This window comes from Petromyzon marinus, chromosome 34, assembly GCF_048934315.1.
Source record: "Petromyzon marinus isolate PM22_M1 ecotype Great Lakes invasive population chromosome 34, UKy_Petmar_22M1.pri1.0, whole genome shotgun sequence".
Classification (NCBI taxonomy): Eukaryota; Metazoa; Chordata; class Hyperoartia; order Petromyzontiformes; family Petromyzontidae; genus Petromyzon; species Petromyzon marinus.
This window is the reverse complement of record NC_133700.1, coordinates 2,957,469-3,029,557: the sequence shown is the minus strand read 5'-3', so window position 1 is coordinate 3,029,557 and position 72,089 is coordinate 2,957,469. Positions and strand designations below refer to the sequence as shown.

The 72,089-nt window shown below is 48.1% G+C and overlaps 2 protein-coding genes across 5 annotated transcripts in view; one reads left to right on the top strand and one right to left on the bottom strand.

Moving 5' to 3' along the window:
- Positions 1-13,558: 13,558 nt before the first annotated feature.
- On the top strand, positions 13,559-62,216 carry LOC116948582 (thyroid hormone receptor beta-A-like). Of its 4 annotated transcripts, none has more exons than XM_076071629.1 (9): positions 13,559-14,223; positions 16,380-16,439; positions 25,625-26,104; positions 48,299-48,399; positions 50,149-50,323; positions 57,131-57,345; positions 58,344-58,538; positions 59,959-60,217; positions 61,026-62,216. In XM_076071629.1, the coding sequence occupies exons 2-9, from the start codon at positions 16,433-16,435 to the stop codon at positions 61,265-61,267; spliced, it is 1,674 nt and encodes a 557-aa protein (XP_075927744.1). In that variant the 5' UTR covers positions 13,559-14,223; positions 16,380-16,432; the 3' UTR covers positions 61,268-62,216. The 4 variants fall into 4 exon arrangements, with proteins under 4 accessions (XP_075927744.1, XP_075927745.1, XP_075927743.1 ...); XM_076071630.1 differs by having other exon boundaries at positions 13,560-14,223; positions 25,114-26,104; XM_076071628.1 differs by lacking the exons at positions 13,559-14,223; positions 16,380-16,439; positions 25,625-26,104 and adding an exon at positions 26,112-32,140 and having other exon boundaries at positions 50,149-50,296.
- A 1,014-nt stretch (positions 62,217-63,230) lies between these two features.
- LOC116948581 (nuclear receptor subfamily 1 group D member 1-like) overlaps positions 63,231-72,089 on the bottom strand; it is a 15,576-nt gene continuing 6,717 nt past the window's right edge. The window contains exon 7 of the mRNA XM_032965383.2: positions 63,231-71,982. Coding sequence (XP_032821274.2) covers positions 71,786-71,982 — 197 coding nt within the window. The 3' untranslated portion in view covers positions 63,231-71,785. The remainder of the gene's footprint in view (positions 71,983-72,089) is intronic.

The window sequence follows — 72,089 nt, the reverse complement described above, 5'->3', positions numbered from 1 at the left end:
GGCTGACTGAGATGATCGGTAGATGCATCAGCTGTACCCCCCACCACTGTGCCGACTTGTTGCATTCTATCCGCTCGGCGCTCCGATCGTTGCTGTAAGCTTCGCTCCTCTGCCCTACGTTGTTGTTGGGAGGGCGACTGCCTCCAACAACAACAACAACCGCCATTCGCCACTAAGTGGTGGTGACGTCACCACGACGCTTGTGCCAGGCTATGTGCACCCTGAGGCCACGTGAAGTGTCGAACGCCCGCCGGCAGGAGGTCACGGGGCAGACCCAGGTGCCACGGGTCGACTGACTGAGATGCATGGCTGATGCACCACCTGTGCCCCCTACTGTGCCAACCTGCTGTGCTTTAGCCACGGCTCGTTGTTGTGAGCGTCGCTCCTCCACCCTCCGTTGTTGTTGGAGGGCGACTGTCTCCAACTGCCCAGTAGCATCCTTCACGAGCTTCCTCCACAGAGGTCGATCTTGACACCGCTGGTACCAGTCATCGGCAAGTCCACTCAGCTCCACGTCCTCCTGTACCACATCACTCCATCTCTTCTCTAGCCCGTGCCGCGCCCGCTTAGCCCCCTCAATCCGGCCGAACAAAAGCTGTTTCGGCATGTGTTGGCTGGGCATGCGGGCTACATGACCCAGCCATCGCAGCCTTGCCCGCCGGAGGAGCTCACCGATGGGACCTTGCCCAGATCTTTCAAGGATTTGTGAGCTCCTCACACAATCCAGTCTGGTTAAACCCAGGATGGATCGTAGGCAGGCCAGCCTAAATGTTTCTAACCGGCGAAGATGTTCCATTAGGGGGGTCCATGTTTCGCAAGCGTAGAGAAGGGAGGGAATGACCGTGGCCGAGAAGACCTGAAGCTTAGTGCGGAGCGACAGACCAGGTAGCTTCCACACAGCGTTACGCAACCGATGAAAAGATATTGCCGCTCGACTGATTCGGAGTGAGACCTCTGCTGTTAAACTGGAGCCAGTCATAAGCACACTGCCCAGGTATGGGAAACTCTCCACTCTCTCCACAACTGCCCCATCACCGCTTGGGAGTTGTGGGGGTGTTGTGTCCGATGGTACAAAATACCCAGGCAGGTGCTTAGTTTTGGTGGGGCTGATGGTAAGGCCCCACCTCTTAGTGGCACGCTCCAGTCTCAGCAGCAGCGTCTCCAACTCCTCCTCTGACTGAGCAGCTATTACCAAATCATCAGCATACATAACGTGGTTGACCAATAGGTCAGTGCTGTGGGGGGAGATCCAATTTTGATTGGCTCCTCCCCTCATGGCGTCTGTGTCCACCACAGGGGCTAAACGGGGGCTCTGGACGGGTGCGAGGGGCAGGTAACCCCTCCACCTTCAATAAATTACCACGAAACCACGAGTTAAACTGCCTCCAACACACATGTACACACACACACAGCTGCACACATATACGAACAGCACCACGCACATTGCAGACACACAAGTCCACGAGCCCGCCTTCTGTGGCACGTGCCTCTACAGCGCCCGCGTCTTGGATCACTTCACCAGAGTGCCCCTACTCGTCCTGTTATCCGCGATTAGCCGCTTTTCCCCCCTACCAATGTCGCATTACAGAAAGGCCTCGTGTTATTTGTGAATTGTTCGCCAATAAGATGCGTCACTCCGGAAATGTTCTGTTATTGGCAATATTGAAGCAACGGCTCGTTTAAATTTGCTTGATCCCACCACGTAAAAGACAATGTGACTCATATTCTTGGTTCTTTCGGTAAAGTCACGTAGATGGGAAACAATAAACTAATAAAAATATTAAACAATAAAATTCTCACGACGTGTCGACTGCAACACAAGCAATCATCATCAGGTGTGAAAACCACAACAAGAAAATTTGAAAAAGTGCCTTTTTTAACGTTAGCACCACGGAGAGCGACTTGACAGTTTGTTCAGATGGACGAGTCCATCTATGTTCGGAAAAGAGGAGGGGGGAGACGAAAAATAATGGATGCGATCTGAAAGCCACCTGAAGCGTGATAAATCAATTAAGACCCGAAATAGTTTATCACGAAAGCTTTAAATCAAAAGACAATGTGACTTGATGGCGGTTGTGTGTGGTCACCGGTGACCAGACGGAGACCATCAACTCTCTAGCCTTGAGGACCCGATTTTATTACGGGTGGCTGGCTACCTGGACCCCAACCTATTTTAGTAGTACTACTGAAAAAGAGCTTCGAGAGTGAAGCGTATCTGGGTAAACAAAGCGTAGTTATTATTTAATGGAACTTATAAATGTTATCACATATTCCGTGTTGTTGGCCATGTAAATATATGATTAAAACTGCATTATTGTTTGTGCCACGATGTAATCGTTAGCACATTGTGCAATGGAGCAAGTTTATTTATCATAATTTGCATTTATTTGTAAGGCACCTTCCACTAACGTCTCAGGGCGCCTCTGTTCACTGAGCACAGTCGATCAGCAGGTCACGTGTAGTGGGGTAATGTGGAGGTATTCCCACTTTTCCCAACACTGTGACATGTTCCATGATATCATCGTCAGGCTAGGGGTATTCCACACCATCTGCACACTATTAATGCATCGAGGCCTTTATTGTGTATCACCAAGTGCAGTCCTGTAGTTCTGTGTGGGGTTTTAAGATGACTATTATTTTCTTGCGTATGACGGCAGCAATATGGTTCAGGAGCTAAACGCCAATTTCGAGGTCCAACTCGCCACAACAAGAGGGCTTCGCGTTGTCTTGCCCGTTCCTACGTTTAAAGAGCGCAGACTTCGGTCGTCCACTATATTGTCCATTCGTTTCGGTTGCATGGTTTGTCTTTAATGTTCCTATTTATATCCATGCAACATGAAGACGAGCCTATGGTCGGCCATATGTTATAATTTGAGCGTCACGGCACGCGAGCCAAGCACATGTCAAGTATGCACACACGCGTTTAAGTAACGCCTCGCAACTCGTGGCTTCGAATACTATTCGGTTGTCTTCTTCGCGAGCTGTTGCCTTGACAGAATCAATCCCACGATACCGCATGTGATCGTCATGAATGATTATTTTGAAAAAAAGAGCTCAACGCTCTACGGTATATGAATTGGTCAATATAAATTAGGATAATTTATTATTTAGCTGCTGGCAAGTGAGATGGGATGACTCCGGGTTTTATATTACTCTCCTGTTCATTCAGATTGACTTGTGTGGGACAACGTTAGCTTTGCGACCAGGATTTACTGTACAGTCATGCACTGGCACCTGTTGTTGCAAGCTGCAATTCCACCTTGGCTGGCACTGCCCGCTTGTAAGCCTTTAAACACTTCACTACTGCCCTGTAAAGTGGTGACTGATCTTCGAAAATAAGGTAAAACAAATTAATTGGCTTAAGATACACATCTACCAAAGAGCCAAGTGCGTCGCACTACGTCAAATGATCACATATCCTGTGGTTATGCGGTTTATGCCTGCGCAATGGCCCATGCAACTATAATCTTGGCATTGCACGACTTCACAAGTTTATGCATTCACCACAAATGGGGTGCACTCATGTGCCCTTACTGAAACATTGCAAAACAGGGCCATGCTTCCGTCAAGATGGCTGTGGATGATGCACAAAGGCTTGACGCAATACAGAAGCCTCTGCTTGCCTCGCTTGCAATTTAGTTCAGAGAAGCCGTTGACAAAGTGGAGAATTCGCTGCGCTTTTGGGTTGCACAGTACTGCGTAATGTTTGGCATGATGTACGAACGATTCACTCCATGTGCCGGGAACTTCTGCAGGAACAGAACATGTCTCACGTTTTGCTGCACATGCCGGAAGCTTATTCAGGAATCGAGCTGAACTGAAGAAGCTCCCAGGACGTGGAGTGAAACGTCGAATGCATGCCAAACCACCCACGGTACAACCTCAAAACCTATCGGAGAGCTACAAAGGGGACCTCGCAAGCTCCCAGTGGTGTTAGCTTCCTGCCCAACCAGTGTGCCCCCTGGTTGCCGATCAACTACCCTGTGGCATCCAAAATCCAGGTCCTGGGACAACTATCGCAATGCTTTACCACCTAAAATTCCCGGTGGGTCTCAAAAAGGCGCTGCTCTTGGGTTTCCTTCCTGTTATTCTCGAACATCAGTACAAATGCTAAATGTCTGTGTGATATGGAGTCCCCCCCCCCCCCCCTGCTTTCTGCCCCATAAGACGCAGAAACTGCCATTACGGCGGTAATTCCAGTGGCCTTTGCAAGAAAGGTCGGTTTCGTTAAACAGATGTGAGGCCGTAAACCTATCTGGTTTTCCATGGCGTGTGTGCGATAGAACAAGGCATTTGATGTGTGTCGTGTTGCTTTTTTGTTGTTGCGATATCTGATATACAACTGTTTATTGCCAACGTCCTATGATCTCTCACCTGGCAAACTCATATTTGTTAAACCTTTGAAGTAAAATGGTAGCATGTGAATACATTTTATAATAATTATAATTTCGATTATGATAATTGTTTTTCCTCTTTTTTCTGGCAACAAACACCAAACTGAAACCTTTTACAAGGAATCATGTCTGCATTAACCACAATACTTGTGGTCAGAATGCAAACAAAAAACATACTCTGATAGTTCATAATAAAGGTTTTTGGGTTAGATCGCGTTATTTATAAATGTGTCGTAACCCTCCACCACCCGACACGGCCAATCAGCAAAAAAGTGTCACGTTGACAAAAGACAATTACTTCACTGCTTTAGCCTACCGGTGTGTTGAAGAGTGAATCCACAACATTTACAGTTTGAATACTACGTTTCGCTGGTAATTACATCCAGCATCATCGGGCAATTCGCTAGAATGGTAAAGCCCTCACTTGCTCCCGATCTTAAGTAGGGTGACGTCATCATTTAACTCATTCAGGTGCAGTAATTATATAATCCATTGGTAATCAGTCAATGGTTATGATTATTAATGAGGTGTAGATTAGTAATTAGTTGTAATGTGTGTTATTGTGATTATATGCTACGTTAGTAATCCGTTTATTAGTATGTGTTTCCCCTATAAGGAATTGTAATATGTATTATATAATGATACGCTTCCAAGCCGCACTAAGCCTATAGCTATATGAGCGATTAAAGTTATTTCAATTTTTCTCAATTTCAATGGATTCTCTAATTAGTCTTTGCCAGTAATAATTAGTTTTACACAACACTTCAACGTTATCAAAATCAATTGAGTGCCCTTGTTGACAAGCATGTTCTGCCACTGCCAATAGTTGTGTTTGAGATAATTTAATATTTCTTTGGTGTTCTTTTAGTCTTATGCTGATGTTACGTCCCGTCTGTCCAATATAGCATCTACCACAAACAATTAATCCGATATACACCTTCTGTTGATAATTTAGGTAATTCGTCTTTAGTGCAAGATACTAGTTTTTTTATTTTGTGTACTGTACCAAATCTAACTGTAATGTTTTGCTTTTGCAAAACACGGGCTAATTTGTCAGTTACTCCTGAGATATGGGATTTTAATTGTTTTAACAATCTGATCGCTTTCAGCCGTGTTGCTTTGCGATCGTGATTTGGCATTCAGTGCTCTGTTAATTTGAGTATTATTGTAGCCATTCTGTCGTAGTGCTTCTTTAACGTGTTTGATCTCTCTCACTAGACTTTCACCATCTGACGCTGTTTTAGCCCGATGTATGATGCTGGATGTAATTACCAGCGAAACGTTGTATTCAAACTGTAAATTTTGTGGATTCACTCTTCAACACACCGGTGGGCTAAAGTAGTGAACTAATTGTCTTTTGTCAACGTAACACTTTTTTGGTTATTTCGGTAAAGTCACGTAGAAGGGAAATAATAAAATAATAAAAATAAAACATAATAAAATACAATTCTCACGACGTTTCGATCACAACACAAGTAGCTGCACAATATAAACTACATTTTGATGTAGTTTATATTTAGTTCTTTCACATCGGTTTATTGTATGATAGTTGGATAGTTGCAGTTCTTTAGCGTCAATATACTAAATGCCTCTGTTGATATGTAAACTCTGACTTTAACATAGCTACTTCCGTGACCAGTTACATGCTAATTCCTCACATTAACATCATGCTAATCTCCCAGTTACATGCTAATTTCTGACTTTAACATCCTGCTAATCTCTCACCTTAACATAGCTACGTCAATGCTAAATTCTTCTGTTGATATGTAAACTCCTTTGTCAAGGCGCTCTGCTCCTCCCACCCAGCTTAAAATACGCTGCCAAGCGTAGCAGTGTTCATTGGAATGCTGTCTTTCCGACAGTTCTGTTTCTTCACCTGAGGAAGGCTACTTGTGTTGTGGCCAAAACGTCGTGAGAATTTAATGATGTTTTATTTTTATTATTTTATTATTTCCCTTCTACGTGACTTTACCGAAAGAACCAAGAAGATGAATCGCTGCAGTCACGAAAGCTTTAAATCAAAACAGACATGGCGAAGGCAACAAAGGAGTGGCTCAAGAAGACGGACATTAAGGTCCTGGAGTGGCCTAGCCAGTCTGCAGACTTTAATCCCATAGAAAATCTGTGCAGGAAGCTGAAGGTTCGAGTTGCCAAACGTCAGCCTCGAAACCTTAATGACTTGGAGAAGATCTGTAAAGAGGAGTGGGACAAAATCCTTCCTGAGATGGTGGCCAACTATAAGAAACGTCTGACCTCTGTGATTGCCAACAAAGGTTTTTGCCACCAGAGGGACCTTGCGGGCGCTGCAGGATTTCAGTCCTTCACGGCGTAGTGTGTTACCAATTGTTTTCTTGGTGACTATGGTCCCAGCTGCCTTGAGATCATTGACAAGATCCTCCCGTGTAGTTCTGGGCTGATTCCTCACCGGTCTCATGATCATTGCAACCCCACGAGGTGAGATCTTGCATGGAGCCCCAGGCCGAGGGAGATTAACAGTTCGTTTGTGTTTCTTCCATTTGCGAATAATCGCACCAACTGTTGTCACCTTCTCACCAAGCTGCTTGGCAATGGTGTTGTAGCCCATTCCAGCCTTGTGTAGGTCTACAATCTTGTCCCTGACATCCATAGAGAGCTCTTTGGTCTTGGCCATGGTGGAGAGTTTGGAATCTGATTGATTGATTGCTTCTGTGGACAGGTGTCTTTTATACAGGAAACAAGCTGAGATTAGGAGCACTCCCTTTAAGAGTGTGCTCCTAATCTCAGCTCGTTACCTGTATAAAAGACATCTGGGAGCCAGAAATCTTTCTAATTGAGAGGGGGTCAAATACTTATTTCCCTCATTAAAATGCAAATCAATTTATAACATTTTTGGCATGCGTTTTTCTGGATTGTTTTGTTGTTATTCTGTCTCTCACTGTTCCAATAAACCTACTATTAAAATTATAGACTGATCATTTCTTTGTCAGTGGGCAAACGTACAAAATCAGCAGGGGATCAAATACTTTTTTCCCTCACTGTAAAACATTCCAAGACCTCTGCTGTTAATTAAGACAATAAATAATTTACAAAATGGATGTTTGTCCCCAAGGTATGTATTTCATACATATTCTTGCATTTATTCATGCTTGTTCTTCAATTTCAGTGACTTAGTTAAGTCTGGAAAAGATTGGCACTATCTCTTTTCCTTCTGTTTCTAGCAGCTTGTCTGCTCATTATCATTTACTGGCAGGTGAGGCAAGTACTAGTGGTTCTGTATTATTTATGTTCAGTAAAGATATCTAAAGTGCTAACTTTACCCCCAATGTATTGTTAATGTAACCTGTTAAGATTTTTAGTTCAGGCCAGGTACTACCAGCAAAAATAATGATTTTTGTTAAATTTTGATATTTTTGGGTATTTTGCTTCTATAAATTGTAAACTTTCATAACATGCACACAATTATTCCCAATAACTTTGTTGTTGGTAATAATTGATGATTAAAATCATGAAAAATAATTATTTCTATTTTATTAATAGTTCGTTTTTACGATTTTATACAAAGTTTGCCAAGTAAACAAAGCCTTAAATTAGCGTTTTTTGGCATCTTTCATCGCAATTTGTCTCCGCATTTTAAGAAATAACCTAGTTGAATTGCATATCATTACAAATCTTATTCTCTGGAGCAGATGTCTAGCTTAGTCATATATGGCTATTTACTCTTCTGTCATGGCAATAAGAGGGGGAACACAAGATGACGGTCATCCCTGACAATGTTGGCTATCTGCCTACCATCAATGCTCCAGCGACACAAATGTATACTGTCAACGAGGTGCTTGAACCAATCACTGAGCGTCATGCTGTACTTCAGCCTGACAAAGATTGTCTGTGTCTTTGACCAAGCCCTGTATGCAAAGGCTGTCGATATCACATGGAAACACTGTGACAAGTTCCATGATATCATCGTCAGGCTAGGGGTATTCCACACCATCTGCACACTGCTGGAAATAATAGGAAAGCGCTTCCAAGATGCTGGACTCCGAGATCTCTGCATTGAGTCTGGCATGATAGCAGAAGGCTCCATTGCTGGTGTTATGGATGGCCGCAAGTACAACAGGTCAGTACGACTACACAAACTCCTGTATGAGGCTCTCATGCGACTGACATGGAATGGTTTCCTGTCCTGGTTGGAAGTAACTCACATGAACGACATGGCTCACCTGGATGAGACACTGAGGACCATTGACAACCTTGGGAAAGAAATCTCACAAGCCGCTTTGAAGGAGATCTTTGAGAACAGCTCATGTACACGCATCATGGAACTGTTTGAAGTCTACCGCGTGTTCCTCAGAGGTGGAAACGGCAGCCTCTCGACCTTCTGGATGTCCTATTTGGACATGGTTGAAATCTTTTTGGGGCTCATCCGAGCATCCAGAAAGGGAGACTGGATGCTACACTTGGCAAGCATTCGAGCAATGATCCCATGGTGCTTCGCTTATGATAGGATGGATTATGCACGCTACCTCCCCTTCTACTACGCCCAGATGTCTCAGCTGCCCATCACACACCCAGATGTGTACACGGAATACATGGAATGAGGCTTCTCAGTTCAACTGGGCACCGCCAATCCCTTTGGCTGAATCCCTGTTGACCAAGCCATAGAAGAAACGGTGAACAAAGACACCCAGACAGCTGGATGAACAAAGGGATTCAGCTTGAAGCCAGGAGCCGTGACCAAATATTACCTAACAGCTGAGTACAGAAGCATGTACCTCAGACTGCTGAGAGACCTGACAGGTCAAGGCAGGTCCAAACTGTCCCATTAAAGATCTACAGGGTCCAAAGATCAAGAGAGATGAAGCAGATGTCCAGTCTCTCATTGACCTTTTGGTGAATAACTGGATCAATCCTATGTCCCCTGATAAGACAGATCTGGTTAACCTCTCCACTGGCACCATGGCTCCACCTGATGTGACCAGGGATCTCTTGGGAGCTCTTGAGATAGGAGAAGAGGCCTACCAGGTATTCAAGCAAACAAGGTTAGCTGAGGACCCACCATCTGTGAAATTCCATGACAAGATGACAAAGCAAAGTCTGAAGACATTCTCCAATATCAGCACAAGACAGCACATGGAAAGAAAGCACAGGATGTGGTTCTGAAGGCAGATAGAAACCTGTTCAGCCATGCCCACCCACTGCGCCCACTGCCATGGGCACTGGCAAATGCTGATGGGTCCCTACGAAAAACAAACAAGGCTGCACTTGCCAGAGAGCTTGAAAAGAATGCGTTTCTTGCAGAAGACATCCCAACCCCATCTACTTCCATCATTGATGGGATTAGCCTGGTCTAAAAAATGAATAGCAACAACAAAACTTTTGCCATAGGTGGCAGAGTCAGCCTTGACCCAGGTCCTCCACGAGGGGGCACCGAGTGAGAGGATTGATGTTGTTTTTGATGTCTACCGACAGACTTCGGTCAAAGATGCTGAACGACTGAACCCGGGGTGCAGACACCACTCTCCAGTACAAGAACCTTGCAGGGGGACACCACGTCCAGCAGTGGAGAAAATCCCTGTGCAGTCCCTCCAACAAGACCAGTCTCATCACGTTTCTGGTGGAAGAGTGGAAACTTCCACGATACAGAGAGATGCTGCATGGCAAGGTATTGTACATGACCTGTGAGGAAACCTGCTACAATTTGACAGAAGATGAGTGTCAGGAAGTAGCAGAGCGGCACTCCACGCATGAAGAAGCTCACACCCGTCTGTTCCTGCATGCATTGCATGCAGCAAATGTGGGCTCAAAGGCACAAAGGGCACTGATGTCATGGTGCTTTGTCTTGGCTTCCAAAAGGACATCATCTGTCCATCTACCAGAAGTGTGTGACACAGAACTGCACACGGTTTGTCGATATCAGCAACCTGGCAAGGTCACTTTGAGACAGCATCTGTGACAACCTAATTGGCTTACACGCCTTCACAGGCTGCGACACTGTCAGTGCATTCGCCAGTCGAGGGAAGCTGAATGTCCTGAAGATGGTGAGAAAGGACACTTCCTGCCAAGAGACTTTTAATCGACTGGGGCAGTTATGGAATGTGAGTGATGAGCTGTTCCAGAAAATTGAGCAATTCACCTGTCGCGTGTACGTTGCTAACAGCAGCACTGGTGAGGTGAACGAACTGCGCTACACCAGCTCTTCTGCTTTAAAAGGGGAGAAGTCGAGTCCAGCCAGCTGCCACCATGTAGAGACTGTCTCTCTTCGTGCATGTTCAACGAGCCAACTATCAGGCAGCAATCTGGAAGTGCTGTCTGCAGGCTAAGCCCTGTGGTGCCAAGCCCTACTGAGTATGGATGGATAGACGATGATGGCCGTTTACTGGATGCACTTCCCACCCGCGCCAGATCTTGGTCTTGGAACTGCTCGCATGCAAGTGTGTACGTTCATGCAAAATGCCAAGCTGCACGTGCCTGTCAAATGGACTGACATGCACAGACATGTGCAGGTTACAGACCTGCAGTAACCAACAACTGCAGGATGATCCAGAACCTGACTTTGAACTCAGGGAGTCAGATGACGAGATGGACGAGCAGTTTTATGAGTGACACAGGGTGGTGATTCTGATGGTATTACTATGGTAGTAGTAGTAGTATACATTGATGCACAGTGTGGTGATTCTGGACTTGGTTACCCTTGTTAACACCATCTCAGTACACACAGAGCTTGATAAAAATGTAACCTTCTTCACATATACCCATCACTAACGATATATATGGGATTACATGTATAATTGACTAAGTATATGCGAATGTCAATATTTAGAATATTCAAGTAGTTCCTTACCTCACTTTGGTATTCCTTATTATCATGTGTTTTTATTGTGTATTTAAGCCAATAAAGACCAGTTTGTCACCTAACTGGCTTTGGTCTAGGTAGTTTTTCAATAATAATGCCCATTTCATCGTTCCGGACGCCTGTCATAGGGCATGGGTATAAAAGTCATGGTAACTACAACTAAGCTACCACTCCGCAAAGGTTATCATATCAGAATATGTCCCACACACATGGAGGTTTACAAAAATCATGACTAGACTTTGCCACCAATAAGTGTTTTTTTTTGGTCTGGGCCCATGGACTCTGGGTGGCGGGAGGGGTGGTTGTGGGGAGTCACTGCGCAGTCATTACCGGGCGGTGCTATGAAACCGGTGATCCGAGTTGGATTGCCACTCACGGCCAACACAAATGACGATTATCTGAACCGGTGCAGGGCCTCCCCTAGGTCGATTCAGCCTCAAATAAGTGCCTGGTGCGGTGTGTAAACATCACCACTGGGGAGATAAAGGCAGTAGGGCATGGTGCTGGCAACCCACCTCTTTGTGCGCTGTCCCGGCTTTCATAGGTGATCGCTCACAGAACTTGCCCCCAACAGTCTGTTAAGATTGTATGGGGGATCTTGCACTGTGGTTCTTCGCGTGTGGTTAGTGTTACATTTGATGTTTTATTACCTTATTAAACATTTTTAATTTGTATTTCTCACTTTAGTAAGATGTTCAAGAGTGGAACATTTTTGGGGCTGAAACGTAGGTGAGCGTTTAACGTGGGAGTCAATGGGAAAAGGATGATCGTTTAACAAATTTTCGCTGAACGAGAAATTTTGGCGAAACGTATATCTCGCTCGTTGAGCGAGATATACGTTTCGGATATCGATGGTGCCAGCTCAATGCTCTGACCTCTCAGTGATCCAGAAACTTATACTCATTTTTATTTGTTTTCATTTTTTCGCACCCCATAGCACTTTACAAAACCTAACCTCCACGTCCTCGGTGAGTGTACAGTAAGCAGCCCACCTCACTGGGTTCATACAAAACCATTTTTCGCTGCACAAGTTTTGACCTACATTTAAACCATCAGCATTGAACTGTGATCATGCTCATAATAAAGGTTTTTGGGTTAGATCGCGTAAATATAAATTTGTCGTAACGCGCCACCACCCGACACAGCCAGCAAGGTTTGTCATGTAAACGTGCCAGTTACTACTTCAGCCCACCGGTGTGATGGAGAGTAAATCCATAACATTTACAATTTGAATAAGGCGTCTCTCTGGTAATTTCATCAACCAGCATCATCAGGTAATTGTGAAGCCGATCCCCCTGCTTCCGGTCTTAGATAGAGCAAGATGACGTCAACACTGTGAGCCAATTGGCACGTTTTGTTTACGTGACGAACTATACTGGCTGTGGCGCGTCACGACACATTTATACTTGTGCGATCAAGCCCAAAAACCATTATTATGAATAATATTGGTCGCGAAAGCCTACGCGTTAAACTGATCGTGCTGATGTACAACCTTGCATCAATCCCACTGCTGGATCAAGGCCTCTCTACGCCGGTCATACTTGACCACGCTTACCAGTGCAAGTTGATGAAGGGGACTGTCCAGGACTCGCCACTGATGTTAGCCATGACCACGTATCGAACTCAGGTCACTGGGTTCAGCCCTCGTTTACATGCAGTAAACGACAGCTTTTGTAATTCAGTACAATTCTGTTGTAATGCACAATTTGAGTCTGGAAGCGTTTAACTCGGCTGGGTAAAAGATTAGCCAGGTCCTGCAGAAGTATAGGTATTTACAGTTTTCCACATTGCCCTACATTGTAGGACCAATTCACTTCGTGCCTTCATTTTAAGGGCCAAATTGTTTCACTTAAATGATCTGGCCGCAACAAAGCTAAAAACTGCAGACTTGATAAAAACGTGTACAGGTACCGTACATGCACCGACTGAGTTTGACTTGCATATTAGGGGGTGGGGGTTCGCTTTTTCCCTCACATTAGGAATAGCGGGTGCATATAATTATTTTTTTTTAAATCTTAATCGTAAACTACTCAAAATAAATTCATAAAGGCGTCCAGTTTGGGGGGCGGCATTGCCCCCCCCCGTGCCCCACCCCCCAAACTCCATCCATGCGTACATGTGCCCACGTGTGCGTGTACAGCCTCCTTCGTTTTTTTAAATGCACTTCCAGTTGAGGGCCCTAAAAAAAAACAAGTGGCACATCACTGGTAAAAAGATCAACATAAAACCTATTGAACTTTGACCCCCAGTGTGACCGATGCCACGGGATGGTCAGGGGGGGGAACGTCAAGAGTTCCAGTGCCGGATTAAGCTAGTGCGGGGCCTGTAGCATATGTTATAAGGGGGCCCTAAATAACTTTAAAAAACACATAAATAATTTAACACATTTTTTTACTTGCATAGTAAAGTAATTGTATTTTTTAATTTGCTATACAGCCAGATAATACGACAAATCGCTAACTTTAAACACCCAGTCGTTCATAAAAGTTGAAGGCAGCATAGTACTACAGTAATAGAGCGAGTGCACAATCACTGAACCGGAATTGATCGCTTGAAAGCATTTAGCGCAGGGCCCTTGAAAGTGCGGGGTCGGTAGCATGTTGCTACTTTTGCTACTGGGATCATCCGGCACTGGTCTCACCATGTGCACGGGGAGCGCGCGCGCGGTATTTACGACGCAGCCAAAGCTGGCGTCTGCCCCAAACTCGCGTGCACCCCCAAAAGTTTTGTCACGGTGCCAACTCGAGGCCATCATCATCATCATCGGCACCATCATCGCCGACGCCGCCCTTCCTTCGACTCGCCACTCCTTCTCTCCGTCGGCCCGAGTGTTTGCCAAGCCTGGCACCTCATCACCCACCCCCACCCACCGTGCCGTGAAGGCTGCCCAAACCTGCGCGTCCAAAGGTTTTTAAACAATCGGTTACACTTTAATGTTGAGACTGCACCAGGTTATAGCCCCCGTTTGCGTGTGCGCCAAGTGAAGGCGGGCTGAAGAAGGTACGTTGCGCGCGTGTGTCGCACTCTCTTGTCTTAAGAGAACATGTACAACTTGCGACATCGATTTGCTCGAATTATTTCTTGGCGTGGCTATTAATGAACATCTTTTTTTATTGCAGCGCTGCTCTTATGAGTAAAACCTACCGGGTGAGGAACAAGGGATATGTCTGAATTGGATGACTTGTGAGAAGATTTAGATGTTTCAAAGTGTTGAACATCACATCCTGTGATATATTAAGTGGAACTAATTCTAACTTTTAATAATTTAAATATACGCTTATTCATAATGTGCATCACTGTGGTAATTTCATGACCGATGTTAGACACTACATTCATAAAGAACAAATGCATTGTTCTATTTACCCAGGAGGTGCTAATAGAGTAAACGTCTCCAGGTTTGCTCATGAATGCTGGTGCGTTCGGCTGAATCCATGATGTAGTTTAGAGAGAGAGGTGGTATCATTCCTGCGGTGTGACGCTTCGCACAGCACGGTATCCTTCGTGAATGTGTGCTCCCCATAAGTGCCCAGCGTGCACTGGGTTCCTTTATACATCAGACACACTAGAATCGCGTGGGTCTGGGAAAAAAAAGTTATTTTGTCAACTTCAAATTCTATTTTCTCACCAGGTTTTTGTTCGAAGGTGTGGGGAGAGGAAAAAAAACCCAACCCTCTTTTTCGGTCACAACCTTGCAAATATATTAGATTACGGCATCATTTTATATAGCGTCACTCATGCAAGTTGCATCTCGTTACACAACCTCGCTTCTAATGCTGTGCACGGATTTGTAAGGGACGTGAACAAATTTGAGAGGTGTTCTGGTTAAGGCTGTTCGGCCGTACTCTAAACGCAAGGGGGGGGTGGCGCTTCAGGGCCCCCTGCTGGGGAAGGGAGGTGGGGTGCAATGCAGCCACCAGTGTCATGCGACTGAATTGAATTGGTGGTCAGTTTCGTCCTTCGTTTATTTACCCCGAGAATAATAATCCTCACCGAGTCTGATGACTTTTGTATTCAGGAGGGTCCTGCCAGGTTTTTTCGCATAAAGGGACAATGCTGCGATGCGTGATCCCACTTTAGTAATAGGGGGGCACCTCTACTTACGAACGAGTTAGGTTCCAGAGGTATGTTCGTAAGTTGATTTGTTCGTAAGTCTAAACTTTACTCCTGTCGATTCCAAACATGTTGTACCGCATGCACACTAAATACGGGGAATGACTTTAAAAGTTGTGCAATCTCCTATAGATGTAGATACCACTAGTTCTTCATGTTCTGCAGATGTAGATGCCACCACCGCCATCTATTGCGTGGCGATTGAACTTACGACTCTCGGTCCGAACGGGCAACTGGGCATACAGACAGGTTTGTTCGTATCTCTGAAAGTTCGTAAATCGAATGTTCGTAGGTAGAGGAGTACATTTATGCAGATAGTTTTTTTTTTGCATTGGGATGTTTGGACAGTATCGGTTACATTGTGTGTGGAGGAACGAGAAAACCTGATGAAAACTAATGCAAAACAGCGAGAGAAACATACAAACTCGCCACCGAATTGCACCCAAGTCACACATTGAACTCAAGTCCCTCTTGCTGTGAGGCACAAATGTTACGCAGGCACTGGTTTCGTATTCTGTCAATGCAGTAATACAGCCGCAGCCACGTTTTGGAAGTCCTGACTTGTAAAACGTTCCTGATGGTTACCGTTTAAATTACAGACGGAGGATGCACAAAGTTTCGACCTTAACTTCGTCACGTTTTGGGACGAGTTCTGCCGCACGGTAGCTATATTGAATCGACGCAACTATTGGCTGCTGGCTTAGTATGTACCGAGTCGACTGTTTGTACGCAAATGTGCATTTTAAAAGGTTTCCGTCATCAGCATCATCAGCATTTTCCACTTTGTTGAAGCGAGAATGACACGGACTCAGAAAACTAGACGGAATATTGTGGGTGTCTCTTAGTCTTGTCGAAACATTTTGGAGTTTCCAGACACCCATGACGACACCCACAGTGGCGAGCACCCATTCCCATGGGAAGATCTGGCAGGTCTGTAAATGATTAGCATGATCAACGTAAAGCTCTCGGTTAGGGTATGGAGGAGCCAGTCGACCTGAATGAATGCCTAACCAAACACTTTGCTCTTCCCCCCCCCCCATCTCCAGTTTCCCGCGTGGAATTGCACGGGTGGCAGAGTTCTGCTCGGCATGCATCGACAATGTCCGGTGAGGAGAGCTCATGAGCAGAGTTTTGTGTGTGAGGTCAATGGGAGATCGTGCGTCGAGGAAATTGGGCTGGAGGTATTAATTGTGGTCAACGCATTAACCCTTCGCCGTTCCGTGACTTCTGCAAGTTGCAGGGTGGGTCCCGTTCACCGCTGATTCTCAGAACGCGCAAGTGGTTCAGCGTTGATTTTATTTAGAGAGCCATGGGCGCACCGTTGTTTTTAAATACATTGTACTCACCGCAGAGAACTGTAGTGACATGACTGCACTCTATGATAGCTGGCGCCCAACTCTGCCGCAAACCCTCCCATATGGCCTTGTGGGAGCCTCTGCAAGTCTACCGACCTGAAGACGTACTGATAGTTATTTCATTTTATATTTTCGTTCCGATTCCGTTCTTATGACGTACAAGTACATCATCGGCATGGGAAAGGGTTTACTGATGTTGTGCACGCTCACAATAATTATATGATAGTAATAATTTCATGTGCATCGCATCTAAATACCAAAGCATCTCAAGAGGCTGTACAGAGCAAGCGCAGGAACATGACCAGCGCCATTTGGACAAAATGAACAGTAAAACTAAATCAAAACAAAACAGCGGGTTGCACAGACAGAGCAGTGGTGCGATGCCCTGTGCACAAGGGGCCACGACTACTGTGTGTATCAGAATATTAATTTATACTGGAGGAATCCGATGAGTTATAAGGCTCTTTTTCACAGATGTCCAGTAGGGGCGGGCCAGAGAGTTACAACAACAAACAATACAAAAACGTGATGCTACCTCACACCAGCGCTGAATTGTCCGGAAATGCGTAACCGCTGTGGCTAGAACATCTCTAATTTATGCAACCAAGGGAGAAATGGGAATATTGAGGATTTGGGATCGAGATGTAATGGCAAAGAAGTGGAAAAGTTATGGCAGAATCTAGATTTGAAGTTTCTGTGACTGCAGGGACCCATACTCTTTGGTTCTTTCGGTAAAGTCACGTAGGTATCAAATAAAATAAATTAAATCACGACGTTTCGGGCACAACACAAGCGTCCATCATCAGGTGGGACAACTTCAGCAAGAAACAACTTCAGCAGTTGTTTCTTGCTGTGGTTGTCCCATCTGATGACGGACGCTTGTGTTATGGCAGAACGTTGTTCGCACACACAACCAACCAATGGTAGAGACATTAAGGAAGAGCTTTAGTCTGGACTTGGGGAGAGGATCGAGAAACAGCTGTGCAGACAGCCAAAGGGAGAGAATCCCAAACACCAGGAGCAGCAGAGGGAGGAGGTGACATCTCTCAGTCGGAGGCGGTGACACGGCCCAGCGGTTATCGTGTTCGCCGCTTATTGCAGAGGTTCAAGGTTCGATTTCAGCGGCCGCTCTAGTTAATACTGAAGGGACAATAACCACAATAACACCACGTGCTGTCTGGTTCACAGTAGATGTTAAAGATCGCCTGACATCAATCACAAGAGTAGGCCATTGTGTGCTTACGTCAAGGGTTCGAATTTGTCAAAATAAAAACATTCCACAGCAAATTACTCAATTGGGATTGAACATCGCCTCTTACTGGCAGACGAATGACCCCCCTCCCCCTCCCAGGTCACTTACAAAATGAGATTAATCCTGATGTCTTGAGTTTTCACCTTGTTAAACAACATAAACTTTAAATTTACACTTAACCAAGTGGCCATTGTTGCTATAGCAAAGTATACAGATAGTGGGAGTAGAGTGAGATGGGAGTTGAGTTTGTGGATCAGGTAATGATAGGAACATCAGCATCACCATGTATGATTTGTTTATAGTGCCTCACATCTACACGCAGATCGAGATGAACGAGAAGGGATTTGACTTTGAAACTCCACGAATGTGTAACGTAAAAAAAACGAATCTACAGACACACACACAAGACACAATTAGCATCGACACCTAAGAATGCATGACCAAAGACATGTGACTTGAAGAGTGCCGCAAAGTTTGAGCGGTGAGTCTGAGGTGACTGGTTTTTATTATTACACGCTTTTATTTAACTCACTCTGTCTGTTGTTGTTGTTGTCTTATCCTCAAATCTTGTAACTCAATTTTAACCCACTTCCCAATGTCGCATCGACTGCAAATTCGGTATACGTATATATGTCATACTGATGACAATACTATATTCTATCATTAAAATAAAATATATATTTTTAAACAATCTTTTTTTTTATTTCTTATGTTTCGGCTTGGGTCTAATTGTAAACTGACGTTGTCTGTAAATCACCACGGTCCCCTTACGTTATGGCAAGCTTCGGGGCCACTTCCTGGAGTCGTGGAGTTTTGACATTACGAGTACGGTACATTTAATTAAAGCGTGTTTTTAAAAAAGTATTTTTAAATACAGATAGTCCCCGAGTTACGATGGTCCGACTTACGATATTTCGATCTTACGATGGCGAATAAAATACGATAAAATTGTAAAAAAACAACTTTCTATTAAATTGCAGTTCATATTGGTAGGCTAAGAATTTACCTTGTTTTTTTTTACTTTACATTTCACTGTGCAATACAGTATTAGAATTAATAAATACACACAGTATATAGTTTATACAGTACGGTACTGTAAATTGCTCTGTTTTGCTAAATTATCACCATTCTTTAAGACTCCTGGGTAGGCTAGACGATCTTCGACTTACGATATTTTTGACTTACGATGGGGTCGTCGTAACGCATCTCCATCGTAAGTAGGGGACTACCTGTATTACTTATTATGGCCGATGTTGGAATTGTGACATCACGAGGGCCCGCAGGCCGCTCGTGCGTTCCCAGCGGGCAATTAGCGCCACCGTTCAGAGGCAAACGTCACGAGAGTCGATGTGGAAAGACGAACTTCTGTGAACCCTCACAGACCCCCCCACCACCACCACCCGTAAACACTCCGCCAGCGACAGGGCTTGGCGGCTGGCAGCTTATCTCAGGCTCAGCAATGCACGCAGCAGTATGTGCCATAGTTGTGTAAGAATAAAGCAAAATTGCTCAACAGGTATAATTGGAGGGGTGCCATCATATCAAGATCGCCTGAAGCAAACATCGCAGTCTCTGCAATGTTGTGTGCTTTACCTGCAATATTAAGTTACTGCATACCATAACACAATAATATTCTCACGGCGTTTCGGCCACAACACAAGCGGCCTTCATCAGACTGTCTGGAGGACAGCGCTCCAGACAGTCTCGTCCCTTCACCTGATGAAGGCCGCTTGTGTTGTGGCCGAAACGTCGTGAGAATATTATTGCGTTATTTTATTTTGTCAATTTATTATTTTATTCTCATTCTACGTGACTTTACCGAAAGAACCAAAGAAGATGAATCCTTGCAGTCACAAAAGCTTTAAATCGAAATTTTACTGCATACCCTTTAAAAACTGAGCTCATGTCTGGCTTCTTTTTTTTCACGAGGAAATGGTCAACAGTTTTCCTGTTATCTAAGAACCATTCCAAGGCACCTTCACGACAAGCTTATAAACGCCATGCACAATCGTCATCCGTTGTCTATCAACTCCCACGGACGAAGGTATCCCTACGCCATCGACATGGATGCCACAATCCATCTCGCTCTCGCGCACGAACTCATCACATTGCTCTCTATCCGCTGCGGTCCGTTCCCTATGGAGCTGCTATGGCGTGCCACCAGTCTCGTCCCAACGAGGCAACGATGAGCCCTGCTCAAGCGCCACTGGCTTTACTTAACAGCCACTACCAAGTCTCTAATCTGTGGGACGTCTTTGCCAGTATACAAGATTATGAAAGAATAAGAATAGGTTTTACCCTTTTTGGCAATGAGACAGGAGGTGTTAAGATCTTCGAACACAAAATAAATCAATTTTGCAAGGCATCAAGTCTGCATTGACCACACATACTTGTGGGAAAAAAACATACCAACAAACACGCTCTGATAATATATGCATTGTCTTTGAAATTGATTAGCCTACACATAAGGCAGACTTCTTTATGGGCTATGTCTCACCAGTGCTAGACTAGAGAACGCTAAAAGGTGAACAGTAAAACGACAATGCAAGTATCAGAACATGTTTAGCTTGGGGCGAGCAGTTATATCTGTAGGACCTTTTTTCCAGTGTAAAAAATGATGAAAAGTAAGAATATGTTGCCAGAAAGGATAAAACCTATTCTTATTTTCTCATCTACAATCTCTGTTTGCTCTCTGGTCCGCGTGCCCCTCTTTCTGTGTCAATTGTAAGCAATAATCTCCGATTGAAAAACTTTCCAACGCAGGTGTACATTTCAGTGTCAACATGACACACTGAAATATCACTCGTGTGGCATTTCAGGAACTACCCTCGCATTCTCTCTTCATGGGCAATGCTCGTTTCAAAAACACTCCCGACGCAAGTGCCACGTAAGTGAGGCCTGGCTTCAAGAACTTGGGACGGAAGATGGTTTCCGTAATGCTGGAGCTGTATTGCACAGACTCACTTGCAGACGTCCTTTAGCAGACGTGAGACGTCGCACTGCACGTGTCAGATGTCACAGTCGATCTGGGGTCAAACCGCGCAGCAAGAGCTCGACCTCGCCAGATTCGGATTGCATGGTTGCGAGGAACGGTGACCAGGCTGCCGTGGGGCCTGAGGGAGCGACGTTGAAGGCAGCAGGGCCAGTGCAGCGAAGCCCATCGCTGCACTCTGCCAGGTTCCCCACGTCTATGCTCCTCCGCCTTCGCCAAACCCACACTGACCAGACTTGTGAAGTTGGGTCGGTTAATCGCCACGGCGTGGGGGAGAGAGGACCCCCCCCCTCCCCTCCTTCCCGTCTTACCAGCGGAATGACCAAAAGGGCTGTAAGATGCCCACGTGTACATATTCACTACTCCGCAGCCCAACAAGCACGGTGGTTAAAGCAAGGTAGCATCCATCACTCTTTCCACCAGCTTCCACAGTGACAGCCCCCCTCTCGACTTGCCAATGGTCAAATCCCATGGCAGTATTTTCTCGGGGCAATCCCCCTAATGCCGAGGCGCACGCTTGCGTGGATATGCGTAAAGCCTCCCCCCAACCCCACCCCCCCCCCTGATTTTCGCACTCACATGGATGTAGCACCCGGTGCTTGACAATCAATGCCTGTTGGCGTGCTCACAACAACACTTTGTTATACACTCCACCTGCTGCACAATTATAGGCTTCCACATCTCTTTAAGGCCTTCTGTCTGTTGCAGAGATTAATGCATCGTGGTTAAATACAGTCTTTAAAGTTTTCTCGTGAGATTGCATTTGGTTGCAAAGATTTGCCTCTTCCACCCCTTTGCACACTCATTGGGATTATTTTTTTGTTTCACTGCGTTAAAGGTCAAATGTCCGGAATTATTACAATGTCAAATGAGTCAAATTTAATGAACCGCAATTGGCAGTGGCCATCGCCGACAAGAAATCACCGAAATAAAACTTCGCCACTTACATCGCGAAAGCCCACGAGGTTTCCTCTAAGTATTCCGGGTCACCAATGACTGCACAACAACAACAAACATCCATTAACGTTCAGTTTTGGCTGTGCGTTCAATTTCATTCAATTCCAGCTCTGAGAAATAAAAAAAATACATCACTTTGACTATTCACGTGACAAACATTACTCTTGGTGGCAGAGTAGGTGGGTGAGAAATTGATGCCCTCTACCTTGCGTGGACCCGAAGTCACTTGAAGCAAGGAGGTCTCAGAGGTAGTTCTGTGATATCCACTTCCCGGGGGTGGGGTGGGGAGTCTCTAACACGAAGAAGTCCACTGCCTTCTGTGAGACTCCTGAATTGGTTCTTAGTCGCATGAACATGTGACACCAAGTGCATGGCAAGGATAAAATCGGGTAAGAGCAGTTTACAAAAAGAGAAAAATTGAAGTAGAAGTAACTTCGAATCGACAGTTATCAAAACAAGCTGATTAACTTTAACCAGTTTTCAAAATGTAATTGGGTCTCTGTGTGCTATGGTTTACACGGTTGTCTGGAGCAGCTGCCTGATTACAGTTATCAGATACAATCTGATGTGTTGAGCTATTTTTGACTTTACACTTAATTCAATGCATCATGAATGCACGTATTTGCCAAATATAAAGAACGGGTGCATTTCGAGCCTGTGAATATATAGTATGTTCCTTTGGATAGAGCCTAAACGGCTATCTATCCTCTCGAGTTTTCCAAGCAACATGATTTTGACCAAGTGGAATTGTTTCCAATTTAAGCAGTGAATTGGAAACCCGGCGAGTACCTTACACCATAAACAATATACTGCACAGCAGTGGCAAAACATTTTGGCAAAGGCCCTTCAGAGCATTGCTTCAACATTAGCCTCCTTTATTTTATAACGAAGCCGTGTTTATGATGCAGGTGGTGGGTTTTATTGGCTTAAAATTGCAATGGGTGTGGGTAGTAGTATTACAGGAATGTGTCTGCACATAACAGCTATCGCGCACGGGGCATTCCTTTGGCATCGACCCAAAGCAGATCCCTGTGTGCATCAAATCCGAATGCTCCGTGGTATTGATGATAGCCAATGCGCAAAGTTTCACCCAATACACGACCACAATAACACGTATATTTTTTTTACTGACCACAGTGAGCACTGCTGAAAGGAATCTGGTCGAGGCAACTTACCACGATTGTAATTTCTCCGTGCAATTTTAGCTCTCCGATGTGTTGTCGGGTTGTACCGCGTGTTGTTCGCACGATGTCGGACGTTTTGCTTAAACGTGCTGGGAGCTCCTTCAGGAAAGGCTGAACAACACGCGGTTAGAACCTGCGGGTAGCCACGCAGCGCAATTGGGAACACCTATGCAGTAAGATGTGCAATTTTAATCACTACTCTACTCTTCATTTTAGCAGCCCCTCCAGATAAGAAAAAAATACCTGTATATATTTTCAACAACGGGTACATGATAGCACGGAATGGTGGCACAAACGAGCGACATAACACATGAACAATAACAGTAGAAACACCCAGTTATGGATCTAGAAAACAGCAGAGAAGCAAGAGAAAGGAGAGGGGAAGTGAAAGATAGGAGGAGATAAGAGAGTGGATATTGTTATTTTTTTTATAAAGGGGCGACTATACAGAAGGGCAGATGCAGATTGTGTTTGTTGAACGTGGGGGGGAGGGGGGGACGGGCGGAGTGCCGGGTGGAGAGTGGGGAGGGCAGCCCTGATGTGGGGCCCTCTGTGGCATGGCCGGGAAGGCCCCGATTGTCACCAGGACGCTGTCCTCCCAATCCTGTCAGCTCAGGTCGGACAGCCACGCACCCAAAGGCTTTAAACCCCCAGTCACAACCCATGCAGGCTGCCCACGCTGAACGACGCTGTCCTCAGCAGCCAGTCTATTTAAGCAAACCGAACACACGCCATGACCTTTCGAGTCAAGCTGCCGTTCCCTAGAGCGTCTTTAAAAGCACAAATCTCCTCCGGTCTTTTGCCTCAGAATCGTCCAGAGTTTGGCCGACGACCACACGGCAGCCGCCCGTTCTCCTCGGGTCGTTCCGCCGTTGGCCTCGGTGGCTTTTAGAGCCGCCTCTCCGACAGGGACGAGCGTGGGACCGAGTCTGCGAATAACGTTGCATTGTGTGCGGTTTAACGTGTGGCTTTGCGTATTTACGTTATTGGAATTTTTCTTTATTTTCATATTAAATCTGACGCGGGAAGACGAGCAGTAACGATACGGAAAACGTTGAAGGCGAGGAAAACAAAATGGACGTAGCCATTTTAATGTCAATTCGCATGTCGAGTCAATGTGCCCAATTATTTGTTGGCACTGTGATTATTTTGTAGAAATTAATATTTGGCTTCCAACCGGGTAATTGTAAGGGGTACTTTACCAGAATTTACTTGGATAAACATTCAAAGGATTAGATGTTTTCCAGAGAAAATTACTCAACGTTCCAGGACTTTCCCATAACTCTGCTTGTGGCTTGGAGATCTGCTAAATATGAATCGCTTGCATTTATAAAAAAAAAGTAACTAACACAACCATCAGCGTAATTAATTGTCGGCGTTAGAGTGAGAATCTCTCCTTGAAGCCACATGCAGCCTCGCGCCTCTGGATCAGCTGCGTGTCTCATCGTAATTTGGAATGCCTTGAGTTGCACGAAGAGACGATGCATATTAGATCAGTAATGCGCGGCAGGAACCGGTGCAAGTTACAGGCATCGTATCGGCTGAAGCGGATTCAGTTCCTATGCAGCGGAGGCGGCTGCGTTAACGAGCGGAGCAAGTTGGTGATGGCGTGTTCCCGCGCCACCGCCGGCATAAACGAGAAGTATATTTTTATTATTTTATTGTTTCCCTTCTACGTGACTTTACCGAAAGAACCAAGAATATATATTAATGCCGTTCCCTTAGCCGTGCTAATTATAACGTTTAAAATAAAATAAAAAATCCCATAAACATATACTATGGAGTTTACTGCAGGTCTCGGTTCAGTATCCACACTGTAGGGCTTTATGCATTATTCACAGCAACCTTTGCAGTTCATTATTTATATACACAGTGCACAATTTGTACCCATGTTGAACTTATTTCCCACGTAGCCAACCGTGATGATCGGAGGTGTGGGAATTTACGGCAGAAATACAGATGAGCACATTTCCAAAAGTGAGTTTTCTTGCGTTAACTCATCCAGTCTCGTTTGAGTGACGCTCTTTTGTTTTGTTTCAGGGAGTGCACCCCGTTGTCCAGGGACGAGGCAGGCAATCGGTTCGTCCGTCTGGCGTGGACGGGCCGAATTAAGGGCAGCGCTCACCATAATAGAGCAAGCGAAAACTTATTTGACATTTCATTACAGCGCCGTGCTGAAAACGTAGCTTCCCATGACCAGGCTGGGGTCATCCACCTCCCGAGCTTTTCGTGAAAACCTTCACACCCAGGCGGTCGTCTTCTTGCCAACATCGTCAGTTCATGGTCAAAAACCCGAGGTCCCGCAACAAAATCTTAAGCGCGTTTTTTTTTTAATTGTCATTATTTCAAGTGCTGTGTAGAACATTTCAAAGGACCCAGATTTTGAAGCAATCGATGCCCAATTTTTCCACGTGTTGAAGTGCATTGTGCGATTCCAGTTAAACTCGAGGTGATACCAGCTTCACAACCCTCGAGCCAGACCGCATCTGATCTGGTCTCTTCACCTGTCCCTCACCACATTGTACCATCTCCCGTCCCTCACTCCTGCTAGGAGAAATGCCTCCAAGCATTTACCGCGCGGAGGTGACGGAGGATTACGCCCAGCCAAAGAAAATGCCATATGATGACAAGGCCTGTGAGCCCCGAAAACCGTTCGTTCGTGAAGACTCAGAGGAACGCTTTATGGCCGGCCTTGACAATCGACAAGCAGAGAGACTCATTCGCAAACAACCGAGTGCTTCCCACCTGCCACTGGACCTGTCGTTTGGTGCGCTGCGCCGGTGCGTCATCGCGTCACAGCAGCAGCAGCAGCAGCCTCGACGGTCCTCCAGCTGCAACTCCTCCGGGAGCTCAAACGTGAGGTCTCAAAGAGGTTCTCCTTCTTCGTCCTCCTACGAGGACGCCGATTCTCCCGGCGATGCCGCAGGGACGACGGCACGGTGTGCGCCCGACGACTTCACGGCGACGGGGAGCGCATTGCCGCACAGGCCCTGGGAAGACGCTTCGGCCTTCATGTGCAAAAAGCAGAAAGGTAACGCTGCATATTTCTTTTTTACTTTATTGAACATTATTTTAGTTTTTTGGTCCTCACATTGACATTCTTTGTGCATTGTCCTTCATGCAATTTTTTTATCATTCACGGTAGAGATCATTGTTTTAATTCAGTCCATGCTAAATTTAATGAGGTCCTGTTTAATTTGGTTCCTACATGTGCCTTAGTGGATATGCCTCATCAAAAGCAATCATCTTTCTACTGCTGGATGAAGGCCTCCCCCAAGCTGCCACCATCTGTATTGGTCTTGCAATGCAACGACACCGTCTAGCAGCTGCACACGAGCTGATTTCACAACTCTATCCTTGCGGAGAGAGTTTACTCTTTGGCATTGTCTCGACCACAGGCCATCGTCCCTTCTGGCTGTGACGAGTATACCTGTCCAAGCTCACACACTTCTCGTAACAGTCGATATGATGATGATGATGATAATAATAATGACATTTATAACGCGCCACATTTTACTGACGAGTCAACAACTCAGAGGCGCAGAGCCAAACTCTGGGCTGCTCGAAAGCCCTGACCAAACAGATATAGGCCTTTCGTTGTTTCTTAAAAGTCAGAGTGCATTTAATGTTGCGGATGTGCAAAGGGATATAGGGAGTTCCAAACCGAGAGGGGCGACAGCAGAGCACCGAAGTGAGGCTCTAACAGTTCGAGACCTTGGTGTCCGGAGCAGAGAGTGACGATGCGTAGGGTTCTACCATGAGCCTTCAGTGCACGGGAAGAGTAGTGCGGCAAGGCGTGGTGGGAAACCGGTGGTGAAGGCGCGGTGACAAAGGCAGGTGATTTTATAGTTTGTCCTGCTGGCGAGAGGGAGCCAATGAAAGAGGACGGAGAGCGGTGGCTGAGCTGAGTCGCAGATGGTGGACGCCAAGGACACCACGAGTAAGGTTCTTCTGTAACCGTTGCAATTTGAGGATCTTGCTTGACGACAACTCGGAGAGAATGGCGTTACAGTCGTCGGGGCGAGACCCGAACATACCGCAGGTGAGGGTGTTGGCAATATCGATGTGATGTCTGTAACTTGTAGTGGTTCTCAACTGGGGCTACGCGGACCCCAGGGTGGGGGTGCGTGAGATGATCTCTACACGTGCGAAATAATATTATACATTGAGAGGAAATTGGTGAATAATCTTGTACGAATCTGCCAATATAAAATAACTACGATAAAATTTAATCCAGATGATAACCAAGAACGATATAAAAGACCTTTCTGAACTCATTGATCGTCAACAATGCGGGTTTCCGAGAGGAAGCAGCGAGCACGAACACGTAACGTCACGCGTGCGGAGCGTCCGTTAAATGATTTTACTTGGCTTGCAGTTACTAGCAGCTCGTGAGGATACCGCACAAGATGGACAATTGGTTAAAATATTGATGTTCATTATTTATACATTTATTTCTCAGAACCATGTTGGGTCAGGCAAGGCGGGGTTACTCGGTTGAAACAACATTCAGCAAGGGGTGATACAGTAGCCAAACAAGGTTGAGAACCACAGCTCGAATTTATGTGTGCCCCTCTTCCTCTTTCTCAGTGGGCAACTTCTAAGAACATTTTTCCTATTTTTGTTCCATATTTCTCACTTTTCATTTTCTTTGTCACGGCCCATGGTCTGATCCATACGTCGTAACTTGGAATGTACACTGAATTGCAACTTTCTTTTGGAGGAAACAACGGCATGTTGCCCTTCACAACACACCAGCACACATCACGGCACGATCGAGGTCTTTCATGTGTGTGTGAACATTTAGCCAAAGAGATCGAATCATTATTGTTTCAACAACTAGTCCCCGCCTCTCTGACAATGTCCACGTTTATCATATTTGGTTCAGAAGCATTCTCTTTTTCATACTGTCAAGGGCACAGCTGACTTCATCAAGTGTGACATCTGAAACTTCCTCCTGGTCATCCAACGAATGGTTTCATTCCAGTGATTTTTTTTTGCTTAAGAGATCCGAATAAAACTTCTCCCCTAATTTTAAGGTTATTTTATGTTTCCACTTTTCTTTCTAAAAGCGACCATTCAGTACACAGCCAATGATCAACCTGTTGCAATGCTGTTATACTCCCATTGTTTGCTGTGCCGTTTTCAGTCAATTTGTGTTATATTCTGTGATTTTGTCTCATTCTATCCCTAATAAGTAAACAGAGTTCTGTGTATTCATTCTTCTGTGTAACATCTCCTCTTCCTCTACTTCGTGATATTGGCTTATGTTCTCGGTTTGCTTTTAAACCCTATCCCCCTTGCTATCCACCACTTTCAATGCACTATCCATGACTATGTTAGTCATTACATTATCTAAGGTGGTGACAACCGTTCATCAATTTACTCCTCTAGGCATTATAATGTTGCTTAGAGTTTTTCTCAAATAGGCAAAGTCCTAAACCTGTAATATTTATGTTAACTCGTTTTTGGGCTGTAATTAGTTTTTCCTTTTCTTTGGCTATGCCAAGGTGCAACTTGCACCGGTAACTATACCAAAATGAAGCGAATAAGCAACTATCAAATGACATTTCTATTTGAACGGCGACAATACAGCATTCATTCGTCACCCCCTTCGTGAGCAGGAATTGTGTAAAAGGCCCAAGAAATTTGAGAAAATCGATTAACTTATTCACATTTAGGCGGATTACACGGTTTTAAAGGCTTGGACTGAGCGCCGTTGTGCAGGCCCCGGTGTCAGCCCGGGTTAAGACGGCGATTTCCAGATTGTGGCTGCCCTTCACCTCGCGTGCCTTGGTCCCAACGAGCCGCATCTCAAGCTGTCCCCGCCACCGCCGCGTCAGCCCAGCAGAACAATAACCCATGTGGCCCATACGCAGCGAGAAAAACAATATATCTCGCTAAACCGTTAAAACCTGGTGTGCTATTGATTTTATTGACCAGGCCTCTGCAACCTGCTGCTGTCGAACAGTATTCTAAGCACCCATGATATTCTGAAGATTAATATTTCCTTTGGAAGATAATGCCGTTTAAAAAAAAAAATATTGCAATTTACCCTGTGAAAGTGTAATCCTTTGCAACTAATGAACAGATAATGGACAGAAGCCGTATCGTGTGTGCGTTATTGTTTTTCCCCGCTCACTCAAGAGTGTTGTAATATTATTTTTTTGCTTTAGAGTTATTTTATTGGCACGATTTTCATTGAATTGGTATCATTTCAACTAACATTAGATATGCTTGTGTAGATGTATGTGTTTTTTATTATGAAAACAAAGACAATATCACATGAATTATATCGCAATGAAATAATAGGCCGTTGATTAATTTGATTCATATTTAGTTTGAACAGATCCACGTTCTTCTGAAATAGAAATCAAAGTTTCATATTGATTTCTACTAGCAATGTAACATTTCACTGATTTCCCCATCTAGCAGTGGATTGAAAAAAGGGCTCTACACACATCTACACATCTACACATGTATACATATATTTACTTATCAATGTTAAAATTGTGACTTTGTTGGGGCCATACCATTGCAGGGATTCTCTTGCCAGCGCTGTCCTTAAAACAAGGACCGGGCCCAAAGTGAAACAGATCCACAATGTACGACAATTTGGAGACCATCACCGCACTTCTGGAGTACCTGGCTTACCCTCTGCCCAGCCCCAGTTAAACGCTTTCAGACTCACATCATTGTGCATTGCACGGAATGTACAGCACGGGAAGCTAACTTGATCATTGTAACATGCGTTTAAGAATATTTGGTTGCCACTATAAATTTCCGCTTGATAAGTTACTTCGTTGAGCTATCATTTGTGGCCAGGTCAATTCTGTACAGTGGGCCTTAAGTGGTAAAATAAAAACTCGTTTTTAGTATAATTTACTGCATGTAAACGAGGAGTGAAGCAGTGATATGGTGATTAGCGCATTGTTGGTTTACCATGGCAATTTATTTGATACTAGGTCCTGGACCATTTCATTCACCAACCCGCACAGACCGGCATGGTACGGTATGGCCAAACAGCCCCCACGGTGGAGGGATAACTTTCCCCAGTCGTGAACACTATTATTAAAGGGGCACCACGGTGGTTAGATGTTATCTTCTTCGCCTTGTATGCAGGAGGTCGGGAGTTCGATACCAATCCGGATGCCTGTATATTTGGAATTTGCATGTTCTCCCCGTGGTCATGGGGATTTTTTTTCTCCGGGTCCTCTAGTTTTTCCCTACACGTTTAGAAACATGCATTTTATATATTTGTGGTAGGATGGGGGTGGTTTAACTTTATTTGTATGTGTTTGGGTGATTTGTTTACCTTATATGTTGCACTACTATCATGTTTTTGTACTGTTTGTTGCTGTAACGTTCTTACCCGCCACAATTGGACATCTGTGAACAAGAGATATATTGCTCATCGGATTCCTCCAGTGTAAATAAATATTCTGATTTTGAAAAACATAAACATTAAAATACCATGAACCAGCTCCGTGACATTCGGGGGAAGGAGGAGGTTCAGCTCCCGACCCCTCCAATTGAACACCTTGCCCTCCTTATGCAGTCTTTAAGGTTAGTTGAACATTGAACATGTCACGCCCGACCACAGTTTCTTTGTGTGGCACCGATTTAAATAGACTCACCCAAACTCACAGTTCTAAGGCACGGCTTGCGAATGTCAACAATTGCTAAGCGTCCTCGGCCCGTGCGATGGAAGAAGAAGAAGACGACGACGCATCTTGCGATGGAAAAAAAAAGTAATCACTCATGCAATAAAATCAACCGGGCAACATAATTGGGGCCATTCTCATGGACTTGGCAGCTGTGGCAGATTAGAGCTTTCTAGGGCTGCTGTGGTCGCGTTCGGTGCCTCCCGGCACTGATTGGTAGCCGAGCGAGATCCTCTCGGTCAATATAAGCGGGGCTGCCGTCGTGGCTTCCAAGGTCCCGCAGCAAATGTCAATATATGGAGGCCAAGCCGTTGTGTGCGTAAAACAGCACACGCACGGACGGCACCACGATCATCGTTAAGTGTACCACCACTCCGCAGGCAAAGTAAATATTACCGTAAAACTATGGGAAATGGGCCGTTGCTCGAAATGTCATCCAATATTATTATTATTTTCTTTTTAGGGCAGCGTCATTGACAAATGTCTTAAACGCTCATTATTAAAGCTATTGCCGCATTTAAACGAGACTTTTGTGAGAGAACAGGCAAAACCTTCGCGAGTTCGCATTTGAACGCGGAGTTCGGAGGGGGTGGGGGGCGGTGGGTGGGGAGGCTCGTGAGTGCGGAGGTCGAGAAGAGCAATGAGCTACTTTGGACAGCATCAGGATTACCAGGGCCCGAACCCAGCCTTCTCCGACTGCAGCTACGGCCAGGGAGCACAGCAGTTCTGCCACCCCAACCCCGGAGCCGGCGCGCACTCCGACGCCGGCTGCTCCGCCGTCGGCTCGGCCGCCGGTGAGGGGTCGCACGTGTGGACTCCGTGTGGGTCTCAGTACGGCGCGCCTCACCTCGCGGTGGCTCAGTACGGCGCGACTCACCACGGCGCGCCTCACCATGCGGTCGTTCAGCATGGCGCGCCTTACGACGGTGTGGGCCACCACGCGATGGGCAACCACCATGGGACGGTGCACTACAGAACACCCCAGCAACGCGTACCTCACCATGGAATCACCCACCAAGGGATGGCCCACCAGGGCCTGCCACACCACGGGATGCCCTACAGCGAATCGCCTCACCACGGACCGCACCAGCGCGCCGCGCCGGCCCACGCGATGTCCCACCACGGGCTCTCGCAGCACGGGGCGCCCCACCCTGGGATGGCCCTGCACGAGGCGACTCAACACGGGGCGTCGCACCAGGCGTGGGACGGCCCCGGCGCGGAGCAGACCCCGACGCACGCGCGCGGTGGGCACCTGGGAGCGTTGGGGCACGACGGCGCCTTCCACGGGGAGGGTTTCCCCTCGGCCGCTGGCACCGCCGCCAGTTATTACGGCGACTTTTACGCTCCGCACGGAGCGCTGCCGTTCTCCTACGACGACGCGCTGTCCATGTACGCGAAGAAAGGTAAACGCCGCCCATGCCGCGCTCACGCATGCGATGATGCGATGCCCCTACTCATTGACCCCGTGGTGTGACCTTGGTTAAAAGTGGGGGGGGGGGGGTGGGGGGATGGGTGGCGGGCGGCATAGAAAACCGAACTGGGGGCACGACAGAGTCGATGTTAAACTTGAATGAGTAACGCCGCGCGATCTGCTCGCGTTCTGTCGCTCGTTCTGCGATGCCTCCCGGCCCCTCTGTGCGTTCGAGGAAACGGCTGCGACGACCACCGCCTCGAGCTGCTTGCCTGAGTCTCTGCAGACATGTTTACTTGACTTGTATAACTTACAGAACAATTGATAAAAAGGATAAAAGGGGGGGGGGGAACTACCCCCCTCCAGCCTTCCCCTTCATCCCCTCCAATTATATAAATTGGCATCTCCAATAGTGGAGGTGCCAATTAGCCCGATTTGTTTAAGTTAGTTGAGTTTTGACCCAGGTTGACCAGGACAGGACAAGGACACAGCAGCACCACTTTTCACCCCGGCAACCGGAGAGCCACAGACTTATATATTTCTTTACTTATCACTCCAACAACAAACAATTACATATTTAAGAATGCACAATTTCAAATAGAAATGGTAAATATAAAATAAAAGAATTGAATAACATTTAAAAACAAAATCGTATCAATGATCCTTATACTGTCTGGGACACTTCCAATATCAACACACCGGTTAACCAGTCACACGGCTCACGGGCAAGGAGAGTTACACTTTTTGTGCTCGCCGAGGTTTTATAACTACAGCAACAGCAGCACCTCACATGCATAACGTGCCCGTGACGTAACGAGTGCCTACAAAGCGTAGGCAGAATTACTCAGGAAGAGCAGGAAGCAGCGGTAGAGAGTGAGTAAGGGAAGAAGAGAAAAGATATACAATATCATGGGATCTCTCTTGCCACTATAAAAATATAAGAATAGGTTCGCCACAAGTAAATGTGGTTAATGCAGACATGATCCCTCGCAAAAGTTTTCAGTTTGGTGTCTTAGCATCTTAACACAAACTGTTTTATTGCCAGAAAGGGTAAAACGTATTCATATAGAAATACAGCAATTGAGGATTATGAAGAAGGAAAGTGTTGAGGAGAGGCTTTTAAGCACAGAGAGCGAGAGAGAAAGAGAGAGAGGTGACCAGGCAGACAGAGTTGCCCGGGGAGGGCGTTAACGGAGTGATCTGGGTCTATGCTCAGCGTCGTTTCTCTGCTCAGTTTCGCGATTGCTAAATGCTCGACGTGGAAAAATCAGGGGCGCCACGGTGGCTAGGAGATGTTAACTACCTCGCCCGGTATACAGGAGGTCGTGGGTTCGCTCCCGATCCTGATGCCTGTATATTTGGAGTTTGCATGTTCTCCCCGTGGTTGCGTGGATTTTTCTCCAGATCCTCCGGGTTTTCCCCTCCACATTAAGAAACGCGCGCTTAGAGTATTTGGCAGCTATACATTCCCACGTGATAAGCTAATTCGTTGAGCTATGATTTGTCGCCAGGTCGCTGCTGAAAAATAGCTTATAGCACAGTGGGCCTTTACCTAGTGAAATAAAAAATAGTTGGAAGTTTTATACTTTTTAAGCAAAGGAGGAGACCGACTCAGAGCCACCAGCGCATGCTATGGGGGTGAAGAGCACTCCCTACAGAAACCCCTTCTCGCACTGTCAATTATTATTATTCCGTTTAACACGTAAGCTTTCGCGACCAATATCATCCATCATCAAGGTTTGTTTGGGTTAGATCGCGTAAATATATAAATGTGTCGTTAAAACCTGCCACCACGCGGCACAGCCAACTAGTAAGGGTTGTCACGTAAGCAGAACGTGGCAATTCGTCACCAGTACAGCACTAGTGTATAGTGTAGTGTATAGTAGTGTAGTGTATAGTGTAGTGTATAGTAGTGGTGTATAGTAGTATAGTGTAGTGTATAGTGTAGTATACTAGTACAGCACACCGGTGTGTTGGAGAGCCAAGCCACAACATTTACAATCTGAGTACGACGTTTCGCCAGTAATTACAACTAGTTTCATCAATTAATTACAACTAGCTTCAATTAATTACTGGCGAAACGTCGTACTCAGATTGTAAATGTTGTGGCTTGGCTCTCCAACACACAACCGGTGTGCTGTACTAGTATACTACACTATACACTACACTACTATACACTACGCTACACACTACACTACTATACACGGGTTTTAACGACACATCTATATATTTTTGCAATCTAACCCAAAAAAGTTATATTATGGATTATTCCATATGTTGCATGTATGTAGAACTTCTTTCCCACCGTAGGTGAGCCAACCGTGCTCATCGGAGGTCGGGGAGAAGGACAACAAACTAAACGCAAACAGCACTTAGATAGAAATTAATTTTCGATCTTGATGATTTATAAGCGCATAGCTCCAGTGGCTTCCGAATATCGGGAGAAAGAGAAGCGTATCTGAAAGCGTGCGATGCAGTTTCCGTCTTTAAAAGGCCTCAGGGAGTATTATGTTTTCCCAGTAGGGGGCGATGTTGCCATGCATAATCCCAATTGAGTAACTTGCATATCATTTTTCGGTATTGGGATATGTGACGAATACCAGTTACATTGTATGTTTTTTTGTTTAGCTACGGCCGATAGACTCTGACGAAACCAATGCGGAACAGATGGAGAGCATACAAAATGCACGCAGAAAGGTGTCCGAGTCTGGAATCGAACCTAGGCACTACTACTTGCTGTGAGGCACGAGTGTTATTGCTGCTCCACCCAAATGATGAGTTACTCATCATAAAAGCACCCTCATAGCTGCAGTACAATAAGGATTAATAGCGCGTCTTCTTGGGCAACTGCACCTCAACACGCAGGCAAACAGGGCGGACTTGCAGTGCGTTTGAGGGTCGGTTATTTTTGACTGGGTTTCGTTGAATAATAAATATTTTTTTTTTGACTCGCTCAGCTCACAAGTGTGCTGCTGATTTACTGTGATGTTGGTAAAAGACACAATTTCTCGAGAAATATATCAGAAGTTGGGATCAAGGGGTACATGTCCATTGTGGTAAATGAGCCAGCAATTCTTGCAGGCAGTATATGTGAATGCAAGACGAGTAATTGTTGCAACAGGGACCTTACAAAGTGAAGTAATAATAACAATTACCGTCTATTGTTTATCGTTTGCTGACCTGGTATCAATGCCGACAATTATTTTTCCTCTCAGTGAGGGAAAACACACTGTTTTAATAGTTCATCTAATCGAACTCTACGTTGATGTAGGATGGTGAGCGCACACTGCACTTGCAATCCAGTGAGGTCGCCAGTTCGATCTCTCCAGGCGTGGCAGTTGAAACCGTGGGGCAAGTTACTGAAAGCCATACCGACTCCTAGAATAATAAATAGTTCCACTGAAGTTCATTCGATCTGCAGGTTGTATACGCTGGTGTAAAGTGTGGGTACTTCTGCCTCTTACAAGCCAACGTGGAAGAGCAGGCCACATACCCTATTGAGGTGGGGGGGGGGGCTATCTAGAGCTCCCTCCGGTTGAGGCGCTTCTTCTAGCAGTGGCATGACCAAGCAATTGCAGGGCTGCACCTTTACCCATTATACATTTGATGGATGTCCATACGGTACGCACCGTATTAATCTCAGAAAGGTTGTGACCTTCACCCACAAGGGGCAATTTACACACATATTAAATGCACATGAAGTGCAAGCAATTACGAAGACACGTAACATGTTCACTCATGCTGACAAAACGCTGGCTCTGCCTCTGTACAAACCCCATATGGCAACTATTGATCTCCCGTTGCGATCGGGCATGCTCCTCCAAGCAGCCCACGGAGGTGCCAATGCCAAGCGCTTTATTGATTCCGTGACACAGAAGCCAACTGTTGTGCGTCGTGTGCCGGATGCTCGGTCTGTTAATATTGGGGATTTTTTTCCTTGTGCACATTGTTTTCTTGGGGTTTTAAGGCTTATTGGTGGTGGTCAGATGGTGAAAATTATGTAAATATGGGATTTCCAATGGCGACATGAGGAAAAGTGCGAGATGCTAATCCAACACAGGTGCCAAGGGGATGGAGTGTTGAGTAATTAGATCGGAGTGATGTAGATCGGGGGAGGGTGTGGGGGTGAAACGTGCGACATGTTGAGATAATGCAAGGCCCCACCTCGGCGCCCGTATCCCGTGGGAATCGTCAGAACGAGCATTCGAATGGAGGCAATGGACATCCACTGTTGGGCTGTGGGCAGGGAAACGCGTGTGATTGTGTAGGGACAGTGCTGAAAGAGAGAGACGGTGCTTGGGTGGAGATAATGAGGGGATAGGGACAGAGCGTGGCCAGGTGGTCATGAGGGATAATTACAGGAGGGGGGATGTTCGCGATTGGCTGAGACAGTTCGGGAAAGAAGGCGTGGCCGGGGGCAGGGCGAGGCCACGCCGGGGGGAATATAAGGTGGAGGCTGAGAGAGCTCGAGGCTGCCCTGGGTTCGGGATGGATTGTCTCTACACCGTCGCTGTCTCTGTGCCGTCGCTGTCTCCATGCGGTTGTTTCTTGGGTGCTGTCCTAGCTCAAGTATCTGCTGTTATTATAGCCCAAGTACTCTATGCTAGTCATAGCTAAGTACTGTAGGGTAGGAGAGTACGTTATCTACGTGACGTGCCATAATAAATAAAGAAGAAAGACAGACGTTGTCCGAGAGTCATTGCAACTGGTGTCAGGAGATGCCGAGATACTCAAGAAAGAAGAACCCACTTACTGCGACCTCGGACAAGGATAAAGACGAGGAGGCGACCCCTTCCCAGGCAGCCCCGGGAACAGGGGCCCTGGTGTACGAGCTCCTGGGCGCGGCGGGAGCGACGGTAGGGACGGAGGAGGGAGCCGCGGGCCAGCAGCCTCGGGCCGTGGAGGGGTAGTGAGAGGTGGCGGAGAGACTGGATCTGCTCCTCGTGGCCGTCACACGACTCTCCTTGCTGCTGGGCGCAACGGCGGTGCCAGCGGGAGCCACGGATGCCTAGCGACGGGGACCTGTTGAGGAGACGGGGTGGATGACGGCCGCCGATGCTGCCGCGGCAGAGCCTGCGCGGTGGTCGGCCGCCATCGGCCACGTGGCCGAGGCCAGACCAGCGCCGACCGCCACCTCCCACGTGGCGGAGCCCGCGCGGTCGCTAACTATTTTTCCTCGTGGTGGAGTCCGGGCAGTCGCCGGCCGCCATCTTCCATGCGGCGGAGTCCGCGAGAGTGGGGGTGGCCATTGCCTACGCCGTGGAGACCGCATGGTCAACGGCCGCCATTTTCCCGGAGGGGAGGGGGTGCGATCAGTGGGCGACTTTTTGTGACCAACTGCAGCTCCGGATCCATCTCTGATGGGGCAGGGAGGATCAATGTGCCGTTTAAGGAGGCTGCCCCTTGTCAGGGAGTTTGTGGCAGCAGGGGACGATTGGGCCGCCTTCACCCGGCAGTTCGAAGCGGTGTTCTGCTCAGTCGAGTGGACAGAGGATGAGGCCTTGCGGGCCTTACCCATGGCCCTCGTTGATGACGTTCTTGCAGTATTCCGAGCCATTCCTCCGGAGAAGCGGACAACTCTTCGTCAGGCGTACGGGGAGATGGCAGCGGTTTTCGACCCTCCTTTCAACGCACGGAGTAAATTTTTTTTTCAGACAAAGGGAGGCCGAGACGCCCCTCGTTTGCCGCAGTGCACTGATGGTGCTGGAGCAGGTGGCGTACCGGCATATGGAGCCGGTGGCGATTGACTCTTTAACGATGGAGAAGCTGTTGGGGTTGGCCCAAGAGAAGGGGATTGTGCTGCCCGTTGTCGAAGAGGAGACACAGACATCCCTGTGGGTGGCCAGATGCTTGCAGGCCCATGAAAATGTAACCCGATGGACCCCAGTGGCGGCGTGGTCAGGGGAGCCTGAGTCAGAGGACACGCCGATCTGCCGGGCAGCCGGGAGTAATCCAAGGCTGGTGGAGGAGGAACCGGAGCTGCAGAGGGAGATGCCAGCGTCGGCGCAGGGATGGCTTCGGCGGCAAGGGGACACCCCGTGACGACCTCGGGTTGGGCCCCAGGAGAGAGGCGACCCTTCCGCCGCGAAGTTGGGTTCCTCCGGGAGAGGTGACCCTTCCACCACAAGGTTGGGTCCCCAGGAGAAGGACAATCTCTCCGCCTCATGGACCCTCCATCTCCTGCTTCCGGTGTGGACGACCGTGACATATCGCGCAGGGATGCCGGAGTGACATTCAGCCCTCAACGTCCTTCTCGACATCCACCGGCCTGCCAACGATCCCATCCCAGCCCCAACAGGCAAGTTGCGGCACACAGGACATTTGGCCCGTACTACCAGCAGCTCACACATCCAGATTGGCATGTAATTCGTCGGTCAAACTTGCTTCCCCTTCACCCATTCGGGTACGTGAACAAGGAGATCAGAATATGGATGGGTGGCCCAATTCCTTTACTCAGTGGAGGAAATTTGGCGCGTTGAGTGGTAGCAGCTGTGGCACGGTCATAGGCAATAGTTGGTTCTATTCAGGGGGGTCTTGGTTGGCACAGGGGCCTCGGCTACCATAATTTCAGACGTTATTTATCATTTTTTTGCCCCTCAGAGATCGTCGCATTTTGCCAGTGGAAAACGCATGTGTTACGGCTAATGGGGGGAGTATGGGCATTTTGGGACGGATATAGGCATATGTGAGAATAGGGGAATTAGAAGTGTCAGGGCCCGTGGTGGTTTCGAAGACGGTGGTATCTTGCCTTTTAGGAACAGATTTTTTGGGAAGGTTGCTCTTGAAATTGTTAACAGATCAACGCTGTATGGGAAACCAGTTGCGAATGCCACAGTTCAGGCCTTGGCAAAGAATTCTGTACAGATTTCGCCAGGCACACAAATGTTGATTCCCCTGTGCTACCAAAAACGCCTCCAATTGGCTGACCCCGAGGGGGGGGTCCTTTTGACTCCATCAAACACAGCGACCCGAGGACTCGCATTAGTGGGGGCTCAGACAATCATTCGGGGAAACCAGGTCCTGAATGTGGGCCTGGGAGCGGATGTGGTTCAGGAAGGGGATGTGTTGGCTTACGCAATGGCAGCATGTTGCGGGGTTGTTGACCCAGGGGCAGGTGAGATCGTGGCCGCGGTGTATCAGCGAGCGGAGCCAGAGGGGACATGGATGGAGGAATCATGTAAGGAGAACTCTGATTTGTCCCAGGTGCAGCGGACCGAACTACGTACGGTCGTTATGTCAGTTCTCAGACGTTTTCAGTCAAGGGAAATTTGATATCGGGCATACTAATTTGTTGCAACACCACATCGATACAGGTGATGCAGCTCCTATTCGGCAAAATTAATATCGAATGAGTCTTGTTGAAAAGGAACATGTACACCGGGCGGTAAGGGAAATGTTGGCCGTGGACGTAATTTCACCTTCAACTAGCTCCTGAGGATCCCCCGTGTTGTTGGTTAAGATGCAAGATGGCAGCTTGTGTTTTTGCGTTGATTTCCGTATATTGAATAAGGTTTTGGTTGCAGATGCTTACCCGCTGCCACGTGTGGACAATTCCCTGGATGCGTTGGCGGGCGCTCGTTTTTTTTTCCGTTCTGGAACTACTGTCAGGAATTTGGTAACTCCCCTTAGACGAATCGTCCAAGCCTAAAACAGCGTTCCGCACATCCCAGGGACTATTCCAGTTTAATTTCCTCCCTATGGGATTACATTCAGCCCCAGCCACTTTCCAACGCCTTATGGAATTGGTGTTGGCAGGATTACAATGGGACCTTGTTACATTTATTTGGATGACATCATCGTCTTTGGCCGAACATTCGACGAGCATTTGCAGTGATTGTGGACGGTGCTCTCTAGGGTACAGGCAGCGAACCTTAAGTTTTAACATGCTAAGTGCCATTTGTTGCAGACGTCCGTGCAGTATTTGGGACATGTCAATGCGAAGGGTATCGCGACGGATCCGGATAAGACTGCGTGTGTGTGTGAATGGCCAACCCGTAAATTGGTAGGCGAGGTGCACAGTTTTGCAGGCTTTGCATCGTACTACCGAAGGTTTGTTCCGCAGTTTGCGACGATTGCTAAACCCTTGCATGCCTTGACGGGTAAGAATCAGAAATTTAAATGGGGCCAAGAGGAGGAGGGTAAAAAGGGGTGGAAAGGGTAATTGCATACGGGAGCCACGTCCTATCACCCGCGGAACAGCGGTATTGTGTTACTCGTAGAGAATTGTTGGCTATGGTATACAGGTAGTCCTCTACTTACAATGGAGATGCGTTACGACGACCCCATCGTAAGTCAAAAATATCGTAAGTCGAAGATGGCCCTAGCCTTCCCAGGAGTCTTAAAGAATGGTGATAATTTAGCAAAACAGGGCAATTTTTCAGAACCGTACTGTATAAAAGATATACTGTATGTATTTATTAATTACAATACTGTATTGCACAATAAAATGTAAAGTAAAAAAACAAGGTAAATTCTTAGTCTGCCTATATGAACTGCAATTTAATAGAAAGTTTCTTCAGGAAACAATCCTATGAAAACTTTTAACATGCATTGAATGTATCGTATCGTGGTAACCCTAAAATTAAATCACTAAAGCTACGTATCATACATGCATTGAATATATCGTAACGTATCATAGTACTGTACTCACCAAAATTCGTACCTCGTACGCTGCTGCGTTTGCCTGCTGCGCGAAATGTAAAATATTTCACAATTTTGTCGTATCGCTATCGCCATCGTAAGATCGAAATATCGTAAGTCGGACCATCGTAACTCGGGGACTATCTGTACTTTGTCCAACAGTACAGGCCACACCTTTTATGGCAGAGAATTTGTGGTCCGTATGGATCACGCGGCCCTCCAGTTTTCCTTGAAAGTGGACCAGCCATCTGGCCAGCTCTCTCGGTGGTTAGAAATACTCCAAGAATATTCCTTCCGCGTTGTTTACCGCCAGGGTGTGAGGCACTGTAATGCCGATGCGTTGTCGCGCTTGCCGTTAAATGACCCTTGTTCATGCTCGTCAGGTGTGGGCCGGTGTAGTTTGCTTGGGGGCAGGTCAACTGGGGTCATAGCGGCCTCAGGTGACCCGCCGCTCGCCGTGGCAGACGCACATAAGGACGACATGCTGGGCCTCACGCGGGCAGAATGGGGCAAGTTGCAGATGGAGGGTGTCTCCCTTTTGATCTTACGATACCGCATGGACCTTGATCAGAAGAAACCCGTTCATAAGGGGATCTCATGGTTTGTCCTCCGGGGAGGGTTGCTTATTCGGTGGCATGAGGTTTCGGGCAGATTATGTATCGTAATCCCCACAGGCCTGCGAGGTAGGTTGGCGCGGGCAGTGCACGCTGACAAGCTGATGCACTTTGGGCACCAGAAAACCTTGCTTACGGTGCAAAGAGATTTTTTATTGGCCGGGAATGTCTAATGATGTCTTCCATTTCATTAAAGGTTGCACTGATTGTGCACGTCGCAAGCCACCGGCGAAAAAATCTCAACCCCCTTAACAATCTATCACGGTGTCCCGCATTAACGAATTGGTCGCGTTGGATATCCTGGGGCCCTTTCCGACTACGCAAAAGGGAAATCAATTTCTCCTTGTTGGGGTTGAGTATTTTTCTCGGTGGCCAATGGCCTGGCCGTTGCCGGACCAAACAGCTGCATCCATAGCTAATGCATATTTGCACGGCGATGTGATGGACAAGGGGGCTCCCGAGCAGCTTCTCACAGACCAAGGCCGAAATGTATCCTCAAAGTGCTTCGGGAAGTGTGCAATGTATTGGGCACAACGAAGATCAGAACTAGAGGCCGGCTGAAATTCGGTTTCGGTTTCGGCGCCGAAAGTTGGCAAATGGCGACTTTCGGCAAACTTTCGGTTTCGGCCGAAAGTAAATTTTTTACTTTCGGTCTGGTTTCGGTTTCGGCCGAAACTGATATTGACTTTCGGCCGTCAACCGAAGATCTATTTTTAGAATGTAAGGCTAGTGCTACGTCTATCACTGCCAATCGGGCTAGGCAATCCTATGCGATAGGCTGCATACATAAACACACACGTCAGCAGCAGCAGCAGCTTGGGAGCGAGGTTACAGCCGCAACGATGGTCTGCTGTCAACAGACATCAGCCTGCATCTGCATCCGTGGGTGGAGTCTCTTTGGCGGGACGACAACAAAGTGCCTCTGTCGTCTGTTCCCAGCCGCCTGCCCACCTTGGCTTATGTGTTGCGTTCGCTTCAGTCTACACGCGTGTTGATACCGAGATTCGAAGTCTGACAATATTGATATTCAGTTAGTTAATAGTTCCGTAGCAAATTAGTGATCACGAAATTACGAATCTGAGTGAAGTAGAAAATTAAAGTTAATACACGGAGAAGTTAATCACCGTGAAGAATACTCTTTGGTTCTTTCAGTAAAGTCACGTTGGTATAAAGAATAAAATAAATTAATCACGACGTTTCGGGGCCAAAACACAAGCATCCATCATCGCAAATGATTGCTCAACGAAGTGGCTTATCACGTGGAGATCTACAGCAGCCAAATACTCTAAACGCGTGGTGTTTCTAAATGTGGAAGGGAAAAAAACGGAGGACCCGGTGAAAATCCAAGCGACCACTTTGAAGAGAGACACGCAAACTCCAAATACACAGCAGGCGTCAGGGTCGGGATCGAACCCACGGCCTCCTGCATACCAGTCAAGGTAGTTAACATCTCGCCACCAATGGCTGCACGAAAAAAATCCAACTCTAAGAACTGAATAAGACGAGTTTGACTGTCATGCAATGAACGTGACCTTCAGGTGGGAGAGCGCTGTGCTCTCTCACCTCAAGGGATCTCAGTGGTAGCTCTGAGATATCCGTGACTACGAGTCATTCTCTAACATCAAGGGTTGTGCTTCTGCGTCAGACAGTGGAAAATCCAGGGGTGGGTGGGGCGGAGGGGGGGGAGTAATTCCCCCCCCCCTTTAGAACCCAAAAACTGTTTTATTCATATTTAACGGCAGTAATAAATTGCATGTTTTTTATTTAAAAGAAATTGCTTGAGATTTCGGAACTGGCCCCCTTCCAAAAGTTTATAGATCTGCCTGTGGTGTGAGAGACACAAACAAACGCTTCGGCTCGTGGTATGATGCCGAAGGCACAATCGTGATAAGATTCGGGAGGAAAAAAATACTCGGCAAATGAAATATCGTCCAGTGACGAAGACCGCGTGCTGGTGAAGGACAGGGACGTAAGCTTGGCATGCAATTGTCGCCACGATACTGAGAGACGACGTGAGCTGCACAGTAACGAATGAATGAGTGAGCGAACAACTTGCACTGCCGTATGTATATGTCTGGTGTAGTTGCAATGTACTCTGGCTGCCAGGCCACGTGCGTGACGGCTCCGTGTCCCGCGGGAGCCAGGTGCTCCAGAGGCTGGATTGTCAGCACGTGCGTGTTGTGATATTTTGCAGGCCACCCTGCCACTCCAGAGTAACGCGCGCTATGGCCCGAAGTCTTTCCCTCGAGCGGAGAGGGAGGCTTCGTCTTTGGCTTGACGCTCGCCTTGCCCTTTTAACAACGAGGGCACGCGCCCTCGCCCACCGCGGCTATTTGTGGGCGCATTGCGCGCACGTTTGTATTCTGTTTCGTATCCCACGGCTACTTTTACGCGTTAAAATACATTGTACGAGCGTGCCGTCCAGTTCAACGGATGTAAATCGTTGGTGCGAGAACAACTTTTTTGGCTACTGGTTTATTTATTGTTTATTGGAATGCCACAAACTTTGCTTTTTGCTGTTTGTTGGTTTATTTGACTCGGAGGCGGGGATATATGTCAATGGCTCGCCGTTGTGTGTTCCGGTTGTATAATGGGACGCATTCTAAGCTTGAAAACACATTTCAGAGGGGACTTATTTTGTCTTCGTAAACGTGAACAGGTTTTGACATTGAGAGACGGCGGATTTTTTTTGAGAAATGCGCCTGCACCCACTATCAATACTACACTCAATCTTAAGCACAGCTACCATGTGACCACGTTATCAGGGCCATAGGTTTTTTTGTTTATTGATTAGAATGGACCTTTATCGTTGACCTTTTAACTGCTCTTTACATATTACACTTGATAGCAAATCAGCCAAGGAACAAGTGGTTGTGACCATTCCTAGTAGAGCATTGGTGGCTGCTGAAGGGACAAGATACCAGGTGCGCATTGTGTCCTAAGCTTGCAGGGAAGTCAAACGATTGAGAGGCCAAAGGGTTTGTCAGCTCAAGAAGGGTTAGGTACCACTTAAACTATCTATTAAAACTAAACACGATTTTGTTATTTACCAGGTAAGGCCCACTGAGTTATACAGCTATTTTTCAGAAGCGACCTGGCCACAAATGATAGCTCAACGAAGTGGCTCATCAGGTGGAAAATTAGAGCAGCCAAATAATCTAAACGCGTGTTTCTAAATGTGGAGGGAAACAACCGCGACCACATATATTTGCAAACTCCGAATATACAGCAGTCGTCAGGATCGGGAGCGACTCCACCTCCTCCTGTATTCAAGGCGAGGGAGTTAACATCTCATCACCACAGCGCCACCACTTATATCCATTGGTGGTCCTAGGCCTGTGGTGGAAATTCCACATCCCTATGGTGGGGGCCAGACTCTACATCATCATTAGTCATCATCATCATCCATGATCAATCCACTATTTGATGAAGTCCTTCCCTAGTTGCCGCTTATCCTTCATGATCCGATGCAATAATCCACCCAGCTCCTGCACACAAACTGATCCTGACTGTGCCGTGTAAGGCTCTACTGCTATTTGCCTCCCACACAGTGGGAAATAAACAAAGTCTCAAATTGAGTTGCAGAAGTCACATTGCACACAAGGGCAGGGGTCTCCCACACAGCAACACGTTGTCCCAAGAAGAAGTGAGTGCAATGAGACTCGACATGAATCCCATTCACGTCTCCCTCACACGCAGACAAGGACACGGATTCCCCCGTGTAGCCTGGTAGACTATTGGGGCAAGTGCTGTTAGTGAACAACTATTAAGGCTAATGCAGTACACAAAGGGGGTGGTGGCATGCAGAACACTTGCCTGCAGTGTTTAAAACAAGAGGTGTCAGTACGCACAAAATATACGACACAATTGTATTTCAATCTAGATTTGAAGTTTTTAATCTAGATTTAAAAAGATTTTTAATCTAGATTTCAGTGCATTAGGAATGCATAATAAACAGTGCTCACCTCACCTATTCCCGACATTACCACATCAACTTACTGGTACCACCTCACTTTAACAACTGCCCGATTGCCTTTTTCTCCCCAGTGCTGATGTTTTACACACTGCACCAGGTAATAATTTTGGCCGACAAAGGAACATTTACGGAGTGCGGTGCTCCGATTTCAACCAAATTGTGTTCGTTAACAGTACGCGGTGATAGAGCAAGACCGGTGACATGTCGTGTGACATCGTCGCCTCTTTCAGGTGCAGCAACATACAGAATCGCCCCTTAATCCTTCACATCATCCACATCCATTCACACACCACGGCTTGTTTAGCTGGTGCTGTTACCTTAGGGGATCATTAACCATCTCAACCTGACTCAGTTTTTGAAAAATATTTTTAAACCGCAGATCCTCACACACAACCAGTTATCGGCTCCTCCTCGTATGTATGTATGTATGTTGAACTTCTCTCGCGCCGTACGTAGCCAACCATTTTCATTGGAGGTGCGGGAATCGGAGGTGCGGAAATTATCGGTTCAAGAATTTCATCGATCACAGACCCCAGACACATCTCACTCCAGTTCAATATTGTTTTAAAATGGTCATTGGTTGTCAAATACAACTGCCAGAAAGTTATGGAGGATGGTGTGGGTGTGAGGAGGCCGCATTCATCACATATGCTGTGTCGCCTATCGTGAGCGGCGTTTGTGTGCCTCTCACTTTGATATGAATTTCCACCATCGTTAAGCGGTGATTTAGAAACTTGAGTAAATAATCTCACGGGCGCCATGAGGGCACGTCAAATCTCAACAATCTTGTTCTATCACTGTGCACTGTTAATGCACATTTTAATTTTAATCTGAGCGTCACACTCTGCGAATGACCCAGGGGAAGCCCATGCCGGGAAATGTTACCACGTGCCATTGATGTTCGCCATAGCTGTAAATCGAATTTAGGTCACGGTGTTTGTTGTACTGTGTGAAAAAGGCTGGACTGTCACGCACACAGGCAACAATGTAGAACTGTCGCCCTCTGATGGTAGGAAATGGAATGTTCTGGCCCTGTATCGTGTTGGTGTCAGGCGCAAAAGGATCGATTGACACTTTTGGGAATGCCCCTTTTTGTCGATTTGCTGACGTCTCCATAGGCAACAGTGTTGCAAACCGCCAGGCAAAGTCTGCCATTTCATAACTAAGTAAATCAGATCCAACATTTACAAGAGCACAGCTCCATTTACATGTTCATGCAATGTTCTCTCTGTTGTTTGAAGCAATTATTTAATAAGTACCCGTGGCAATTTCACTTTACACCTTTCATGCGTGTAAAAAATACGCGAATACATTTTAAACAAAAGTACATGTAAGAAAAATATATGTTCGTACATTGGAGGCTTTAATTGTGAGTTGGCAGGAAACTAGTTTCTAGCGACACATGGTAGGAAAACAAAATCACCACCATGTGTTGCTGATATTAATTTCCATCAAACTGAGCAAAAAGTATTGTTTGCGCAAAAGCCTTTAAAAGACAAAAAAAAAATACCACCAACTTGGTGTGCAGCTGCGTTAATTAATTTAGCCAGAATTTTACTGGTAGGAACCTCCTGGTTACACCAGCTCACAGGGGATTATTGTGTCCGTCCGTCGTGCATCCAAAAATGGGAGGGGTGGGGCTGGGTGGAGAGGGGAGGGTGGGGAGGGGCTGGGTGGGGAGGGGTGGGGCTGGGTGGAGAGGGGAGGGGCTGGGTGGGGAGGGTGGGGCTGGGTGGGGAGGGGAGGGTGGGGAGGGGCTGGGTGGGGAGGGGAGGGTGGGGAGGGGCTGGGTGGAGAGGGAAGGGCTGGGTGGGGGGTGGGGTGGGGCTGGGTGGGGAGGGGCTGGTCACCCCGTGGTGCCCTTATAAAACTCAACGTTTAACCTACTCACGCCAGCTTGTGCCCGCCCTCACAGTCGGGCATATTTGCGGAATACACCACGCTGCCGTTGTCCCTGGCCATTAACCGAGCAACCCAACGTTCCTACCAGCTCCCTCCGCAGGAATGTGTTTTTTTTATTTTAGTCATCGTCTTAGTTTAGTCAATGGTAACCTCTCGTCCAGTTTTTTAGCTGAGCCTTAGTCATTGCATCATTTTATTTATGTAACCCAGATCGCCCTTGCAAACGGGGCAGTGATTCATGTCTCTCAATGCGGTCCATGTTTCATCACCTAATCAAATAAGGGGTACTTACTCCAGTCAAAAACGGAGTCCACTCTTCGCTGTTAAATGTTGGTTGTTAAACGTTAATTGTGAGAGATGCACATTTCCCCCCAGCCGATATCAAGTGAACTCAGTAAATATTTTAATCTGCAGGACATGTAAAGTATAGCCAACTATCTAACATATTTATTCTTCATCGGTGCATTGTAGTCTATGGCAACGTTACTAAATTATCTTACTAATTGGCTGTATCGGGTGGTGGTGGATTTAACGACACATTCATATTCACGTGATCCAATTAAAAAAAAAACTTTATTACGTATTACTAAATTATCTCAGTCTGCGTCTTCATTCGAACTCCTTATTGCATCTCGTCGCGGTCACTTCGTTACTCTTTGGTGGGTAGCTCTTGTCTCCCTGGATGATTTTCGTCCGTTCATAGCCTTCGTAACACCCAGCTTTTCTGCACCGATAATACGGGTCCACAATTTACTTTTAAGTTTGGCCACCTAACAATGACCAACGTTTGTGTCGTTACCAACCCAAACACGCATTTTTTTTGCCGCACGTACGAGCGTTTAACATGCCGATTAATTATTACTCATGTATCAGCTCGCCGGTCAAGCTGAATAATTCTCACAAACCACATTTAGCGTTCAAACAACTCCCCCCCCACCCCACCCCACCCCGCTTCACCGCCGAGTGACTCTCACCAATTTCACGCACGATAAAATGACGTTAACCCGTGGGCGTGCAGGCTACGTGCCGAGCTACCTGGACAAGGACGAGCCGTGCGTGGTGTGCGGGGATCGTGCCACGGGTTACCACTACCGCTGCATCACCTGCGAGGGCTGCAAGGTTCGCCGGGAGCGCGGGTGTCGCGGCATCCCACGCTGGCGCGTTGCGCGCCCACAGGGCCCGATTTTTGGGTGGAGGTTCTCACAAAAAGAGTCACATCTGAAGAAGTCCTTTCATGCCCCCCCTCTCACCCATCCCGTTATCGAACTGCTTTTTTCGTGGTCTAGTTCGATGTCCTTACCCCGCACCTCCGATTAGCACGGTTGGCTACGTACGCATGCGAAAGACGTTCAACATGCATGCATACGTACATCACCCCACACCGAACAGAGTGGTGAAATATAGTCAAAACCCCCACATATGACCGACACAGTGTGGGCGGAGGGATTTTACCCAGCAGTGGACTGACAAATTGGCCGGAAAATATTAAACGGCGTAATATCTCATAGAGGTGCAGCCCTGTAATTTCTATATAACACCACTGCTGGCAGAAGAGCCGCACCCACCAGAAGGAGCTATGGAGAGTCCCCCCCACCCTCCCTCTGCAGGGTATTTTAGACCTCCTCTTGCACGCTGGTAAGACACCTTTGAAGAGGTGGGTGTACCCACGCTTTACCCAACCATGCACGACCAGCCAATCAATTGCGGTTGTATCCCATATATACTGCTGGGTGGACAGATATGGTGGTGGGTGGGGATTTGAGAAACTTGCCCCATTGTTTTAACTGCCACGCTGGGAGGTCGAATCCAACCGGCGACCTCTGGATTGCCAGTCCAGTGTGAAAACAAAGTCCAGTTTGATAACAGAGAGCAGGCAGTTCGGCGGTGTGATAACTTCTCTTATGAGACCCCTTTTTTTGGCCAGGATCAAGATGATGAAAAAAAAAATTAATAGGCCTGACCCTTTTCCAGACTCGATGCCTAACGCGCGTATTCTTGCCAGAAAGGGTTAACGCCTATTCACGTGGGTGCAATACGGTGCGAAAGAAGTTCAACATACAGACGTAGACAACACGATTCCCCTCATCAGTGTGATAACTATGACTACGCTGTGCGGCGGCATCCCCGTGAGTAAAAACGGGGGTAATGTGTGCGTCGGAGTCTCTCCGATCACAGCAAGGTCTCGGAGTACGCGGCCGGGGGGTTAGGTTCCGTGTACCGCCGCGTAAGCGCGAATTCGCTTCAGTTCTTCTTTGGTTCTTTCGGTAAAGTCACGTAGAATGAGAATGCAAAATAAAAAAACACAATAAAATTCTCACGACGTTTCGCCCACAACGCAAGCGGCCGTCTTCAGGTGAAAGGTACAGACCTGTCGGGACGACAGAGCTTCAATGATGACAGCTTCAATGAAGCTCTGTCGTCCCGACAGGTCTGTACCTTTCACCTGAAGACGGCCGCTTGCGTTGTGGCCGAAACGTCGTGAGAATTTTATTGTGTTATTTTATTTTTTATTCTCATTCTACGTGACTTTACCGAAAGAACCAAAGAAGATGAATCCTTGCATTCACGAAAGCTTTAAATCGAAAAAAATTCGCTTAAGTTTTTGGTTTCACCTGTACGAGTGTACATACAATGTACATGCTTAACGAAGTGCAGTGCTGCACGGTAAATTATTCACTAAATCATCTGCACGTGATCGGTACGAAAGGGCGATGCGGTGGTCACAACGCCCCCTCCCCCTTCCCCCCTCCCCCCGTGCGCTTAGCGAAAGTGACAAAACGCGAGTCGCACAAAGTGTGAGAGGGGGTCGGTCGAGTACTCGCCTCGCTGGAATAATTGCTGGGCAATGATCGGTGTTGACGGTCGCAGGGATTCTTCAGGCGGACCATCCAGAAGAGTCTGCACGCCACCTACATCTGCAAGTTCGCCGGAGGCTGCATCATCGACCGCGTGACGCGCAACCAGTGCCAGGACTGCCGGTTCCGCAAGTGCCTGGCCGTGGGGATGGTCAGTGACCGTACGTACCCGGGGATGGTCAGTGACCGTACGTACCCGTTCCTCGACGCATCTTGTTGGCACATTGCGACATCGAAGATGAGCCGCCGGACGGTGCAATTTTGTGGCCATGCAACCCAAACTGTGGACCGCATCGGTAAGGCAGCGGAAGTCCTGCGCTCCTTGAAGGGATGAGATTGCGGCAATTGCACGAACTCTCCCGGAGCCCTCTCTCGTCGTGGACAAACAGATCTCGAGACATGTATTATGCTCCCGAACATATTTTTTCATAACGCAATGCAGCACATTTCCCAGGGGTTGCTTCCCGATGATCAGCGACCGTGCCCTTTCCTGCCTGCCGCCGAGCGGTGGCGCTAGGCACAAGCCAACCAAGCAAAAGTTCAGGGATCCAAGTAGCTCGAGAGGCGCCAAATTATTGAAAAGAAATTTGCGGACGCATTAAAACAGAAAATCAGCTCGACTTCATAGTCCAGTAAGCAGAACCATCTCATAATTTGAATAACACTTAAAAAAGTCGTTTTAATTGTAACACGTCTGCGACCTTCATTGTGATCATTGTTCAGCGTGTAATGTGTGTGGTCAAGCGACGCACCAAACAATTGGTGGGCACCACCATTGCTGCTGCTGCTGCCCTCCTCAGCTCAGTGCCGCGTCTTCGCCGCACACCATGGGTCCCCTCTCCTCTCCTTGGGTGCGGCTTCTTTTTGTCTTGGCACGGCCCAAGATGAGAAGGCCCGCAAGCGTGTGCGTGCGTGCGTGTGTGAGGAGCGGTAGTGTAGCGGTTAGCGCGCTGTGCTACGAACCTGGCAACCCGCGTTCGATTCTCGCTCACGGCCAACACCGGTGACGATTATCTCAACCGATGCTGGGCCTCCCCTAGGTCGACTCAGCCTCAAATAAGTACCTGGTGCGGTGTTTAAAGATCGCCACAGTGGAGACAAAGGCGGCCGGGCATGGTGCTGGCCACCCACTCCCTCGTGTGCCGTCCCGGCCTTCATAGGTGCTCGCTAACAGCACTTGCCCCAACAGTCTGTTCAGGCTATACGGGGGATCTTTGTCTCTCTGGTTGGCACAGTAGGGGGAGCAGATCTGGTGTATCTTGCCAGCCATCTCAGTCGGCCAACCCATGGGCACCTGATGGGTCGGTCCCGTGACCTATCAGCAAAAGCCTTTGACACTTCACGTGACTGCCTCACAGTGCACCTGGACTGGCACCGGCGCCGTGGTGACGTCACAATCATATAGTGGTGAACGGCGGTTGTAGTGTTGGCATTGGTTAGGGGTTGGTAGGAGCGCCTATTCGGGAGGTCGGCTGAACCTTCGAGCGAGGCCGCAATTGACGGCACTAAAATAATTACAATATATGTTACCGTGTGCTCCGGATTATAAGACTCTCAAGAAAGCGATACGCACCCACAACTTTAAGTGAAACAAATCAGGTCAAGCATATACACACAAAGTACCTACCAGATCATAAGACATCCCATAAAACTTTTGCTTCAAAATACAGTGCGAAGAAAGTGTGTTGTAATGTGGAGAATTTGGGAGCATTAACAGTTTTACTGTCCACAATTACTATTCTTCAGTGTCGTGTTATATAAGTGTAACGACCGAAAAATTACCCCAAGCCAATATGCAGCCTAACGGCTATTTGAAAATAAACAAAAGTCTCCGATTGGTAGAAAGAGGCCTCCACGGTGATTGGTTGGGAGGTAAACTTTTTAAAGGGATTGGAGGAATAAGGTTTGAACGAGAAATTGGAAAACAGAGAGTATCCGTTATCGGGGAAGGACAGGGATTGGCTAAGGGAAAACAAAAACAAGGGCAAGAAGTTCCAGATTTGAAGCTTTCGTGACTGCAAGGATTCATACTCTTTAGTTTTTTCAGTGAAGTCACGTAGGTAAAATAAATGAAAACAACTAAATTAAATCACGACGTGTCGGAGGCAACACAAGCTTCCTTCTTTCAGGTGGAAACCGTCACAGCAAAATTGCTGTATCAAGTGAAGAGAGCTCTAAGATACCCGAGATTATATACAGGTTAAGGGGGGTGGGGGAGGAGCCAGGAAGGGCCGTGGGGTGGGGGGGGCTAAGTTAAGCTGCCTTTTGTTATGCTGCAGGGGGGTGAGGGGGACGGAGAGGCGATGGCGAGCGGTGATCGAAAGCAAGCGCAGCCAACTGGAAGAAATAGAAATGGCTGTACAATTACAAGGCAGCTAACGTTTGACTTGGTTGATAACATCTTTCCAATGATTGCTCAATTTAAAACCATCCTCTCGGTTGAAATTGTGTCTATGTTTATATCTGGATGGCTACATGGACAAATCTTTGGTAACATTCGGGAGGTTTGCAGAGTACTTTGGTATTGGAGAAAACAATATCACGAGAACCCGCTGTGTTGAAACAGTGATCAGCTACGGCCGAAGAATTCGTTCTGCCGTGTTTCAAGTCTGATTTGTGCTCGCGAATTCGGTCAGAAATATGTCATTTCGTCTTCCCAATACAGCAGTCACCGCAGGTACAACTCAATTTGTAAACACCGGAGTACTGTAAGTCAGGAATGACATCCTTTACGGATGGGATCACCCCTAAACATATACCAGAAGAGGATGTGACCTCTCAGGTCGATGTAGCCCTCAAAGGCATAGGACACATCCAAGCGGACGTTGCGAGAGCTGAAATAGCCACTATTCTCAAGAATGCTAAGAAACCCATGAGCAACATTAGCAAAATCGAACGCTCTGAACTCGCGAATTTTAAAGAGAGGGATGATATAGTCATCCTCTCGGCCGACAAGGGCAATGCTACTGTTATGGATAAAAACTCATGCAACAACAAAATCCAGGACCTACTCAATGATGGAAGTTACTCCAAAATTAAAAGTGATCCTACTAACAGCCTAACGACAAAAAACAACAATATCATCACTAGTTCGACTTCCCTAATCGAACCAACCAAACGTCCCTCCCTAAAACCCTCGGCTGCACGACCTCCCAGATTCTATGGTCTTCCCAAGATCCATAAAGAAGGTACCCCCCTATGGCCCATCGTGTCCACAATCAACTCTCCTACCTACAAACTAGCCCGTTTTTTATCGGATACTCTGCATCCCTTCACTGGCAAGACCACCTCAGCAGTACTTAACGCAACCCAATTGGTTTCTATGGTCAAGGACATTGTACTGTCTCCTGACGATATCTCGTCAGCTTTGATGTGGTCTCTCTGTTCACCAAGGTCCCAGTGCCTGACACCATAACAATAATTGAAGACTTGGTCTAACATCGATTGAACCCTGATGTACCTGCGCTGGTTAGGCACTGCCTCACCAACACTTACTTTACCTGGAATGGTACCTTCGATAAACAAAACGAGGGTACCCCTATGGGTTCCCCCTTGTCACCAGTGATAGCCAATGTTTTCATGGACAAATTTGAATCAGACGCCATCCAGACATCCACCCTTCGTCCTGCCCTTTGGAAGAGATATGTGGATGACACTTTCGTCATTTGGCCACATGGCCTTCCAGCTTTGAACCATTTCTTAGACCACATCAATTCCAGACACCCATCCATAAAATGCACCATGGAAGTGGAGAAAGATGGCAAGCTGCCATTCTTGGATGTTCTGTTTGAGAGGAGGCCTGATGGCTCCTTGGGACATTCTATTTAAAGGAAGGCCACCCACACAGATTCCGACTTGAAGCCTGATTCCCACCACCACCCGGCTCAAAATAATGATCTCATCAAAACACTATACCACAGGGCTCATTGCATTTCTGACCAACACCACCTGGCCAGTGAATTAAAACATGTACATCTGGCCCTCAAGATGAACGGATACTCTGACTGTACTATCCGCCAAGCTGTTTCTCCCACCATACAGAAACAACCACCTGATACTCCAATCAAAATCATCACGTTGCCATACATAGCAGGCATTACCAAAAATATTTCCATAATTCTAAACAAACACAAGATCCAGGTCCGGTTCAATACAGTATACAAAATCCGTAATCTGATCCCATCCGTATTGGATTTCATTCCTGACTTACAGTACCCCGGTGTTTACAAATTGAGTTGTACCTGCGGTGACTGCTATATCGAGGAGACGAAACGACATATTTCTGACCGAATTCGCGAGCACAAATCAGATTTGAAACACGGCAGAACGAATTATTCGGCCGTAGCTGATCACTGTTTCAACACAGCGATACCAAAGTACTCCGCAAACCTCTCGGATACTACCAAGGATTTGTCCATGAAGCCATCCAGATATACAAACATAGACACAACGTCAACTGAGAGGATGGTTTTAAATTGAGCAATCATTTGAAAGATGTTATCAACCAAAACCAAACTTTAGCTGCCTTGTAATTGTACAGCCATTTCTATTTCTTCTAGTTGGCTGCGCTTGCTTTCGATCACCGCTCGCCATCGCCTCTCCGTCCCCCTCACCCCTCTGCAGCATAACAAAAGGCGGCTTAACTTAGCCCCCCCCCCACCCACATCCCTTCCTGGCTCCTGCCCCCCCCCCCCTTTAACCTGTATATAATCTCGGGTATCTTAGAGCTCTCTTCACTTGATACAGCAATTTTGCTGTGACGGTTTCCACCTGAAGACGGAAGCTTGTGTTGCCTCCGAAACGTCGTGATTTAATTGAGTTGTTTTCATTTATTTTACCTACGTGACTTTACCGAAAAAAACAAAGAGTAAGGACAAGAAGGTTCGAGAAAGGGGGCTGAGGAATATAAAATGGGAGAGCGCGAGGAGTGGGGACTATTCGGGGGAAGTTTATAAGCTGGAAGACACGCACGAAGCCTCGGGTTCATTATTGTGGCTCTGTCCAAATAAGAGTAGCTCTTCGTCGTCAAAGTCGTTACATAAGCAAAAACAAAAAAAGACGTTAAGATGCGTGGCATGACCTAGAACATCTCGGAGGACGTCGTAAGCTTGCTCTTTTCAAGTCGTATTTGCAAAGGCTCTCGTAACCCTTCGGGGCCGTGTATGTTAACAACGCGGAGCTGCCTTGTCAGAGCCATTCATAGCAACAGAGCCTTCACATCACATGCAAAACTGGGGCAGAGCCTCGAAGCCATTTGCGGAATAACAAACGTTAATGATTTCCTACCCAACCGGCAATGGTGTTCATCTCCTCTTCATTACAGCTCTGAGCCAGTGGTGAACATTCTACATTGCTATGGTCGGGAGCAAGTCCATCCATATGACAGCAGCTGTTAATACCTATTTTATCAACCCTGGAGGGATCATGGGCTGAGTGACCCCCAACAAGGATTTTAATTTGCGACCTTCCGATCGCGAGCTGCTCGCACGACCACTGAGCCACACGAAGTCATAAGCATTCAAATGCGATTCGAGACGTTTCAATTGCTGCATTTAACTCCCACGATAGATGGTTTGATTAATTTGATTGTGAGTTTACATACTAAATCCAAATTAATATCCCATAACGTGGCCTGTGACCACATCACCCGGAATGCGCCGGATCTCGTCAGATCTCGGAAGCTAAGCAGGTGTGATCCTGGACGGTGCTTGGATGGGCGACCATGTATGACCGGTGTGATAGGCTCTATATCACCGTTGGGCTGCGTGGGGGACAGCAGAGGGTATTGCAGAAAAATACATTGTTGTACCCTACTTCTAAGCTCCAGTATCTATGCTCCAATATCCATGCTTCCAACTTTTGCCAATACCCACTGACCAGTTACGGTGAAGCATGGTCAGTAACCCATATGACCTAGCCTGGTATGGGGAGGCCTTTATCCAGCAATGGAGTCACAAAAAGGCCGTTCATATACACACACACTGAGAAGGGACTTCATCTTTAAGGTAATAAATAACTACTCCAGTGCATTCATTCCTGGTGTGATTGCAATGTTCTCTGACAACAGGGTGCCACGTTGGTGAGGTGTTAACAACCTCGTCTGCTATACAGGAGGTCGTGAGTTCGATCCCGACACCGACGCCGAGTATATTTGGAGTTTGCATGACCTCCCCGTGGTCACGTGGATTTTTCTCCGAGTCCTCCGGTTTTTCACTCCATCTTTATAAATAAACATGCATTTAGAGTATTTGGCTGCTATAAATTTCCACGTGATGAACCACTTTTTAGAACTATCATTTGTGGCCAGGTGGCTTCTGAAAAAGAGCTATAAAGCTCAGTGGGCCTTACCTGGTAAAAAAAAAAATGTTTAGTTAGTTTTATAACGGTGACTGCCAGGCCATGCGTGACAGTAGTCACTAGAGTCCACAGAGTGTTCCGGCACCGGTGCGTCGTGTGGCCCAAGACGGCGGAGATGTTGGCTCATTAGGGGCCCTCGGAACAAGTTATTTTGGTGGCCCTCTCTTTCAAATTCACGTATAGCCAGAGACAGAAGTAGTGGGAAATTATAAATGTAGCCAGAAATAGATGAAAAGTTATGAGAGATGCAGACAATATAGATATTAGAGAGACTAATTGGCTGCATTTTTAATTACCTTGTTATGTTTATTCGGATTTGAATGTGAGCTAATATTTTATGCACCCCTATTTTTTCATAAATCAAGGGTCCTTTGAGCTACGTGGGGCCCTAAGCTTGTTATGCTTATGCCTATCGCCGCCACTGCCTCAGATGCTGGGTATTTAGTACTGCCAAGATTGAATGAATGTGGTGAACTTCTTTCGCGCCGTACATAGCCAACCGTGCTAATCGGAGATGTGGGGGAAGGACAACAGGATTGCCACCGGACGGAGAAGAGACAGAGTTTCTCCTCTCAGCAGCCGGTGGTCAACGCTGTCCCCCCCAACCTCCCCCCCCCCCCACGGCCCCGCACCTCCAGTTGTGCTGGACGAGGACAAGCGGCAGGCCAAGCGGCGGCTGATCGAGGAGAACCGTGAGCGTCGGCGCCGCGAGGAGTCGCAGAGGCAGACGCAGCAGCAGCGGCTGCCGGCGGAGCCCAGCGCCGCTGAGTGGGAGCTCATCCGCATGGTGACCGATGCTCACCGAGCCACCAGCACGCAGGGCAATGGCTGGAAGGAGCACCTCGGGTTCTTGGTGAGCGCCGCGGTGGCGAGATGTTAACTCCCTCGCCTGCTTTGCAGGAGGTCGTGGGTTCGATCTCAGCCCTGACTCCTTGCTGTAATATTTGGAGTTTGCATGCTTCTCTCCCCGTGGTCTCGTGGTCCTCCGGTTTTTCCTTCCACATTTAGAAACATGCATTTAGAGTAATTGGCTGGTATACATTTCCACATGATAAGCCACTTCGTTGAGCTGTCAATTGTGGCCAGGTCGCTTCTGAGAAAAAGCTACATAGCTAGTCCAACACCAGTGGAGACTAGACTAGGCTCTAAAGAAAGCCGTCTCGGGTGTGGACCAATCAAATTCAAGGACAGTGCATATTATTATCAGAGTTGTCTTTTTGTTTGCATTTTGACTGCTTGTGTTGCGGTTATTGCAGACATGATGCCTTGAATAAAGGTGTCAGTTTTTTGTGCCAGTTAAAAGGGTAAAACCTATTACTATAGCTCGTAATTTTTTTTTTTTTAAAGTTGGGTTTAGGGTTTTTAGTTAACTGTAACAGCAAACAATGGGTTCACGACAACGCGTGACGCTCGCCATGGCCAGGAGAAGCGGGAGACGCCGTCTCCGTGGCGGACCTGTGGAGTGTGCAGGAGGTGCAACTGCACCGAGGAATCCAGAGCCAGAGGACCAGGCCACTGGACTATGGTTCACTGCACAATGGCCTATGCCAACCATGCTTGCTTGATGTTACTCAAGATCCCATGGCATTCGCTAAAAGAGTACATACTATTGGGCCACTGCCGACATCGGCGGGAATGCTGATGCCGCACTGCACGCGAGAGCGCAGCGGCGGCGATCGGGCGCGCTGCGTCGTGGCGTGCGGGGTGGAGGTTTCCGAGCGAGTTTCCCGAGGGGTTTCGTGCGGCGTGCCCATCGCGTGGCGTGGCGGCGCCTGCAAGGCCACGGGCAAGCGGCGTCGCCACGGCACGTTTGCGCGTACGAGCGGCTGTGTTCGCGGTGCGCGTTGCCAGCCCGAGGAGCGCGAGTCCGCGCCGCGGCCCGGTGAGGCAGGGGAGGTGAAGTCGGCGGGAGCGGCGGCGGTGCAGGAGGAGGCCGACGGTCGCGCACCCGTGGACCTGCAAGCCTTCTCTCAGTTCACGCGGATCATCACGCCCGCCATCACCCGCGTCGTCGACTTCGCCAAGAAGCTGCCCGCCTTCACCGAGGCAAATCCCCCACGCCTGTTGACATTCGTTCACCGTCAGGCGTCGTGAGTGCGATGCGGATGGAGCGGAGATTAGTTTCAGCCCTGTCCATCCAGATCGACGGCCCAGGAAAATATCTTCTGCACCCAGCGCACCACATCCAGTATACCTCTTTGCGATGGATATGGCTACTAGTCATGTGCCTACTCGACTCCAGTCTACCAATGACCAGGAAAACTATTCAGTGGAGAATTAATCCCCGCCTATAAGCCCGGAATGTGCCCCGATCTCATCGCATCTCAGAAGATAAGCACGGTGTGGTATGCATATCGCTTGGATGATATAGGTTGTGAGACTATGTGGTGAGCAACAGAGTGGCAGTACAGCAAACTAAAGAAACACAGAGGGCAGGGTCTGCCAGTGCCGTAGCTGGTGTTCCCTTATCTTGCAGGTAGCAAGTCCCACCTTAGTTTCCTGCAGGAGCTATGGTTAGACAGAGTCACCCCCTCGGTCATCCGAGGTTCTGCAAAGAGACTTGGAATCCAGAGTGGCAGAGAAAGAGTAACGGCTTTGTACGTTTCGAGAGGATGCTCTGGTTATGTGTGTATGTATGTTGAACTTCTTTCGCACCATACGTAGCCAACCGTGCCAATTGGAAGTGCGAAGGTAAGCGAGCCTACCAACGACGTGGGCACTCCCACCGCACGCAGGGCTGCACAACATCATCTAGAGCAGTGTTTTTCGCTCATTTTCAGAGGGGGGAGGGGCACTTACGGCGATAAGACATCAGTGTGGGCCGCCACACATTTAAGAAACCATTGGAATTGACAGCACGATGGGGGGTGTTTCCGTGTGTATAGTCGGGGGGCCGCACGTCAGGGGCCGCACCAAAGGCCCGCCAGTTGTCCCTGGCGGGCCTCTGGCGGGCCCCTAGTGGGCCCCTGGTGGGCCCCTGGTGGGCCCCTGGTGGGCCTCTGGCGGGCCCCTGACAGGCCCCTGGGGGGCCCCTGGCAGGCCCTTGGCGGGCCCCTGGTGGGCCTCTGGTGGGCCCCTAGTGGGCCCCTGGCATGCCCCTGGCGGGCCCCTGGTGGGCCCCTGGCGGGCCTCTGGCGGGCCCCTGGCAGGCCCCTGGCGGGCCCCTGGCAGGCCCCTGGTGGGCCCCTGGTGGGCCCCTGGCAGGCCTCTGGCGGGCCTCTGGCGGGCCCCTGGTGGGCCTCTGGCGGGCCCCTGGTGGGCCCCTGGCAGGCCCCTGGCAGGCCCCTGACGGGCCTCTGGCGAGCCCCTGGTGGGCCCCTGGCGGGCCCCTGGCGGGCCTCTGGCGGGCCCCTGGCGGGCCGCTGGCGGGCCCCTGGCGGGCCTTGCAACAAAGAACGCTGCTCCGGAGAGAGTTGTCCATCGGCGCGTTCATTCGGTCGGCGCCGTCCGCCCTTCTTTCTGTCAGCTGCCGTGCGAGGACCAGATCATTCTGCTCAAGGGCTGCTGCATGGAGATCATGTCGCTGCGCGCCGCCGTGCGCTACGACGCCGAGAGCGACACGCTCACGCTCAACGGCGAGATGGCCGTTCGGCGCGAGCAGCTCAAGCTCGGCGGCCTGGGCGCCGTCTCCGATGCCATCTTCCAGCTGGGGCGTTCGCTCGCCAGCTTCGCGCTGGACGACGCCGAGGTGGCGCTGCTCCAGGCCGTGCTGCTGCTTTCGTCCGGTACGACGCCGCCGCAACGGCCACCGACGTGCCGCCGCCGACGCCACCCGCGGCGACTGCCGCGACGGACGGGCGCCCGGGCGGCACGAGCGATCGTTCCGCGTCGATGGCGGTGGTCCTCCGCGTTGCGCGTGCAGGATGATGCGTCGCGTGCTGACCTGTGTCGCCCGGCACTAGCGTGCTCGAGAGAGTGTGTGTGTGTGTGGGCAGCGACGGTGTCGCGGTGGGCGCGCTGCTGCGCCACGAACCTGATGGCCAGAGTTTCTCTTCCCGCTGACGCCCAACACCAGTGACGCTCATCTCAGGATCAGATCGGAATCTTTATTTGGCAGTATGAGAACCTTTATTTAGACTCGAGGAATAATCTGAACCAGTCCTGGTGGGCCTTCGCTCGGTCGACTCAGCCTCAATTGAGTACCTGGTGCGATGACTAAACAAACACCACGGGGGACAAAAAAGGAGGCTGGGCGTGGTGCTGGCCACTCACCCTCTCGTGTGCCATGCCGGCCTTCATAGGCGCATGCTAACGGCACTTTCCCCCTGCAGTCTGTTAAGCCTACCAGTAGGCAGATGACGCAATGCAGGGTTCTGCACTGGTGGTAAGCCTCGCCTTGCCGATAGCCTAAAGTCGATGCAGACCACCGCTCTGCGACGAAGATCAACGCTTGGCGCGGGTGATCGATGTCAAACGTTGAGGTCGTGCAATGCGACGTCTGATGAAAACGACGACGTTTCACCCCCCCCCCCCCCCCCCCCCCTCACAAGTGCCGGTGAACGTGTGGTGGAGTGGCTCGCCTGTGCCCCACAGACCGGCCGGGCTTGCGGAGTGCGGCGCGAATCGAACGGATCCAGGAGTCGTTCCTGCTGGCGCTGGAGCACTACGTGGCATCGCGCCCGCACACGCAGCGCTTCTTCTGGCCCAAGCTGCTCATGAAGATCACGGACTTGCGCACGATCGGCGCCTGCCACTCCAGCCGCTTCCTGCAGATGCAGGTGGCCTGCCCCACGGAACTCTTCCCTCCGCTCTTCCTCGAGGTCTTCCAGGATTGACGCTAAACCTCCGGCCTCCAGCCCGACAAAGAGGTCGATCGCCGCACCCCCGAGGTGTATCCCCGAGTCTTTTGGGGGGGACGGAAGGCTCCGGGGAAGAAGAACTGTTTACAATGAACTGACAAGCCTCTCCCGATCGCTCGTCTCGAGGTAGTCCGCGTCAGGTGAGGAGCGCCGAGGACTTGCTTTGTGCCGGCTGAGCTTTCACGGCCTTGGCCTAAACGTCTCACCTCTGGTTGTGGGGAAAAAAGACCCAGGACATGTGCGTTAACAAAGCAAGCTTTTGAACAAAAGCAGTGCAGTATGGTTTAGTGCCTGTCACCTGAATTCCTCATGCTGTGTTAAATAAATATCACTCGCTCCCGATCTAATGCAGCAATTGTCACGTGACAGGAATACAAACTGAGATAATGGCTTCTGGGGACTGCCTGCATAACATTTTTTTTTTAAACCAAAATTGTTCTATTCATTTTAATTGATTGAGTAACAGCGACTAATGAGCAAAAAGATCACTTCCTTTCCACGTTTAAAGTTGTAATTAGGTACCTTACAAACATGTAGAGATGAAAAATGTTCATACAATTTCTTGGGAACATTCTCGAAATAACAAGGTGAGACAATTAAGCCTCAACACAATGTCAATAATTTTCCAAGCATTGTACAATTTTTATATATATTTTTACAACTTGTATAATTGTGCAAAGAAATTACTTTCGATTGATTCACTGCTCATTCACGTAACTTAGATGCGCATCGGGTTTTTTTTTGTACGCGAAGGACGACACTGCACGTGCTTTTATGAACTGATGTTCCAAGCAGGCGGCGTTGCCATCGTGCATTACAAGCGAGGACCACGGGTTCATCAGGCAGCAGTGATGCACACGGGATGAGATCCAGTGTTGTTGTCCTCAGCTGTCAAATAAATACGCACTTTTTTTTTTGTATTGTTCTTGGGCTGTGGAAGAAAGCGCATGAAATCTGCGCGGGAAGAGTCCGTCAAAAACCATCAACACAGCGTTCTCAAGAGAGTTCCGTTTTTTTTAGTTTTTATTGCCACGGCGCTGCCCCACAAATCAGTGTCACCTCTTGGTCAAACCAAGACAAAGACCCCCCCCCCGCCCCCCAACGCAAAGTCTTAACAGACTTTTGGGGCAAGTGCTGTTTGTGAGCACCTATAAAGGCCGGCATGGCGCACGAAAGGGTGGGTGGCCAACACTACACCGCCTTTGTCTCCCCAGTGGAGATGTTTACGTGAGGCTGAGTCGACTTCGGGGAAGCCCAGGACTGGTTCAGATAATCGTCAACGGTGTTGGCACGCGAGCGGGAATTTAACTCGGGTCGGCAGGTTCGTAGCGCAGCGCGCTAACCGCTGCACTACCTCATGCAGTGCCACAGAGCAAAAATGCTTCAAAGTGGTACATATTTTATCAACCCTGGAGAGGCTGATGGGCCGAGTCACCCCGCAAGCAGGATTTGAACTCGCAACCATATGGTTGCGCAGCCACTCGCCCTACCGCTGAGCCACCTGGCTGACGACTGGCAACAACTTTGAAGCTAAACCATCATGAGCACACGTCACTGACCCTCACATTCCTTTTTTTATCCTCAATTGACACGAAGACGAAAGTGCAGGGTTAAGTTTACCGTTCTGCTGACGTTTACTTTACTGCGTTATGGCAGAAATGTCCGAGGATTTTTTGAACGAGTGAGACTTGGCCGCGATGTTATCGCATCCCTCCCCCTCCCCCCCACACTCCGTGGACTCGGTAGTGCCCTGCCATGATGCGTCGTTGACGGTGCAGTGGCTTCAGCGAGTATGCTCGCCGCAAGTTGGCAACGGTGGCCTTAGTGCCAGACGACGTGGAGAGTAAATGTAGCAGGAAATGTCCCCCTCCCCTTCCCCTATGGTCACATACTTGAGAATGTGGAAAAAGTTAACACGAAGAAATTGCTGAAACAAATGTTGTTTGAACTATTGCAGTATTTATTTGGGATTCTTCGACAGGCAGGTGCAGTGCAGTGAATGTCACAAATAGTCCGTGGGCCAGAGCAGAAATCGGCATCACGTAAAGCAGCAAAACTTTACAGTTGTGTCCATGTATTTATATGACGAATGATAGTCAATTATACGTTAACTTACTTCTTTCAAATGGTTTATCACATAATTCATTGTTATTGGCCACGTGAAGAAATTGGAAACCACTCAAGTCATGCCACGTCAGGAGGCACCAACAATTAAATATTTTTTTTGTCGTAGAAATCATTCCATCCCACCCACACTGGCAACATGTACATCTCATGAAGTTTACACGAACTTTTTGGCAAAACTAAAATCTGAAAACGAAGTAATGCTGCTTTGTTAATGCGGCTAAATGACAGCAAAGTGATCATTATTCTTATATTGTGCACCCAGCATGAAGAAACAGCAGGTCATTTAATGATCCAGTAGATGGGTGCGTGATTTAGGAACTTGGCAAAACCAGACTCGGGCGTTCCTGACTGACACGGACTACTTAACGCATCACCAGCGTCACAGCCGCCAACAGCACCGGTAAAACGTAAACTCAGAGGGAAGGTAGTTACAGGCAAACAGTTCTTGCAGTTAATTAGTTCTGACAGACCGGAGGACTGAGTGTGCGTCTTAGAACATTTCACCACACTTAAAAAAAGATGCTAACATCTCTCGTGTTTTTTTATATCAAACGCATACAAGCCACAGGCAAGATAAACCGCCGAGCCCACTTGAACACGGAGCCAGCAGCTGGGTGTAGAAAGACTAATAATATTTGGCAAACAGGTGATAATTGCAATACAGGAGAATCTACATTTTCCGACTTTTTTTTTAACTGCAATAGCTGCATAAAAAAAAGTTGGTAGAGCTTCCTCATTATAAAATAAAGTCCACAGAAGCCTCTGACTACAACATCGTTTGAACACGGGCATTGCTCATTCGAACAACTCCTATTCGCTGCAACATTCTGTGATGAAGACACCTTTCACTCAAGCTCTGTCTTCTGGACAGTCCTGTTTCTTCACCTGAAGAAGGCTACTTGTGTTGTGGCCGAAACGTCGTTATTATTATTATTTTATTTCCATTCTACGTGACTTTACCGAAATAACCAAGGAGAAGACACCTCTGTTCGCCTTGTACGATCGCAACACTTTTACTTTCATGTTCCACTCATTACAGTGATATTTTTTTTCCCCCAAAGCAAACCCCCAGCTTTTTCTCTTAACAGCATACGCATTTCCACAAAGCCGTTGCAGCCCTGCCCCGGTCGCTCCCTTCACCAAACGTTTGCATAGGTACAGCAGTAAGTGCGGTGCTTCCGATGCGCATTTTGCTTACACTCAAAAGTAAAGTGATTAAAGTGTCGACGCCAAGGCGGGGGTTCACGCAGGATTCGTTTTCGCACGACGTCAACGGAACGTATTGGGCCACCGAAGCCTCACCAAGTGACGTAGCCCAAGTGAGGCTTAGTCTAGCGACGCTGGCACGCGTGACCGCAGTGAGACGCTGACCACGGAGCTGCTGATATGACATCAGTGGTAATTTGAACTCATCAGAATGGATTTTTGAAAATGTTTTCTCCCTGCGTAAGGGTCGTAGTTTGCACACAAACTTGGATCAAAAAATGAACGCAACACCAGCGGGTTAACGATGCCATGAAGCTTTGCGGTGGCGGCGAGCACCTTTTTTTTTGGCGCAGCGCGAGGCCAGCGACGTTCACTTGAGCGCGGTTCTAATATCCTGAGTGAATCCAACTTCGGCGCTGCTCATAGGTCACCAGTCCGGCGCCTCGGAGCGATGCCCTGAGTCGTGCTGCCCTCCACCGCGTGCGGTTCATCCATGCGCGTGCTCTCGCGCCAGCCATGGCCGCATCTCCACTGTGACATCATCCTTCCGGGGGCCCGCACGACGGACCGACCAAAGTCAAAAGACAAATGCACGCCCGCTGAAATGAATCGCGCACAACTTATTACGGTCGTCGTAAACGCACGATTGCTTCCCAATCGAGAGACGTCCGCCAGGCTGGGAATGAAGTCGGCCCTGTGTAGATGCCGATAGCCAGCAGTCGACAACGCTCAAGGTGCAACAGATTCCACACCCGCACACGGTCGCGTTGTTCCAAAGCTGAGAAATGCACGCGTCACACCGGGTTTTTGTCCACGCGAGTGAAATGATGTGCGTCTCGCATCAAATGGTCTTCAAGCTTATGGGACGCGCTCCTCGGCTTACATTCGTCATCTCGGGAGGCACATTCAAACGGAGCACTTCAACAAAGTCACACGTAACCATCGGGGGCTTCACCCATTCGGCAACCACTCACCTTCGTGTCAGATTATTTTACTCATCCGACCAACAGTAAGGTGCATCTGTTGTAGGCTAGCTTAAGGGCACTCTCTATGAACAGTACATTCCACCAACTAAGCCACATTTCCACCTTTTCAGCATAGATTCGCCAATCCCTGGGCGCTTTAACTTTCTAGCACTCTGCCTTTATGCTGAAAAAGAGATGCAAATTCATCATCCGAGGAAGTTTAAAAATAAATCCCATGTTAATAGGATTACTAACTTAGGCAAATTTGCGTAAAGGTGACTGCTAACTGTAGAAAGAACAAAGTCTGGCTTCCCTCGGTGGAACCTGCAGAAGTTCTTCAGCTAAAGTTGCGCTTCTGCAGCCGTCTGGAATGCTCTTCCTTCTGACATTAAAAAGCCACTGGGGCGATGCACTTTAAAAACATCCATATTGACAACTCCTTTCTTTAGAACTGCTTATTATGTGTTTAATTTGTTGCCCTACCCCCCACCTCTGATGAGTGTGGTTCGCGAAAGAAGTTCAACACACATACATGAAGCTAAACGGTGCAATTGTCAAACATTGACGTTGTTTCGCGCAACGTTATCGTTGACTTTGCTCCGTTTAACACGGGGCTGAAATTTGCACAAGGCCCTGACAACATAGGGCGCCGAGCACGCCGATTAGCTGGATGGGGATCACATGGTCATCATGGCAATGCTTAAGTTTTAACAGCTGACCTTTTTTATGTATGGGCATCAATGCGCAGAGACTTTTTAACAAGAATTATGCATTCGTTTATAAAAGTAATAGTTCATCTTAGTTACTTGTCTCACATTGTCCTATTTTGGGCCTCAATTGCTGGTACGGCATGCCGAGTTATTTGACTTTACGTCACAGGCCATGCAGGTGCCTCTCCTTTGTCCTGATCGCCTCTCGGGGGTCTCTTGCCAGGCTGCCCAGGCAAGAAGGTAGGGTTGAGATCGGGCCTCTCAACCTCATTCATTTGATATACTTTGTGTATTTTGAACTTCTTTCGCACCGTACGTAGCCAACCGTGCTAATTGGAGGTGCGGCGGGAGGACAACTTTCATAGTTGCACACAACACACACATATAGGCTGAATTTTACAGCTCAGTCACATGCAACAGTGCTTTAAAACAGGAGGAGCAAAGTCCCTCCGTTTGACATGTGATGCAGTTCAACATCAGAAGGTTGCAATAAAGTTATGAAACGCAGAAACATTGCACACGCGATTAACTTCAACTTCAGACAGTAAGGGCTTGCCTCGGCCGTCTGCTAAGACAGGAACTTGTCCAATAAGCTGCTCCTGAATTTTGGGCGTTTCTCACACATGGCCCCAACTTTAATGTCTACATCGTTCAAGCCGCAGGGGGTTCCACCTGTCTTGGAGTTTCCCCAGGATGTCTCTTTTTGAGGTCGCCGCTGTCCAAGTTAATCTGCAAGTCCTTCCGGGACATTAAAAGCACCGTTTTACATCAGTTGTGTAATAATACACCACCCAGGACGATGCATTTGCATACAGTTTCTCTTTTCTGGCATTATGAGATATTTTTTATTCCCATCATACATGTTAATTCTTTGTAAAATCTTCGCAAATCAGAGGTGCCAACCATCACTCCTGCTGTATATTTGGAATTTGCATTTCTCTCTCCCCGAGGTCGCATGGATTTTCCTCCGGGTCAACAGCACGCGTTTAGAGTATTTGGCTTGTTATACATTTCCATGCGATAATCCACTTCGTTGAGCTATGAATCGTGGCCAGGTCGTTTCTGAAAAAGAGCTGACGCCAGCTCAATTGGGTCGAGGCTCAAAAGAAAGCCGTCCCTTGGTGTGGACCAATCAGTTTCAAGGACAATGCATATATTATCATAGTATGTTTTGTTTGCATTTTGACTGCAGGTATTGTGGTTAATGCAGACACGAATCCTCGTTAAAAAGGTTTCAGTTTTGTTGCCAGAAAAAAAGGAGAAAAACCCTATTATTACATTTTGGTACTGGCAAAGGAGGTCTAATGATGAAAGAGCAATATAGTTTAGTGGGCCTTGTCTGGTAGAATAGTTCATAGTCTGTATCAACCGGCAAACGATTTGTGGGGGAAGCGCCACTTCAGGAGCGGCTCACCAGCCAAATGCCCGAGATCCTCACAGTGAGGCCCGTTCACAACGTTTGGCAAGAACGGCTCTGCAGGAGTTCCTTTCAGGGCACTCGCCACGAGGATCCCACGAATCCCAAGCTCCGGGCATCCAGATGGCAGGTCCACACACGCCTCGTCACACGTCACACGCCACTGATATGTTACGGCTTCAGGCTTGAAAACATCAACGGTCAAGACGGACTCGAGTGAATATCATTTCTACCCGTGGCACTGCCACACACGCACCTTTATCATGGTGAGCCATTTAGTGTAAATCTTGCCATCGTTAACGATCATGTAGAACCCCGGTGCTTATACGTACATTAAAAAAATGCATACTTTCCATGTTCCCGACTGAATAGGACTTTCGCACACACACCAACCAGGCCAAATGGGTCTTGCCTACGAATGTCAACCACGATGTGTGAATATAAACTTACAAATAAATAGTGATGCAGAAAAGAAACCCCCCCATAAAAACCGTGTGTAACATGGGCCAAGTATTCAAACATTCATAAAAGTCAGCAAGTCAATAATCCTTGCAAAGGATGTACGGCTCTTTTAGATTAGTCATTGAATGTTGTATTCTAATATTTCACCTCTATTACTTCCAAAAATAAAGCCATGTTAAGCTCTTATCCGTCAGTTTTTCTCATCATCCGATTGTAGGGTGACCTTAAGACGACGCAGCGAATGGGATGCAGCTTCACGTGTGTAATTTGAGACAAGAGTCTTTGAAATGTTGCTCTTTAAGTGCAATTGCATCTTCCACGTGTACATTAAATTGAACACCATTGTGGAACATGACAAAGGAGGCTTTTGTCGCCGGAAATGTCAAACAACGTTTTTGTACAAAGCATGGCAAATGGCTATATAATCCTCCAGCTGAGCTGATTTGTACATTACAGAACCGTAATCGTGTGCTTACTGTGAAACACATTTACCATCGGGACCCGGCTCTCTACCGAAGGGGGCTCGCAGGGCCTTAAGTGGATGCTACCACCCAGCCACCCCATACTAAACATTCCCGGCTGTGTTTCATGACTGCTAAAAAAAATTGTTTTACTCTTTTAAAAGGTAACAACGTGTGCATGTCGAATCTCAAGCTGTGCTTCGCTACAAACCATCCGCACAATGGTGGACAGCAGCGGTTGGATGTTGGATACCTTTTTAAAGAAAGCCGACATCCAAAATCAACTTGCAAATAAATGTATTTCATTGCGCCTCAGCACGGACCCTAATTTAAACGGCAGATTGTCACTCACAAAGCTTTAGCCGAGGCGGCACACAATCGGTCATAGAACAAATCAAACTCGCCGCTCAACTACTGTAATAAAACGCACAGGTCTGCAAACCCGTGTGGCGGACTTAAATACCTCTTTTCCATTGTACAAGCGAGCCGCGCTGGCCCGGCCCGGGTTCGGCAGGCACCAGGTTTGTATTTCTACTGTGGAACCTCGCCCCTGGCCTGCGCTTGCCCCCCCCGAGCCAAATTCAGATGCCTTGTGAGACCAAGAGTTTCACGGGTTGGTTCCGACTCTGCTCGCGCAAATAACCAGTGGGAAAGCTTGCATTCCGCAAGGGGGCGCTTGCGCTGGCGTGGTTTGGATGTGCCCGTGGAAAAGGGCCAAAAGTCTCCTATTGGTCCAACATTTGCAACCCGGAACAAGCACCAATCAGCCTCGTCGATGAACATGAAGCAACTTTCCTTCAGTCGCTCCTCTGCCTGGCGGCATCCTCTCGGTCAACGTCGACAGGGTATAAATATAACATTACTTTACAAGAGTGGGTTCGTTGAGGATTGTTTGTACGATACTGCATTTCACTTTGTAACAACATCCTATTCACAAGGACGATGATATAACCCCCTTCTTTCGACTTCTAACACCCACAGTATCCGCCCACTCTCGGAGAGACGCGACGAACTACAGACAAGTGGGCGCCACCAATTGCCCAATCTCTGCGGTCCTCGAAATATTAAGGTGTTATCAGCCAATTCATGAGAGTATATATGTGGGAGGAAATCGGGGGCACCCGAAGTACCCCCGCTCGTGCTGTGGGTCAACAATATGGACGCATCAGGTGAGGTCCACATTTGTTGTGCTGCCTTCTCCTGGCAAGCCACAGTATGGTACCTCGATGCCCAACCTGAAAGAGGCTTCGCAACGTTTTGTGCGGTGCACCGACCCTCACCTCGACGGTGTTGGATTGCAGGCGTGCGCCACCGCCGCCTCGCAATGCATTGAAGGCATTGAAGCTGAAGGGACATGGGGGAGCGAAAGCTGAATATCAATCCTACGGGATCACTCAGCATTGCCGAGATACAATTCCAATAACAGCAACCTTATTTGTTAGCCCAATTTTCTAGCGTAGTGATGTCCTGTCAAATAATGTACCATGTTGAACGTATTTCGCAGTGTACATAGCCAACCGTGCTAATTACTATTCATAATGCATTTAACAGGTGCGAAAAACACAGCGCTCTCTCCAAGATCCGCATAACAGCTCTGCATTCCACAGAATCTGTCTTCTCTTTTGGGGAAAGAACATCTTGCCAGGAATGATGATAAAAAAAGGGTTGCCTGGGCTTCATTATGAGAGGTGGCACACGAGATGATAAATAAATGCAACGTCAAACACGATGCAGTCCCGGTGCATTATGGGACTCCAGTGCATGCTCAAAACGGCAAGAGTGCCCCTTCCACACCTCAGGACAGAGCACAACCCACGAATGAACGTCTATCCACATTGACTGCAAGTTCATCGTGGGAATTCCCAGTGCTCAGGGCATGCGAGCCAAGGTCACTTCCAAAGTGCTTTGCTGTCCACGCTCAATAACTGCGCGATATTGAATGTATTCGTTCAATCATTTTAGGAGCGGATTTTTAAAATGATCAATTCCTCCTCTCTTAATCCCCAACGCCGGAGGCTGTTTTGTTGCACTTCAAGAATAATCTAAGCAAAGAGGGAAGAGTGTGACGAGCGGATTGCCGAGCGCAGTGACGAGCGGAGTGCCGAGTTGTAATTTTACGGTCCGTTGTGCCGCGCCATTTCCATTTTTCAGAAAGATGATGCTGTCACCGCCGAGCATCATCACCGTGTTGCGCTCCGTCTATTCCTGTCGGAACAGGCATCCCACTCGCAACATCTGCTCGCCAATAAACGCCAGGCTGAGAAATATTGTTTGTTGTACAAATCTCCGTTGAGGCGTCACTTTCCTCGATGCGTGGTTCACCACGAGCGTCCTGTGATGGCAAACTACTTGTTCCATAATGATGCGGAGAAAACAATCTCCTCCTGTAAAGCATAACGACGACGAGCAGCATCAGGGGGTCACTGGGAAACATGACGAGACGATGCTCTCGCTCTTGCCTGCGTGCAGCTGCTCCTGTAGATATATATTTTTTTATTTGTTTCGGTAAAAAAAAAAACACCACAGGGCCACTCGGCAAGCCCAGAAGTGATGAGTCTGAGGCTTCGCTGTGCCATTCTGAATGAACCTTCAACGGGGGTGGCTTTGTGCACGCACAGCGGTGGAACCAGAGACTGTGCCACCCGGCCCGGCTGCGACCCCAGAACCTGCGAGCGGCGAGTCGGTTGCACAAACCCGACCCCCCCCCCCCCTCCACCCGCCACCCGAGCGCCACAGATGAACGACTATGTGCAGAAAAGCATCCACAAAATAGCACTTGCAGCGATGACGTCCTCCCCAAGTGTCTCCGGGGCGGGTGCTGAATGGAGAGCGGCCTCCCTGGCGGCATCCTCTCGGCCAAGTGGCTCGCGCGCGCGCAACGCACACGCGCCACCGAGCCCGTGGTGTTCACCGAAGGTCTCGACCCATCGCTGACTGTTCGCATTTCCTGCGTTGGGACCGCCTCCGGATGCGCAAGGGATGGCCATCGGAGTCGCGTGCCCTTCTGTTGAAAGCTCAGGTTCACAGGCCCCGCGGGAGAACGCCCGGGCAGCCGTGCAGTCGGGACCGAGAACCAACGGTGGCGCCCCTCTCGGAGCGTGCGGGCGGTTGCGGCGGCGGTGGTGGTGGCAGGGGCACGAGGGCGCCTACAGGTCGACGCGAAAGCTGAGCAGCTTGCGCGAGTGCATGCCGTTGAGGGCGCGCAGGTCCGACAGGCGAAGCAGCGTGCGGGACAGCAGCGTCGGGTCGTTGCCGTGGTTGCGCGTCAGCAGGGCGCCCAGCCCCCGCGTCAGCGCCTCGTGGAGCCGCCTCACGGCACGGGTGTCCTCCACGCCCGCCCGATCTGATCGCGCGGAGAGAGGAAGGAGGCACGGCGAGGCCGCCCCCGGTGAGCGCACAGGCGAGTTCGGCGCCGCGCGAGTCAACCGTGGCGCAGCGCCGCGACGCGCA

Bases quoted from the DNA above. Each gene is read 5' to 3' on its own strand.
- LOC116948582 (XM_076071627.1), top strand. From the start codon at position 31,378: ATGAGCTACTTTGGACAGCATCAGGATTACCAGGGCCCGAACCCAGCC. The intron at 32,141-48,298 runs GTAAACGCCGCC...GTGGGCGTGCAG, and splicing joins GTCCATGTACGCGAAGAAAG to GCTACGTGCCGAGCTACCTG. The intron at 60,218-61,025 runs GTACGACGCCGC...TGTGCCCCACAG, and splicing joins CGTGCTGCTGCTTTCGTCCG to ACCGGCCGGGCTTGCGGAGT.